The 72,089-nt window shown below is 34.4% G+C and overlaps 4 protein-coding genes and 1 long non-coding RNA gene across 5 annotated transcripts; 1 reads left to right on the top strand and 4 right to left on the bottom strand.

The window, feature by feature from the left end:
- Window positions 1–18,563: 18,563 nt before the first annotated feature.
- LOC132282164 (protein ALP1-like) lies at window positions 18,564–19,823 on the bottom strand. Its single transcript, XM_059783786.1, has 3 exons — window positions 19,091–19,823; window positions 18,888–19,009; window positions 18,564–18,824 (listed from the first exon to the last, which is right to left on the bottom strand). Exons 1-3 carry the CDS (start codon window positions 19,821–19,823, stop codon window positions 18,564–18,566), a joined length of 1,116 nt encoding a protein of 371 aa, XP_059639769.1.
- A 443-nt stretch (window positions 19,824–20,266) lies between these two features.
- LOC132282163 (uncharacterized) lies at window positions 20,267–26,322 on the bottom strand (the record flags this gene model as incomplete). The annotated part of the gene is made up of 3 exons (XM_059783785.1): window positions 20,267–20,833; window positions 20,921–20,971; window positions 25,909–26,322. Coding segments are annotated over 3 exons (1,032 nt in total), but the record flags the coding sequence as incomplete, so codon positions are not given.
- A 9,341-nt stretch (window positions 26,323–35,663) lies between these two features.
- Window positions 35,664–36,212, top strand: LOC132284067 (small polypeptide DEVIL 3-like). Its single transcript, XM_059786128.1, has one exon. It carries the CDS (start codon window positions 35,752–35,754, stop codon window positions 35,896–35,898), a length of 147 nt encoding a protein of 48 aa, XP_059642111.1. The 5' UTR covers window positions 35,664–35,751; the 3' UTR covers window positions 35,899–36,212.
- Window positions 36,213–56,301: 20,089 nt separating this feature from the next.
- On the bottom strand, window positions 56,302–56,794 carry LOC132283763 (uncharacterized). Its single transcript, XR_009472128.1, has 2 exons — window positions 56,601–56,794; window positions 56,302–56,502 (listed from the first exon to the last, which is right to left on the bottom strand). It is a non-coding gene; the product is annotated as an uncharacterized LOC132283763 (long non-coding RNA).
- Window positions 56,795–63,085: 6,291 nt separating this feature from the next.
- On the bottom strand, window positions 63,086–64,928 carry LOC132285409 (transcription factor CYCLOIDEA-like). The gene is made up of 2 exons (XM_059787593.1): window positions 63,517–64,928; window positions 63,086–63,427 (listed from the first exon to the last, which is right to left on the bottom strand). The coding sequence occupies exons 1-2, from the start codon at window positions 64,568–64,570 to the stop codon at window positions 63,360–63,362; spliced, it is 1,122 nt and encodes a 373-aa protein (XP_059643576.1). The 5' UTR covers window positions 64,571–64,928; the 3' UTR covers window positions 63,086–63,359.
- Between the last annotated feature and the right edge of the window lie 7,161 nt (window positions 64,929–72,089).

Raw genomic sequence — 72,089 nt, 5'->3', positions numbered from 1 at the left:
GAGTTTCTATAAAACTCTAACACAAATTACCTACTTATCCATTTATTATGAGTTTTTTTAATAAAAGTAAATTTAATTAGAAAAGAATTATTAAAATAAAAAAAATTATTAATTGCAAAATTACCTAATAATATCAATCACATTTTATATAAAACTCTTATTTTTATTTCAAAATTAGCTAATAATGGTTATTTTTTATGGATAATTATCACAGTATAACCTGTCCGGCTCAGTTATGATTATGTCATTATTAGAAAAGGACACATGTCATAATTTTATTAATCCAAGAAAATTATAAATAGAGGCATGGATGAATGAGAAAGGGGTACAAAAATTAAGAATTTTAGAAATTCAGAATTACAAAGTAAAATACATAAGCTCTGCCAAAGAGTTTCAGTATTTATTTATTTTTATATAAAAATATTTATTAATTGATATAAAAAGAGTTTTTATATATACTATTATTAGACGTGCAAAGAGTTTCAGTATTTAAGTATTTACTTATTTATATTAAAAAATATTTATTAATTGATATTGAAAGAGTTTTTATAAAAAAAATATAAAAAAAAAACTCTATGAAACACTAAAATCTACATAATAAAGAGTTTCTATAAAACTTTAACACAAATTACCTATTTATCTATTTATTGTGCGTTTTTTTAATAAAAGGAAATCTAATTAAACAAGTATTACTAATATAAAAAAATTATTTATTAATTGATATAAAAAGTGATTCAAAAGAGTTTCTATAAAACTTTAACACAAATTACCTATTTATTATGAGTTTTTTAATATAAGTAAATTTAATTAGACAAGAATTATTAAAATAAAAATATTTATTAATTGATATAAAAAGAATTTTTAAAAGAGTTTATATTAAACTCTAACACAAATTACCTATTTATTTATTTATTATAAATTTTTCAATAAAATAAAATCTAATTAGACAAAAATTATTGATATAAAAAATATTTTTCATTGATATAAAAAATAAAATAATTTTTCTAAACTGTATCACAAACTACCTTTTATTATGAGGTTTTCTAATAAAAGCTAATCTAATATGACAAAAATTATTAAAATATAAAGATATTTATTAATTCATATAAAAAGAGTCTTAAAAATATTTTCTATAAAACTATAACACGTATTACCTATTTATCTATTTATTATGAATTTTTTAATAAAAAAAAATATAATTGAACAATAATATATTTAAAGAAAATAAAAATTTTCTATAAAATCTAACACAAATTAGCTATTTATATATTCATTAAGAGTTTTTAATAAAAGGAAATCTAATTAGACAAGTATTATTAATATAAAAAATTATTTATTAATTGATCTAAAAAGAGGTCTTAAAAGAGTTTCTATAAAATTTTAACACAAATTATCTATTTATCTATTTATTATGAGTTTTTTAATAAAAAGAAATTTAATTAGACAAGAATTATTAATATAGAAAATATTTATTAATTAATATAAAAAGAGTTTATATTAAACTCTAACACAAATTGTCTATTTATTTATTTATTATAAGTTTTTGAATAAATTAATATTTAATTAGATTAGAAAAACTGTACCACAAATTACCTATTTTATTGTTAATAAAATTATAATACATTAGACAAAGATATGTTTTAAGATTTTCTATAAAAATGTAATATCCCTAATTTTAAAAGGATAGTCTCGGTATTTATTTATTTGTTTTAATTTTATTTTTAATTATTTAATTGATTATTTGACTAATTGCTTATGTATTTAATTGAATTATGTATTACTTGATTATTTGATTATGTGTCTTTATATTATTTGTATTTATCTATGTGTTAATTGTTTAATTAGATTATGTGTTTAAATGGTGTTTTGATTAATTGTAAATTAAATATTTTCTTTTCTTTTATTATTTTATTTTATTTTTCTTTTATGGTTATGGTTAGTAGTAATGGGCCAACCAATTGGGTCCCATGGACTACTTAGATAGGAGGTTGGATGTGTATGGATTATTGTCAATGGATAGTTGTGTATGTATATATATAGATATATATTATATACATATATAAAAAGGAAAGTAATTTATTAATTACTTTTATGGTAACTTGGATAGTAATATTTAATCTGATGTATATGTTTTATATTTAAATAATAAAAATATACGTAAATTTGATACGTGTTATGTTTTAAGTTACTTTATAATATTATAGTAACTTAAGTATTATTGGGTAATTCATTAATAAATAATGGAATGTGTAAGTGCGAATTTCGAGGACGGAATTCCTTTTGTTAGGGGGGAAGAATGTAATACCCCTAATTTTAAAAAGAATAGTCTTGGTATTTATTTATTTGTTTTAATTTTATTTTTAATTATTTAATTGATTATTTGACTAATTGCTTATGTATTTAATTGAATTAGATATTACTTGATTATTTGATTACGTGTCTATGTATTATTTGTATTTGTCTATGTGTTAATTGTTTAATTAGATTATGTGCTTAAATGGTGTTTTGATTAATTGTAAATTAAATGTTTTCTTTCTTTTATTATTTTATTTTATTTTTCTTTTATGGTTATGATTAGTAATAATGGGCCAACCAATTGGGTCCCATGGACTACTTAGATAGGAGGTTGGATGTGTATGGATTATTACCCATGGATAGTTGTGTATGTATATATATAGATATATATTATATACATATATAAAAAGGAAAGTAATTTATTAATTACTTTTACTTTTATGTATTATTTGTATTTGTCTATGTGTTAATATTTACTCTGATTATTACCCATGGATAGTTGTGTAATGTAATACCCCTAATTTTAAAAGGATAGTCTAATATTTATTAGATAGTAGAGATGGACCATCAAAGATCACTAGATCCTTTGCAGCCATTTCCTATACTAAAGTGGAAATGAGAGAGCATTTTACAGATTTAGTTGCGGGATTTCTGATTTTACACAAGGGTTAGGATTCTGGATGGGATATTGGTTGACTGATACATTAGGTCAGCTTGATTCTTGTCTACTTTAAACTAGTACGACTTCAGTTTATACGAATAGAATGGATCACGAGACGGTTTAGATAGATTACAGTGGTGATTCACACTTTATATCAAGTTCCGTTTGGTGGAAGCAATGATGTAAATGGATGCTCTCAACAAACGATATAATGTTTAAATCTTTCGGTTAGTTGTTGAGTTATCAGATGTATTTATAGCAAGTGTAATAATAACACTTGTTATTACTACGATAGTTGAGAATGTCAACTTTGAATATTGGAGCTGACCTTAGAGACGGTATTACCTTACTCAGACGGAGTTTAAGGTAATGGAGGAGGATTTAGTAGTTTCTGTAAATAGTGATATGACGATCGGGCGACAGAGCTAAAAAGTTTATAATTTTTCTCGGTGTGCTCAGACGATTAGAAGGTACATCATGACATCAAATATCGATTTTGGTGAACAGATGCGGATAAGGATGCATATATAATTGCCCTAAGTGTAAATCCTGCTACAAAGGTGGAAAGTTGATCAGCAGATATCGTAGGAATCTTTAGCCACTTCTTATAACATATATGGAAGTTGAACTAAACAGGAGTGACAGTCGGTGGGAAGGATCGACATTGATTTGGAATTTCAATTTTCCATATGGAATCCGAATGGTGGATTGAGAAAGATCGCTTGAGGATATAAATTTGAGTGATGTTTATTTTAGAACTTCATAGTAGTTCTATATTTCAGTGATAGTGGTGTTATAACATGTGGATGTCCATATTAGTGGATGCAAAGTGCTATGTCGAAGGATCTTTATGAAGATTTTGGAGCAGCAACTCTACTTCATATCTATAGACGGAGGAATTAATCGAGAGATTAAATTAGACCATACAGGATATGTTTGAGGCGTATATCCTAGATTTTCATGGACAGTTGGAAGTGTTTACTTCACTTGTCGGAATTTTGTCTATGATATTGTTGGCATAAGGAGGTTAGTGTGACAACTTTTGAGGTTTTGTATCATTCACAATGCATACCTCTCATTTGTTGGTTGGAAATGGAAGTAAGGGTTGTACAATTAGACTCGACTTCATTTAAAAATATGTCAGAAATAGATACTTCCCTTTGTATTGAACTGTGCACAGTTGGGAGGCAACAGTGGGATGTTGTAAATAGTTGAACTCGTATACTAGAGTTTTCTTTCAGGGAGTAGTTTGCTCATTCTGTTTTCCATGTAGGAAGTAAGGCGATTTTTGGAGAAAGGACAATTTTACTTATTACATTGACTTTTAGAGGATTGTGTTTCGCAATTGAGGCAGTCGCCTCTGAATTGGCGTTACCAAATTATTAGCGTTGGGTGCATAGGAGTTTGTGCGTATATTCTATGGCACTTGGAGCTATATAAATCATTCCCCTGTCGACATGAGAGGATTACGTTGTTATTTGATACAACCTACGCATCGTATGATTATTGTGTTTCTCAAAATATAGGAACCCTGTATACCACTTGGTATATTGGAGTTAAGTGGAGCCCTTATAGGGAGGTTGTGTCTACTTGGGAATATGAGGATGTTTTTCGCTTACAGTTTCCAAGCATAATGGAAGAAAGTAAGGGCGAATTTCGAGGACGGAATTCCTTTTTGTTAGGGAGGAAGAATGTAATACCCTTAATTTTAAAAGGATAGTCTCGGTATTTATTTATTTGTTTTAATTGTATTTTTAATTATTTAATTGATTATTTGACTAATTGCTTATGTATTTAATTGAATTAGGTATTACTTGATTATTTGATTATGTGTCTTTATATTATTTGTATTTATCTATGTGTTAATTGTTTAATTAGATTATGTGCTTAAATGGTGTTTTGATTAATTGTAAATTAAATGTTTTCTTTTATTTTATTATTTTATTTTATTTTTCTTTTATGGTTATGGTTAGTAGTAATGGGCCAACCAATTGGGTCCCATGGACTACTTAGATAGGAGGTTGGATGTGTATGGATTATTACCCATGGATAGTTGTGTATGTATATATATAGATATATATTATATACATATATAAAAAGGAAAATAATTTATTAATTACTTTTATGGCAACTTGGGTAGTAATATTTAATCTGACGTATATGTTTTATATTTAAATAATAAAATATACATACACATTCCATTATTTATTAATGAATTATCCAATAATACTTAAGTTACCATAATATTATAAAGTAACTTAAAATATAACACGTATCAAATCTACGTATATTTTTATTATTTAAATATAAAACATATACATAGATTAAATATTACTACCCAAGTTACCATAAAAGTAATTAATAAATTACTTTCTTTTTTATATATGTATATAATATATATCTATATATATACATATACAACTATTCATGGGTAATAATCCATACACATCCAATCTCCTATCTAAGTAGTCCATGGGACCCAATTGGTTGGCCCATTACTACTAACCATAACCATAAAAGAAAAATAAAATAAAATAATAAAAGAAAAGAAAACATTTAATTTACAATTAATCAAAACACCATTTAAGCACATAATCTAATTAAACAATTAACACATAGACAAATACAAATAATACATAGACACATAATCAAATAATCAAGTAATACCTAATTCAATTAAATACATAAGCAATTAGTCAAATAATCAATTAAATAATTAAAAATACAATTAAAATAAATAAATAAATACCGAGACTATCCTTTTTAAATTAGGGGTATTACAAAAAACAGTAACACAAATTACCTATTTATCTATTCATTTTGAGTTTTTTAATAAAACGAAATCTAATTGAACAAATATTGTTAATATAAAAAATTATTTATTAATTGATATAAAAAGAGGTTTTAAAAGAGTTTCTATAAAATTGTAACACAAATTATCTATTTATTGAAATCTAATTAGACAAGAATTATTAATATAAAAAAATATTTATTAATTGATATAAAAAGAGTTTTTAAAAGAATTTCTATAAAATTGTAACACATATTACCTATTTATCTATTAATTATGAGTTTTTTTTTTAATAAAAGAGAATATAATTAAACAAGAATATATTGAAAGAAAATAAAATAATTTTTATAAAATCTACCACAAATTGGCGGTTTTATTTTCTATAAAACTATATCAAATTATTTACAAAATATTCAACATGTGGGCGAGCTTCTGGAATACAATGGGATCTTCGTAAAGTTGATCATTATGAGTGTTACGATGAATTTGACTGGGAAGTCCAATGGCAAAAAGAGGGGGAGTCATTAGCTCGTTATTTAGTACGAATCGGTGAAATGAAAGAATCCATAAAAATTATTCAACAGGCTCTAGAAGGAATTCCGTTGGGGCCCTGTGAGAATTTAGAAATCCGACGCTTTGATAAAGTAAGGAATCCCGAATGGAATGATTTTAAATATCGATTTATTAGTAAAAAACCTTCTCCAACTTTTGAATTGTCGAACCAAGAACTTTATGTAAGAGTCGAAGCCCCAAACGGGGAATTGGGAATTTTTCTCATAGGAGATCAGAGTGTTTTTCCTTGGAGATGGAAAATTCGCCCACCAGGTTGTTGGAAACGGCATTAGAAAACGCAAACTTTGGAAGGATTTTTAAAAAGATTCCGCTAAGAATTTTTTGCGAATCTATTGACGAACGCGTTCCTCTCTGCGAGGAGATGAACGTGGTATATTTATTTTTTCAAATCCGTTTCCGGGTGAATGAGAAATTGGCTCCAAAGTAAGTGATTTATAAAGCCTAAATGGGTGTGAATAAAGTGGGAAATGCTTGTCCCACATCAAAAAAGTAGCAAAGCAACCTTGAGTATATATATGTCTAGTATGGGATTTGGGTTTGGGCCCAAGGGCACCCAAGTTTTTAAGAGGGGGAGGACCTAGGCTAGCCTGGATCCGAACCAACTACCACGCGCGCGCGCCGCCCGCCCGACCCGACCCGGTCCGGGGTGGGGCTTGATTGTGAAATGGGTTTAACTTTTTACCCAAAGTTGGGATGGGCCTGTGTGGTTGTAATTTTATTTTATTGCTGGACTTATCAAAATGGGCCTGTTTACTTGGCTGAATTAATGGCCGAGTTGGATTATTTGCTTGCTGGACTGGACGAAATTAAAGGGCTGGGCTGGATCAGAATTAAAAGGATTCAGTTTTAAATTTTGAACCAAGAGTTGCACCCTTTACAAATTAAAAACCACCAACAGTTTTTTAATTCTGATTGGTCAACAATGGTTGCACCCATTCGGACTATGGGTGCACCCATTCAGAATAGGCACCAACAAGCCTATAAATACCCATCATTGGGTTCATTTCAATTCACACCAAGTTCAGAAATCTTCTTCTCTTCTTCTGAATTTCTTCTTCTAATTCTTCTTTGTTCGGTTCAGCCACTGGTTTGGGTTCAACCTAAACTGGTTTGGATTGGGTTCGAACCTTGGTTTCCAAGTTTCGGTTCAATCTTGGTCTCCGAGTTAGGGTTCAATCCTGGTCTCCGAGTCTGAGTTCAACAGAGAGTACTACACCGAGCCGGTTCGCCTATTCCATTGGTTTGAAGTGCTACTACCAAAGGAAGAAAAGTCGTTGTATCCTAAGAGATAGACGCCGAAGAGTCCGTTAGCACCGTAGCGGGGCGTATCTGTCTTAAGGCTATAGAATTAAATTCTAGCCTCGACTTTATCAGGTTCTTTTATAGTATTATTTTCTTGATATTAAACTATATAAATATATATATAGATTATTATAATAAATATTATATTTACAAATAATATTTAAATAAATTATACTATAGTATATGATACATAATTTTTTTTTTTTCAACACAGGTTTTATCAATTTGCAAATTCTTCCTCAGTTAACCAATATTGGGTTATTTACACAGAGGGATGGAAAAGATTGCGGAAAACCGAACAATTATACAATATTTGCCTTCTGTAACACGTTGGGATTATTTAGCTACTTACCAACAGTAATAAAAATACTAAGACCGGCACTAAGAATTATCAAATAATTCATCAAAGTGATAAGAAAGATCTTTTTTATCTTCCGATTCATCAAGATCCCGAAAGCAATCCACCCAACCAAAACAAAATCTTTTTAGATTGGATGGGAATGAATGAAGAAATACTAAATCGTCCCATATTAAATCTGGAATTTTGGTTCTTCCCAGAATTTTTGTTACTTTATAATATATATAAAATAAAACAATGGGTTATACCAAGCAAATTGCTTCTTTTAAACTTAACTATAACTGACAATTTGAATAAAAATAAAAACATTAATGGAAAGCAACAAAGGAATCTTTTTATACCACCAAATAAAAAACAATCTTTTTGAATTAAAGATAAAGAATATAAATCAAGTAGAAAATGAAAAAGAACCCGCAGGTCAAGGAGATCTTGGATGCATCGCACGTGCCTTTTCCTAGTATGTATGTATGTGTGTGTGTGTATATATATATATATATATAAATTAAAGTTTGAATTATGACTTTGGTCGTTGTCCTAAAGGAATTATTCGTACTCAAGAGGCAAGATTAATTCCAAAACATGAACGCTTCACATTGTATGTTCTTCCATTTGTCTATTTATATTTTTATTTTTTTGATAATCGAGGTGTCCGGGGCTTTGTTCCGACTAATTTATTGATCCGTGCAAAGCGATTCTTCTATACGAATCGGATAAAGTTCAGACTATATTTGCGATCGTGACCCTTAAGAAATTGGTCGCACTCGAGTGGCCAGATCGATCCTCAAACTTAATTTTTCATGAGGAACAAATACATTTTGGATTCTTTTTCTTTTTTTTTTTCTTCTTATTTTATTATTATTATTATTAGTTATTTATTTATTTATTTATTTTGGAAAGGGGAGGAAGTACTAGCTTACAATGTATTTGGTCAACACACATGCGCTAATTACACATAATGCCCTTGACATGAAATTAAGTAATTAAAAATAACTTTTAAAAAATAAATATTAGAGGTGACATTCTCTGTAACATAATAATATGATAAAAGATAAATCGCATTCATGTACAAAATAGACAAACAAGATGATAATGACAATGACAATGACATGTTAACTATGTGAATAAGGCATGAGCTGGAAAATATTGTTGTGAAATTAAATATAAAATATAAAAAATAAAAAAAAATCAAACACGCAAAAAAACATAAATTTAGCATTATTCATTCAAAGAATTAGGGTAAGGTCCACAGGTTATAGGGATTTCATCACATTCAACAAAATGACAATCATACAAAGACTTCAGAATAAACATAATAAATGTAACAATTATTAAAATATCTTTTAAAAAAATCACAGGATATACGGTATTAATCGGTCTCCACTCTACCTATGAGAGATAATGTGGGAAATGGGGAGTTTGTGACACACCTCAATGTGCAAGTAATGTTTTTGTAAATATTGAGTAGTGAAACAGGAGATTTGCAGAAATAATTATGACCAAATATGATTCGTCCATTAAAGGATGAAAGATATTACTCTTAGTTTGTATAATTAATGGGGGTAGACATGTACCATCACTAGTGCCCCAGTGGGACACTATAGTAAGAGACCAACTCCAAGTCCTCGTGCTCTGTTTGGAATTTATTTTTATATTTTGTTTTGCTTAAAAGGATACCTTTCTCTCAGCCAAAAATAAATAAAAATGCCATTCAGGTTTTAAACACAAATAGGCCATGGTCTTTGGGCATGGTCAATCACCTAGTTTTGGAGTACACTACTGGTCCATTTATAATTATATATATTATGGCCGAAGCCTATAACCTGGATTATATATATATATATATATATATATCAAAGGCATAATTATGATTCATCATGCTTGAGTTTTATAAGTAGACTGGTTAGATCTAAATGACTAAAACTATGTAAATATAAATCATATATATAAGGGATATCACTAGAAACCATAACTTGCTTTGAATTGTCTTCAATGGCTTGACATGGAACGACCCAAAAAAAAATCCAGCCTAGGCCCATCTATTATGGGCCTATTTATCTTTTTGTAGAGGACATAAAAATGAAGTCTGGTCTGGACAAATGCTTTTCAATTATTGGTGTCCAATGGGCACTCGTTTCACAAATAAGACAATATATGTAAAGCTACAAAAATCTTAGCAATTTTTAAGATAAATAAAATTATTTTGTGATCCTATGTTATAAGCTTTTTAATATAGAATTGCAATGCTGTTCTTAAGACTTGATGAGTTGAGTTGTACTTCTTCAATTTTGCGGTCTAATTGAGAAACTGAGAGTAAATTATTCAATGATTTTAAATCAACCTATAAATTTTGATTCAAACCATGTTACCACATAAGTAAAAGGTTATACAAAGTTGACATAATTACATATAAATGGAGGGAAAAAACTAAAAATAGATGTAGGCAAAACGAGACTATTTGGATGAGTTCAATAAAATGTATTTGGTTATGCAATAGTGGATTAAACGGTTTCGGCCAATCATATATGATCACATAAATAAAAAGTTATAAAAAATTGACATAATTACGTATATGACTGCATGTGATTGATCGGAATCGGGAATGAATCATCTCCAAGGAAACTTGTCTCCAAGCTTCTACAAGTATTTAATCTTACGGTTGTGAAGGCCACATCAATAATTTAATTAACTAATGAATACGATATCGTTTGACTAAAAATGCATGTTACGGTTCTTTCTCATCCAACTCTCAGGAGCAGTTAGTTAAGCTTTTTGGCTCTAAAAGACAAAAGTGGCTTTTTAAAAGCCATTCCAAACCGTTCTTTCTCACTCAAAATCAGTCAATCTTTCTCTTTGAAAATACAGTTCTTTCGTCTCTATTGGAAAACACCATTGGCAGATTGAAGGAGCAATTCCAGACACATGCCTACCATACTTGCAAGCAATTTCATAAATTTATTATTTTCAATTTCAGTCAAGTTTACAGAAACAAGATCCCGTAGTTCCTACCAAAATTATTGTTGACCTGGTTGGAGAAGTACAATGTATCCCTCTTAAAATTAGTTTTGCACAAAATGGATATTTGGACATTACAGTTGAAAATAATTTAAGGGTTTGTGTAAAAATCTGCAAATTTGGGTATAATTTTTTTTTTTTTTTTAGAATTTGTGAATAAGAATATAGATTCCAATGAATAGCTGATAAATTATATATATATATGATTCAATTAATCTAGATGTTGCATTGGAATAAAACTTTGGAAGATAGAGGAGATCCAGACCTTTGAGTTATTTGATGTAGTGAAATTTTAAAATACTTTATTAACTCAGAAAAGTCTGTGAAATCTTTCAAATCATTAATTGTAGCGGATAAAAATTGATGATAATGAGGGAAATCGAAAAAGGGAAGCCTAATTAATACCGTTTTTAGTAAAACGATATGTATTCATTAGTTAATTAAATTGTTGATGTGACACCTTAACAGTAGTATGATTAAATATTTGTGAGACTATATAAAAAAATTTAGATTTGAAAAGATTAGTCTTTATTTGTGATCTAAGAATAGATCTATTTAAATTCAGTCAACATATATAAGTTCATTCAATTAACATTACGGCTCTAAGCTGTCAAATTATTGTGGAATATTTAGAATGAATCAAGACGAAGATTTGGTCATTAATTTTACTTAAAACTAAGAAGATCTAATGTTTTGTAATAGAGGGATATATATATATAAAATAAATAAAAGCATGGGTCAAAGTAGACATCATGACCTCCGAATGAACAACACCAAGAAAAATCTGGGTTGTTTACTATTTTGCAGGCAGTGACCAAGTCTGTCACGAGATTAACACGTGCTGACATGTCCTCCTTGTACAGTGCCAAACTCTGGCTTTTTGTATCATGTACAGAATGAACCCACCCGGAAACACTGGACCAAAACTGGTCCAGTTTTTGACATTTATGTCGTTTATGATTAATTTAATCTCCACCCAATCTCTCTCATATTGTATGTTAGTGCAATGCAATGGAAGGTGAACGCCACCAAAGTTGATTGATAAAACCATGGCCAAAATTGTTAGAATATGTGTGCCCTAGCATAGCAAATTTTAATTTTGAATTGTAAAAGTCATGGTTTCTTATTTGGATATTATTATTAAAGCATTATACAATTGGTGAATGGAATGTATTATTTTTCGATTCTTTATGGTATTGATGGTGTCTGCTTGATTACAAAATATATTTATATATGTATGTAATGGCAATTAATACTATGATATAAATTAGTAATCATAAATGGTTTAAAGTCGGTAATTATGGATGGACATTTAATTAGTTAAGACTTAAATCGAGTCCACGATAGATTGAGATATATTGCGAGAGCTGTCGTATGCAATTGCTCTCTATCATAGTCATGGCTTTTGACTCTCAAGCATGAGAGAAGTATAGACTCTTTTATTAATTAATAATTACTTTGATTTGTTCGGCGGATACCTCGGGATCCTTAGATCGACACTTTGGGTAGTTATGTAATTAATAATTAGAGGTCTATATTCTCAATATTTGTATCAGTGCTATTTGTATTTATTTTGTTTTGATTATGGTTGATCACAAATTAAATTCGAAGGCCTTCGTATGTTTTAGACAACTGTTTTCTATATATATTTATTTAATAAATTATTATTATTTTTTGTCAAATAAATATTTTATTGTGATCGAGCCGGAAATAATCAAAGGTAACAAATTAGTTATATTAATTATGTTGTCGGATTGATGGTTTTAATTATCCGATAAATAATTAAGCATAGAGGGGTCAAAATGCAACATTGACTTAGAGGTTATTTACTATTTAATTGGAGTGCAATTAATTTCTTTTAGTGGAGTAGAAATTAATTTATGAATTAATTGAATTGGGTCCATGGTTTAATGGACCGGACCAATTATTAATTTATAGGAGCCAAGAAAATAGTAAGCCCAAAATGATTCTCACCAATAGCCCAAGTTGATATTGGAGTCATGTTAGGATTGAGAAAGTTGAATTAGAGATGGAGAATGATTTATTGTTTCCTTATTCTTATTTTTATTTTGCCTATATATACATGAGTTTGTGTATATTTTAGGGGTGACTTGGAGAACAAGAAAAAGGAATACACTTTCTCTCTCTAGTTTTTAGGGTTTTGTTTTCTCTTCTAAAGGAGGCTACCACCAGCCTAGATTCCAAGGTCATTCATCAAGGCATATTGGTGATTCCTAAAAGGAAGATAATAATCTAACGGAAGGAGAAAGGATCTTGCTAAAGGGATCTGCAATAAGTGAGAACATTCACTTTAGAGGAAAGTTCAAAAGGTTTACTCAGACATTTGATGTAAGTATTCAATCTGTTTATTGAATTATGCATCATCTTTTATTTATCTTTGCATAAAACTTATCTCTGTGTGATGAATCAAGATCTGTGATTGCAAATCCCTCAAAAGTTTTAAAACCTTGCACGTTTCCCAACAAAAATATCATGCTAACATATTGGACCAACCGACCACTGTAAGATTTTTATATTAAAAAAATTACTTGTACCCGATGTACTGGGCCATTAGTCCGGAATTTTAACCTCTTAGCGAAATGTTAAACAAAATATGATAAATTTTACTTATTTCTCTTTATTTGTCAAATGTGTAATTTAATTAACAATAGTATATCATTTTATCATTTTGTTGACGAAGTATTTATTATCATTTCAAGCAATAGAATAATAAAATTGACTTCCTACTTAATTTTTGATCTGTTGCTCATATTAGTCGATTATGTTTTTTTTTTATAAGGTACCTGACAACGGCAAGAATAATTTATTAAATAAACCGCAACCGCAAGAGAGGTAGGAAATTTGTGAGAGACTGACAAATTTTATATAAAAAAATTAAAATATTAGTATTAGTTTTTCACTTGAATATGTAGCGATTACCTTCAAATATTGTTTGAGACAGCATTTGAATAGTTCTTGAAGAAGGTAAAATAAACTTAATAGAAAGATATGAGCGTAATCAAATTAAAGAAAATTGATGGATTGATTGTCTCTTTCTTTCTCTGTCTCTGTATATTTGTGACCTGAACGGAAGCTGCAGCTCTGAATTATGGGAGAAGTACATTACAAAACATATAGGATAATGATTATAATACGATTTTGGTTGAACAAATTGGTAATTAAATCAAGTTTGCCTGGAATTAAGTTGTCATTCGGATCCTATCATAATTTTTTGAGTTGGATGCTTTCATATTTTAAGTACTAAATGTCTCTAAGCCAGCTGCTAGCTACCTCGTTCATATATATAGTCCATGACTTTCTTTTTGGGATGTACATTATTAAGTACATATATTGTGTGCGTGTATATATATAGTTATACATATATATGCACTTCAAGTAATATCACATGAAGTCATGAAAGTTTGACAATAAGGGCCCGTTTGGCATGCGTTTTACTTTAGGCGTTTTGTTTTTGGTTAAAACAGAAATAACATTTTTACTATTGGAGTGTTTTAGCAAAAATCGGAAGCACATTTGGGAACGATCTTTTACTATAGAAATGTCGGAAACAAAAACATGCAAAACATGTTTGGTAAGTCATGCGTTTCAAGAATTTTAAAAACAAAACATGTTTGGTAGCTCCAATTGTTGTAAACAAAATAAAACAAAAACAAAAAACATGTTTGGTTATCATTGTTTTTAATTTATTTTTATAAATTTTAAATTTATTTATAAATTTACTTCTATATAAATAGTCTATATATTTTTTAATAAATATATTAAAATTTGAACACAAACACACACACACACACACACACAGCATGTTATCTTGATCTGAAACTACACTTTTAGTTATTTGAAATTTCCTGATATAGTTTGTTCCTTTGGTGATGATTGTCCATAGGTTTGTGTTTCATTCATTTTGCTCATTTTTCGCATTAGCGAAAGAAGAAAAAAAAAATACTACACAGCTCTGATAATAATTTTCGACTCTTATAAGTCTGCATTGGTGGGAATTTAACTCTAAAATACAGATTCTTGTCTTCTCTTTTGTAAAAAAATGTAAACCCCCACCAAATTGTATATATATTAATTTTTGTAATAACCTATTTACAAGTTATTTGTAATAACCTACTTCAATTTTATTATCATTATACATGTATAGTCCAACTCAATATTAAAAATAAATAATCTCTAGTCACATTTTACTATATTACATGAGAGTCAACATTTGTAATAAAATTTGCAATAACCTATTTACAAGTTCTTTACAATAACCTGCTTCAATTTTATTATGATTATACCTGTATAGTCCAACTCAACATTAAAAATAAATAATCTTTAGTCACATTTTACAATACTACATGAGAGTCAATATTTGTAAAAAAAATTTGCAATAACCTATTTACAAGTTCTTTGCAATAACCTGCTTCAATTTTATTATCTTGATACCTGTATAGTCCAACACAACATTAAAATAAAAACAAACTCGATTGAAAGTGTAATACCCCTAATTTTAAACTAATTTTAAAAAGGATATTCCTGGTATTTAATGGTATTTAATTTATTATTTAAGTGCATTTTTTTTTTATTATGTGTCATTATTTTTTTTATTAGGTGCTTAATTGCTTTCTTTTGTGGTGATTTAATTTATTTAAATGATATTTATTTTTAGTTATTTGATTGGAATTACTTGTTAGTGTTTTAATTATTTAATTGGCATTAATGGTTTAAGTGTAATTGGTTTAGTTATTTGATTGGAATTACTTGTTAGTGTTTTAATTATTTAAATGGCATTAATGGTTTAAGTGTAATTGGTTTAGTTATTTGATTGGAATTACTTGTTAGTGTTTTAATTATTTAATTGGCATTAATGGTTTAAGTGTAATTGGTTTAACTATTCTATGTGTGTCTTATTTTATGTGTGTCTTATTTGGTTTAATTGGGTTTACTAATTATTATTTTGTTCAATTAGATTATTTGTTAAGTATTTAATAGTGAATAGGGTAATTAGGTAAATACATCTAACTAGGGTTTTAATTACAGTATAAATTAGGGTTTTATATTATAGCCGTCGTATGTTTCTACGTTAATTGGATGGGCCGGTTAGGATTGTGAGTTGGACTTAAATGAACCTAGGGTTTTAGGAAAACTCTATAAGTATAAGGTAGACGTCCGTGTAGGGTTTTTTTAAACAAAGCACACGTTTTGTGGAAGTGGAGAAGGAAAAACGCAGTTTTTCACATTCTGCCAAGGTTTGATCAAAGCTCCGATCCCGCTTCGTCCGTGGTCCGATCGAGCTGAATTTTGGAGGAGAGGTTCACAACTCAGTGGCGCACAATCTGAACGGTGGAGATCAGAGTTTGACCTCGGGAACAGTGATTCGTACTCGTGAACAGTAACTGGGTCGCACAGGTTTTTTTCCATTCTGCCCAGATTTCATCAAACATCCGATCCCGCTTCGTCTGTGGTCCGATCGAGCTGAAATTTGGAGGATAGGTTCATGACTCAGTGTCGCACAATCTGAACGGTGGAGATTAGATTTTGAGTTCGGGAATAGTGTTTCGTACCCGTGAACAGTAACCGGGTTTTGGAACTCGCCGGGATTTTTTTTAAGAAGACGACGTTGAAACTTTGAACAAAAATTTCTGAGGCAAGATTCTATCCTTACTCTTTCCCTTAGGCTTCATACTCTTTGCACTCTTAAATGATTCCAGGATTAATGAAGATTAAACCAAACTAAAATGATATCTGTTTTGCTATGAAACTGGTAGTTACAGTAGTGTTGTATGCTTGTTCAACCTAGACTAAGCATGTTTGTGGATGCATTGTGGTTCTGTGGTTCACGTTTTTCCTTACCACTGCTAGTATAAATTATTGGAAGGATGGGTCTAGATGATAGCTATCTTAACTTCTCTAATAGTAACTGTTGGAACTTAAATACTAGGAGGATTTGAGTTTAACACTAGATCGGTTTTGTGGAACACTATAATTTGAGCATGTCTACATACATACTGTGAATATTGTTTTGATGCTTACATTATCACAGTTAGTATCAACTGTGGATGTTTGGATTTTGTGATACAAACCCTACATATCTGTATGTCATTTGTAAGGTGTTAAATGGAAGTTTTAATTAATTCTGTCTTTATATCAGACTAAAGGGAACAACTTAAATTGGGCATGTATATGTTGTTGTTGTGACCCTGTTTATCAATGCTTATTTTATCATTGCTAATATTGAATGTTAGATGTTGGAATTTAGTTGATATATACTTGATTTATTGGTATTATTGACTACTGGAGGATTGGAAAGTAGGCACCGGTATGGGACGGTGGCATACTAAGGATGTGTTTGGTTTTTAAAACAATACCATTACCCACCTACTTGGAATAAGGATAGGATTAACTAAAAATTAAGTCCCGTGGATTTGTATTGTCATGGCAACTACTTGCTGAGCGGCAATACCAGGGATTTTGGATGGATTTTATATATGTACTGTTATGGTGCCTCGGTATGAGCTTGAGCCTCAGGACCGATGGCTAGGGAGCGTATATGCATCGGGATGTGTAGCTGGCTACGATGGTTGGAGGTGTACCCTGTTTAGGTATAGGTACATATGCCCACTTCGTGTGCGTTTTAGCATGTTACCTCTATTCAGGTTGAGACCGGCCTGTAGTCCAGTGAGAGTCCTTTAGTGTGACTATATATATATTTACGGACTATTAGCTATTGTTGAATTGTTTAGGATGTACATGCGTATCGGGCCTCTGTTTGGATTGTAATAGTATAGAACTTGCGCGTGGGCCTGACCCACTTCTATTTTTCAGGCACACGACAGTTCCAGGCTTAGACGTGTTCGTGCTGAACAGAGGTCTCTATTCACTCTTCCGACGATGTAGGGCTCTCTCTATAGTTTTATTTCTGGACATTTATTACAGTTGTTCTATCTTCCGTTTGAATGTTTAATAGGGGTCCACTAGAGATGGATTCCCAAGTTGTAAACTGATGGAGTTTTGGAGTTTGGGTTGATGGATTTTAATAATTATAATATTTTGCGGATTCTATTTTTAGTTCCTTCCAGCTTTAATTTCATTTCTTAATTTATTTTGTATTCCGTGTTCACTATAAAATATTAATTGTTTGATATTCCCTCGGGTTTGGGCCTGGGCCTGATCAACCCGTGTCTCGGATCCGAGGGGTATCACAGAAAGCATAATTGAAATAGAGTGTATAACATTTACAAGTCCTTAAATATTCAACCAACAAATTAAACAAGTTTAAGTTGTACATAAAATGTTTGGAACAAAGCATTAACAATACATAATTGTCACTAAAAATTGATAAGAAGTTCATAAAGTGGATGACAATGGCAACGACACATCATCTTCATAACAGCACATGTGGCCTTCAAGAGAGCATCAACACACTTCATATCTGCAATAATAGCTTTTAAGTTGAATTATATATCTGTAAAAAAGATTTATATTACATAAATATATTGCAAGCTCACAATAGCAACAAATATATTACATATAAAAGAAAAAATATACCATCACTTTCAGAAGGATCAAGAGTGCTGAAGAGAATTCCAAATTTGATCAGCAATAGTATTACGCAACTGATCCATTTCTCGAAGCTGAGCCGAAGGCACATGCTCAACAATCTTATCATCTTCACCATCACTTTGAGGAGGATCATTACCATCAAATATGTCATCAGACTGATGCTGATTTTTGATGAAATTATGTAATGTGCAACAAGCCATTACAATCAATACTTGTGTTGAAAACTTATAAGGAGGCATTGCCCTCAAAATAGCGAATCTCATCTTCAAAAACCCAAAGCATCACTCAATTATATTTCTCAAAGATGAATGCCTATGATTGAACACTTCCTCCAGACCACGAGGTTGTCTAGTCCTACGGTATTCCTGAAAGTGGTAAGTATGACCTCGAAATGGGGCCAAATAACCAGGCTTATTGGCATACCCTGAGTCCACCAAATAATACTTACCTGCCATGTTTAGAATACATAAAGATATATACAGTATGATAAACTAACCATATATTAAGTGAATTTGTAAAATAATATTACCTGCTGGTGGAGCTGGAAAGTTCATTGCCTCATTTTCAGTACACTCATTTAGGATTCTCGAATCATTAGCTGAGCCTTCCCACCCAACTAGCACATATGTGAACCTCATGTCAAAGTCACATACAGCCATTACATTTTGTGTAGTATAACCCTTTCTACCACGAAATGGAAGTTGTGTACTTGCTGGCAGAGTTGCAGGAATGTGGGTTCCATCTATAGCTCCCACACAATGCCTGAAGTAAGGGTAAAACCTAAAAGACTCTCTAATCTTATTCGGAATCACAGAAAAATTAGGAGGGGCAATGATATGGGTGCCCAACTGACATACTGCATGCAACACAGCATGGAAGTGTCTAGAAATGGTTTCAGTGGAGTGTTGAAATCTCTCTGTTACAACACGATTCCTTTGATTATGATATAAAGTGAGCAAAAAGATTGCCACTTGTTCATAAACAGTTAAAAATTTAGAATCCTTCAGCCCTATACCTTTCAGGGTACTACACAATGTTCTGAAAACTTCAGGGTACATCCTAAAATTTTCATAACATCTTTCTCTATGGCCGTTTAAAATCTCCATAACATATGTTTCCCCTTGTAAAATGGAATCCCTACAACGCCTCTTTTGATAGAAGTTCTGCTCTTCTAAAAGAGCAGCAAATATTAAGACACTCTCATTATCCTCCTCATCGTCATATAATTGAATTATTCTTCTTATATTGTTCCACATATCCATTACCCTATTTAAAGATTTAATACAAGCAAAACATTTAAGTTAATAAGCAAATCAATTAAATAATAAACAAAACATTTAAATAATAAAACAAACATTTAAATAATGGTATTAAAGTATTTGAGTACTAACAGGCATCCAAGAAATAAAATTATTTAAGTTATTATAACCATCCAAATGTGAGATAATAAAAGTATTTAAGTTATTACAGCAATCCAGATGTGAAATAATAAAAATATTTAAGTTATTACAGTAATCTAAATGTGAGATAATAAAAGTATTTAAGTTATTACAGTCATTCAGATGTGAGATAATAAAAATATTTAAGTTATTACAGTCATCCAAATGTGAGATAATAAAAGTATTTAAGTTATTACAGTCATCCAAATGTGAGATAGTAATAAGTTAAACGATGACACAAAACACAATCATCCATAAAGAAAAACTCAAACATTCAATGCCCAACCAATTCTTACATCCTCAGGTGCCGAAAGAAAAAATTTCTGCCACTTCTCAGAATCATGTAATAACTTCGATACCTTAGCGAATTGGGCCATCTCAATTCCAGGTATTTTTTGTAAAAGGAGCGTGGAGGCATCAAACATTTCATAATCTCTATCATTTTTTGAGGGAGAGAGAGCTTCATCATCTCCTTTCTCACATGAAGATACATGAGTAGAAGTAGAAGATGCTTTAGCTGCTTTCTCTATTGCAGCTTCCATTTTCTCAGCTCTCCTCTCAAAATTCTCATTCATGTTTGACAAGAGTGCAGCTATACCAGGAGATAAAGCATCTCTTTTGGCTTTCTTACCTTTACGTAAAGGTGGGGGACTGACCTCATAACCCTTTTCCTCATCATCGTCATCATTGGGAGTGGGCAAAATGATTGTGGGTGGTGCTGTAGTGGATGGGTGGGCATGCATCCCTTTTGCATATGTGTTCCCAAATATAGTCGACATCTTGTCAAAATGCTTACATCCATACTTTTTATACTTATTTGTATTCGTAACAACCTACAAATTTTGTTATAATATTAACCACATAACCAATAATATACAAGATTTTATTATTTATTTAGGACTAATAATTAAATTACTAACCTTGCACAACCTGTAACACCCCCCACATTTTTCACGCATAAGTTGATCAGGCTTATACACCAAAAACGAGGGATATCAAAAACAATTGGCAATATACAAGCATGGAATACAAAATGATGATAATAAAAGAATTTAGACAGGAAATGAACACTAAATAATACAATATCCATCCATCCTTTATTTAATACCGTACTTCATTACATCTTGGAAATCCTATGTCAAGGATCCCTAAATATAACCCTGAGAGTTCAACGTCAAAAGTAAATAAAAACTGAAACTGAAGTATTACATAAAACTTCTACCCTGCACTGGATCGTAAGAGTAGATGAGTTCGGATGATAGTCCCACACTGCTAACCTCAGCCTTGAAACGGATACTGTCCGTATCCTGAAATAACAACAATGGTGGGTTAACCCCACGAGTAAGTCCTCTCTACTATGACCCAAATCAGAGAATCAAATAAATTAATCATTATGAATCGGTTGAGTACTATATCTGTATACATCCTACGGGAACTATCCGATGTATAACATGACCTCAACCAGAATAGACGGTGATCACTTAGACTCACACTAGGTGGTCAAGTGTCGCCTTTCCCTACCCGGGAAATCAACTATTATACATGGTGCACGGTACTAACAACACAGACTATAACAAACTACACAATGATAACACCTCGCAAAGTACTGATGACTATACTGAGCATATAAATTAGGCAACATATGCCAACATTATTAATAAATATACCTAGTATGTCAATTAGGCAACACATGCCAATAATATTAAACCACATACCCCGACAGCCACACATCTGTCTATCGCAACGAATGCATAAGGTATAAATGAGTATAAACTTATTAGCCAGCTCACATGGTTCTATATGGCAACACATCCATATAATATAAATGCGACATAATTAAACAGTCCATTTATTTCCTGAAATGCACACAGCATAATAATCATGGTTTGTATATCATTAACAACATAAATAATCCTGCAATGTATAACGGACAATTTATTTGAATTAAAACCATGTAATCATTTAATTTTAACATTAATGATTTAATACTGTTTAATAAAATAATAACACAATTAATGATTAACAATGTCATTAAATTAACTACATCCGTTTAATGGTGATCTGTATTGAAAACGATACAATTAATATTTAAAAATATTAATCGGACATAATAATAACTAACGGTTAATAAAATAATAATTTAATGTCCCGTTAAACCCGTAAGTACCAACCATAGGCCCAAAAGTGCAAGTTTAAGGTTCTGGAAATTACAAAACAGGCCTAGGGGTATTCTGGTAATTTCCAGCAGCTGACAGGGCCCCTCACGCGCCCCCACGCGCCGCCCTAAGCTTCCCCACGCGCAGCCCTATGTTTTCCACCCTCTCACGCGCGCACACGCGCCTCCACGCGCGTCTGGCATCAGCCACGCGCGCGCACGCGCTGCCACGCGCGCATTAATGGTTCCTGCTGACGTGGCGTGTTCTGGTTGGTCGGTTGTACCGTTTCTATGTGGGCGCGCTACACTGGATTGATCTTAATGATCATCCTTTAATCCAATGGTCCCTGAAGTGCGCGTATGCTATTATTGTACACTATGCTACATAGAATCAATCTAGTGGTCAATAGTTAATCCAACGGCTGCTGATGCAAGCGCATGGGAACCCCTGTGCGCTGCCTCACACCGGATTACTCCGGTTGTCTTCCCCACTGCCGGTGACCGGAATCCTCGCCGGAGGCTCGCCGGAAATTGCAGAAAAGCCCCGGAAAAATCTAGAAAATTCTAGAAAAATCCCTAAAGCCTTATTTAATTATTTTCAGCTATATTTTAATTACATAGGCTAATAAATAAATAACTAACCTCTTTAATAATTAAAACACAATATTTTAATAAACTAAAAATAATTTATTGCAACTCCTAGCATGGTTTCTAGTCTCTAAAAACCCGAAATAAATTAAATGAATAATTTATGGATTCAAAGGGGAAAAATAGATAATAACTTGCCTTTTTGGATTTAAAATAAATCCGCCGGTTGCGCGTAGTCGAGTTAAATCGCCTACACCGGTCCAAGCTTCTTTCTCTTTCTCTTTTCCTTTCACTTTTATAAAATAGCTCACTAGAATGTTTAAGCTTTCTAACTTAAGTAAGTTACCTTTAGAGTAAGTTGGCTACTAATATATATATACAAACTTATATAATATATATAATACAAATATCTAATTTATAATAACTTCTCACCCATTTCTCATATTCCTACCTATATGGCTTTAAGACAATGCTATCTTTAATCAAGATATTTGATCCACCATTCTACCATAGTAAATGAAATTCTATCCTAGTATTTAATTTTTCATCATTACCTTGATTTAATATTATTATTACTAATATTATTATTAATAAAACTTTTATAATTATTATTATTTATATTATTATTATTATTATTATTATTATTATTATTAAACTAATATAATTATTATTATTACAAAATACTACATTATATCATCATAATACTATATAACACAAATATAATACTTTACTTAACTAATAATGATTAATATAAGCATAACCAACAAATAAAATTATTAATAAGAATACATGCATAATTACATGAACAAATTTACTTATTTTAACATACACAATTAATTTACATGCACAAGTAAATGAACTTTAAATAAAATTAATTAATTTAAATACATTCTTTAAAATTACGGGGTATTACATTCTCCCCCCCTAATAAAGGAATTTCGTCCCCGAAATTCACTACATACCTGTCTTAAAAAGTTCTGGATACTTGGCACGGATAATATCTTCCCGTTCCCAAGTAGACTCTGTAGCACTATGATGGCTCCACTGTACACGTACTAATGGAATAGTCTTCGTGCGCAGTATCTGATTCCTACGATCGAGAATACAGTAAGGTTGTTCCAAATAGGTTGCATCGGGTTGCAACTCAATCTCACCCACATCAATGTGTTGGTATCGATCTTCATCCCGTAGAAATTTTCGCAGCATAGATACATGAAAAACATTATGTACCCTATGAAGATTATCTGGTAGAGCCAGACGATAAGCTACTGCCCCAATCCGATCAGTAATCATAAAAGGACCCACAAAACGAGGCGATAACTTACCCTTTGACCCAAACCGCATTACTCCCTTCATAGGAGAAACCTTAAGCAAAACCTGATCACCAACCTTAAACTCCAAAGCACGAGTTCGACGGTCAGCATAACTTTTCTGTCTGCTTTGAGCTGTACGCATCCGATCCCTAATGATAGCGATCTTTTCTGACGTGTCCTTAATAAATTCAGGACCCAAAAAACTGTTCTCACCAACTCCAAGCCAACAGACAGGCGACCTACACGGTCTGCCGTACAAAGCCTCAAATGGTGCCATACCAATAGTTTTCTGATAACTATTGTTATAAGCAAACTCTGAAAGCGGCAAATATTCCTCCCAATTGCCCTTAAAATCAAGAACACATGCCCGCAACATGTCTTCTAAAATCTGATTAACTCGCTCAGTCTGTCCATCTGTTTGAGGATGATAAGCAGTGCTAAGATATAGTTCTGTACCCAAAGCCTGCTGAAAGCTCCTCCAAAATCCTGATACAAACTTCGGATCTCTATCTGATACGATGGACAATGGTACACCATGAAGTTTCACCATTTCTGCAATATACAGCTTAGCATACTGTTCTGACGTAAAGTTTGACCGAACAGGCAGAAAGTGAGCGGACTTGGTCAATCTATCAACAATGACCCAAATAGAGTTGTGATTATGCTGTGAAGTAGGTAATCCCTCTATAAAGTCCATGGAAATACTTTCCCATTTCCATTCTGGTATGGGAAGTGGCTGTAACGATCCTGGCGGTCTCTGATGATCAATCTTAATCATCTGACAGGTGCTACATTTAGAGACAAAGATAGCTATATCTCTTTTCATGCCGGCCCACCAAAACTGGCGTTTCATGTCCTGATACATCTTATCTCCCCCTGGATGTACCGAGAACTGAGAAGTGTGTGTCTCTCTCATCACAACATTTCTCAAATTGTCAGCTGAAGGCACAATTAAACGTCCCTTGTACCTCAATCCTCCATCAGTCCCTATAGAATAAAAAGGAACATCTCCGGAGGCTAACTCCGAAACCCGATCAATACACTGTTGATCTGAGAGTTGCGCTTGAATGACCTGATGAATGATAGAAGGAGTTACTACCACACATGCCATAAAAGCGTCTGCTAACTCATCAACCGTCTTCAAAGCATCCCACTCTGTTGTAAACAAAGCTGACAGGCTGACATAGGGTCGGCGGCTGAGTGCGTCTGCTACAACATTCGCTTTCCCTGGATGATACTGAATAGAGAAGTGATAGTCTTTCACGAATTCCAACCATCTGCGCTGTCTCATATTCAGTTCCCTCTGTGTGAACAAATACTGTAGACTCTTATGATCGCTAAACAATCGAAAAGTCTCCGCCAAAAGATAATGTCTCCAAATACGCAAGGCAAAAACCACTGCTGCGAGCTCTAGATCGTGAGTCGGGTAATTAAGCTCATAAGGCTTAAGCTTCCTAGACCCATAAGAAACTGGTCGCTCTTCTTGCATCAACACACAACCCAAACCCTTCAGAGAAGCGTCGGTAAATACTAAATACTCGATTCCACTCTGAGGTGTGGCTAAGACAGGTGCAGAAGTTAACTTGCTCTTCAATTCAGCAAAAGCAGTCTGACAAGAATCATCCCATACAAATGGTACATTCTTCTTAGTCAGATGAGTAAGTGGACCCGCAATTTTGGAAAATCCCTGGATGAACCGGCGATAATACCCCGCCAATCCCAGAAAACTGCGAATCTCTGTCGGTGAGGTAGGCTGTCCCCACTCCATAACGGCCGCAACCTTGGCTGGATTTACTGCTAACCCTTCTTCTGACACTACATGTCCCAGAAATTTGACCTCTTTCTGCCAAAATTCACACTTCTCAAACTTCGCAAACAACTGATGTTCTCGAAGTGTCTGCAATACTGTGCGTAAATGTCTGGCATGGTCCTTCTCCGACTTAGAGTAAACCAGAATATCATCAATGAAAACAATGACAAACTGATCTAAGTATTCTCTGAATACTCTATTCATCAAGTCCATAAAGACAGCTGGAGCGTTCGTTAAACCGAAAGGCATAATACGAAACTCATAAGATCCGTACCTCGTGAGAAATGCTGTCTTTGGAACATCTTGTTCTCTGACTCGTAGCTGATGATAACCAGACCTCAAATCGATCTTTGAGAAGTAAGTAGCTCCCTTCAACTGATCAAACAGGTCATCAATTCTGGGCAACGGGTACTTGTTGCGAATAGTGACCTTGTTCAGTTCTCTGTAATCAATACAAAGACGAAGAGATCCATCCTTCTTCTTTACAAACAGTACTGGTGCTTCCCATGGTGAAGTACTCCTACGAATAAATCCCTGGCTGAGCAGCTGCTGAATTTGATCCTTCAACTCTCGCATCTCTACTGGTGCCATTCTGTATGGCACCTTAGCAATAGGCGTAGTGCCTGGAGCTAAATCAATAACGAAGTCTATCTCTCGACTCGGTGGCAAACCTGGAATTTCTTGGAATACATCCTGGAATTCCTGTACTACCGGGATGCTGTCAAGAGATACCACAGTCGCTTCCTGTGAGTCCTCCTCAAGAACGAATAAATAAGTGCTAGGCCCTCTATCAGGTTGTGGTACAACAAGGAGATACATCTCCTGTCCTGGTATAGAAAATACAATAGACTTTTCGTAACAGTTAACCTGAGCATGGTACTGAGATAACCAGTCCATCCCAAGTATAACATCATACGAATGCATATCTAACACTAACAAATTTGCAAGAAATCGAAGCCGGCCCATATCTATAAGGATATCACCGCTATACTCTCGTAAAATTGCGCCAACTCCCAATGGTGTATAAATATTAAGAGGTTGGTCACATAACTGGGTCGTCATACCAGATAAGATAACAAAAGATCTAGACACAAAAGAATGTGAGGCACCAGTGTCAAATAGTATACGAGCAGTTCTACCATGTATAGAAAACATACCCTCAATAGCCTGAGGAGCCTGCGCATTATGTGGCATGAAGTTATAAACTCTGCCATGATGCAACTGCTGTGGAGGTTGTCCCGGAGGAAATGGTGGTGCTGGAAGTGTCGGAAAATTCTGAACTTGCCCACGTGGCATCGGTGGGGCCGGTAGAGGTAACGGCTGATTAGGTCTTGGCTGCCCATACTGTCCCTGCTTAGCTGTGGGACACATCTTGGCCAGATGCCCAATCTCTCTACAGTGATAACAACGTCCCATAAAAGGACCTGCCTGCCTCCTCTGTTGACTTCCCGACCACTGTTCCTGTCCGGTCTGAGGTATCCCACCTTGTCTACCCTGATTAGGGACTCCATCCCTCTGCACATCTGGGTTTCCTTTGTTTTTCTTCCAAGGTTGATGTCCTTGAAATCTGCCCCGATCATTGGACTTGGCACCACTGTTGCTTCCTTTCTCCACTGTCTGGTAGTCTCGGTTAGTCCGCTTATCTCCCTTGGACTTCCGGTAATCACTCCTCATCTGGCAGTGCTGTAAGGCGGCATTAACCACCTGGATATAAGTAGTATATGCCGGACTACCTAAGATCACCACTTTAATCGGCCATATCAACCCCTTCACCCCTTCACAAAGCGGTCTCGCTTCTTTTCTTCCGTATTGACCTCCTCTGGTGCAAATAATGACAAATTAATAAACTTCTGTTCATACTCAGCCACAGTCATATCTTCCTGTTGCAGATCCAGAAATTCAGTCTTCATCGCTGATCTTACTGACATAGGAAAATACTTGTCGTCAAAGCGAGTCTGAAATTCAGCATACGTCAATCTGGTCCTCTCATCGACAGTAGTAATAGACTCCCACCACTGCAATGCATTGCTTATCAGCATAAACGTAGCCAGCATCTGTTTCTGCACTTCGGTACAGATTACCATCCGAAGATGACGCTCGCTCTCCTGTTTCCACTGATATGCTAACAGGACATCTGTGGACCCCGCAAACGTTGGTGGATTTCCCCGGATGAACGAGTGACGAACTTTGTCCCATGACATTGGCTGTGCCACTGGTTCAGGAACAGGTACTATCGGAGGAGGTTGCTGGTTTCGTAGAGCAGATGCTACTCCTGCTGCTACAGCTCGTGCAATGATATCAGCAACTTGAGGAGAAAATTCCTGATTCTCATTTTGAGTTGGGGAAATACTGCGATGACGGTTCGCATTCCTTGTCCCACGCCGAGACATCCTTCTTTTAAATTCAGAAAAATCTAACGTCAGTACATTATAATGGACCGACTAAAAGAATACAAAGACCCCTAATACTTAGGCTCTAATTATCAGAATACACAACGCGGAAGTATAGTAATCACAGATCCCTAAGACACTCGAACCTGGAATGCTCTGATACCAACTGTAACACCCCCCACATTTTCCACGCATAAGTTGATCAGGCTTATACACGAAAAACGAGGGATATCAAAAACAATTGGCAATATACAAGCATGGAATACAAAATGATGATAATAAAAGAATTTAGACAGGAAATGAACACTAAATAATACAACATCCATCCATCCTTTATTTAATACCGTACTTCATTACATCTTGGAAATCCTATGTCAAGGATCCCTAAATATAACCCTGAGAGTTCAACGTCAAAAGTAAATAAAAACTGAAACTGAAGTATTACATAAAACTTCTACCCTGCACTGGATCGTAAGAGTAGATGAGTTCGGATGATAGTCCCACACTGCTAACCTCAGCCTTGAAACGGATACTGTCCGTATCCTGAAATAACAACAATGGTGGGTTAACCCCACGAGCAAGTCCTCTCTACTATGACCCAAATCAGAGAATCAAATAAATTAATCATTATGAATCGGTTGAGTACTATATCTGTATACATCCTACGGGAACTATCCGATGTATAACATGACCTCAACCAGAATAGACGGTGATCACTTAGACTCACACTAGGTGGTCAAGTGTCGCCTTTCCCTACCCGGGAAATCAACTATTATACATGGTGCACGGTACTGACAACACAGACTATAACGAACTACACAATGATAACACCTCGCAAAGTACTGATGACTATACTGAGCATATAAATTAGGCAACATATGCCAACATTATTAATAAATATACCTAGTATGTCAATTAGGCAACACATGCCAATAATATTAAACCACATACCCCAACAGCCACACATCTGTCTATCGCAACGAATGCATAAGGTATAAATGAGTATAAACTTATTAGCCAGCTCATATGGTTCTATATGGCAACACATCCATATAATATAAATGCGACATAATTAAACAGTCCATTTATTTCCTGAAATGCACACAGCATAATAATCATGGTTTGTATATCATTAACAACATAAATAATCCTGCAATGTATAACGGACAATTTATTTGAATTAAAACCATGTAATCATTTAATTTTAACATTAATGATTTAATACTGTTTAATAAAATAATAACACAATTAATGATTAACAATGTCATTAAATTAACTACATCCGTTTAATGGTGATCTGTATTGAAAACGATACAATTAATATTTAAAAATATTAATCGGACATAATAATAACTAACGGTTAATAAAATAATAATTTAATGTCCCGTTAAACCCGTAAGTACCAACCATAGGCCCAAAAGTGCAAGTTTAAGGTTCTGGAAATTACAAAACAGGCCTAGGGGTATTCTGGTAATTTCCAGCAGCTGACAGGGCCCCTCACGCGCCCCCACGCGCCGCCCTAAGCTTCCCCACGCGCAGCCCTATGTTTTCCACCCTCTCACGCGCGCACACGCGCCTCCACGCGCGTCTGGCATCAGCCACGCGCGCGCACGCGCTGCCACGCGCGCATTAATGGTTCCTGCTGACGTGGCGTGTTCTGGTTGGTCGGTTGTACCGTTTCTATGTGGGCGCGCTACACTGGATTGATCTTAATGATCATCCTTTAATCCAATGGTCCCTGAAGTGCGCGTATGCTATTATTGTACACTATGCTACATAGAATCAATCTAGTGGTCAATAGTTAATCCAACGGCTGCTGATGCAAGCGCATGGGAACCCCTGTGCGCTGCCTCACACCGGATTACTCCGGTTGTCTTCCCCACTGCCGGTGACCGGAATCCTCGCCGGAGGCTCGCCGGAAATTGCAGAAAAACCCCGGAAAAATCTAGAAAATTCTAGAAAAATCCCTAAAGCCTTATTTAATTATTTTCAGCTATATTTTAATTACATAGGCTAATAAATAAATAACTAACCTCTTTAATAATTAAAACACAATATTTTAATAAACTAAAAATAATTTATTGCAACTCCTAGCATGGTTTCTAGTCTCTAAAAACCCGAAATAAATTAAATGAATAATTTATGGATTCAAAGGGGAAAAATAGATAATAACTTGCCTTTTTGGATTTAAAATAAATCCGCCGGTTGCGCGTAGTCGGGTAAAATCGCCTACACCGGTTCAAGCTTCTTTCTCTTTCTCTTTTCCTTTCACTTTTATAAAATAGCTCACTAGAATGTTTAAGCTTTCTAACTTAAGTAAGTTGCCTTTAGAGTAAGTTGGCTACTAATATATATATACAAACTTATATAATATATATAATACAAATATCTAATTTATAATAACTTCTCACCCATTTCTCATATTCCTACCTATATGGCTTTAAGACAATGCTATCTTTAATCAAGATATTTGATCCACCATTCTACCATAGTAAATGAAATTCTATCCTAGTATTTAATTTTTCATCATTACCTTGATTTAATATTATTATTACTAATATTATTATTAATAAAACTTTTATAATTATTATTATTTATATTATTATTATTATTATTATTATTATTATTATTAAACTAATATAATTATTATTATTACAAAATACTACATTATATCATCATAATACTATATAACACAAATATAATACTTTACTTAACTAATAATGATTAATATAAGCATAACCAACAAATAAAATTATTAATAAGAATACATGCATAATTACATGAACAAATTTACTTATTTTAACATACACAATTAATTTACATGCACAAGTAAATGAACTTTAAATAAAATTAATTAATTTAAATACATTCTTTAAAATTACGGGGTATTACACAACCTGTCCCATCTCTCTTCCTCAACTATAACCATGCCCGTCTCATGGTTATATCCCACGTTAGTCTCCGATAATAATTTCTTAAACTCAGTATAAATTTTCCTCAAACCATTAAACTTATTCCGAAGTTGGGTTAAACCAAATTTTCTCCCCGTTTGAACATTCATTTGTTTGACTAAATTACTCCAACCACTTTTATTAAATGTTGTGCCACTACGATTATTAGCTTTAACTTCTTCCACCATAATATTCACGAATTTTTCAATGAGTGACTCATCCCATAACAATTTTCCATCGTTCGTAACTTCAATCACTTCTTCAATTGTGAGAGAATCACCGCATTGTTCCACATTCTCAATATTCACATCCATCTAACATATTAATAACAACACTATAATTAATAACAAAAAAAAAAAATAATATTAAACTAGGAAAAACTATTGATGGTATTAAAGTTACTCTATCACAACTACTGATTCATGAATTTAATTAAGAATACTGAATGAAAATATAAAATACAAAAAACAAGAAGAGAAAGGAGAAATTGGTGATAAATGTTACAATATTAGGTATTTTACTAAAGGGAAATATGGTCATTTCATTGTAATAGTAATTGTATATATATACACATACGTGAGAGGAGAAGGGAAGCACTCTTAGTCACAAAATTTCACTAATAATTGTGTTTTCTTATTCTAGAAATCCTAAATTCAATAAGAGTAAAAGATGCAGATATTCTTCTGAACTTATGCATATTTTACTTAAAAGTGCTCAATTCTTGATTAAATATGCCACAAACTTTACAAGAAAATGATTTGGAGAGTTTTGAGAAACTTTTGCTTCTAGATAAACTTTTAATTAAAAATCCATATCAATAACAGTATATTTTCGATTGTATGGGATATTTATCATTTAATATTGTAGCATACTTACATGTTATGCATCCACTTAATTATTCATATTTTTCTTATCCTTTTATAGATTTGTATAACCTTGAACCTTGTCATTTTATATATGCGTATCGCCTAATCTAATTGGAAACTCTGTAACCATGTCACTCCCAAGCTCCCAAGCCAATTTTCTATACTACAACTGTGCAGCATGCCGTGGAGTCTCATTTTTTGATAAGTCATGCCACGGAGCCTCCTGTTGAAGAGTGTTTGAGTTTGCATACATGTCACATTTCCTGCAGACCAAAAGAATAAAAAATAGAAAGAGCAGAACTTGGAACTTTCCAAAAGTTCCACACATATTTTCCATGGTTAAGAGGAAAATTAAGAGTCGACCTACATGAATAAATATCTTCTGAAGGTCCAACAATGATCACCCAGTAAGGACAAGCCTAACTCACAAGGGCAGAATGGCTGTTCAGTAAACAGGTGTTAGATCTTTGGTTCTGACTGGCTCTACCTAAATCAACTACGCATGACATTCGTCAAGACTTTGCTGACCCAAAAGGTACCCAGAATCATATGTGAAGAGTAAAAGTTCAAAATATTTCCTAGAAGTTTAGTCACACATTCTACAGCATCTACCTCTTTCAAGCACGCTACACTTTACTATTACTCTACAAGCTCGCTACACTTTACTATTAGTCTACAAGCTCCCAAGTAGGCGATTCCCATCTAATCTTATTACCACTGTCTCTTTTTAAGGATGATATTTATTTCAATAATTTCAGATAGCAAAGTCACTGTACAATAGAGCTACTTGCGCAAGGCAGTGATTTAAATGCTTGTGACAGTGTGACGTTCTATACATTCACATCCATCTTCCTGACTCTTTGCTGAAACTAGAGTATGCTTACTTTAGTTGATTTTATGCTTCACAGATTGAATTAGAGATCTCATAATTCTACTTGTTACTTGTAAGCTACCAACAGCCGTCAAAGTTAGACGACGTCCATATATGAATAAACAATCATACCACCAGGTAAATTGATAGAAAGAAACTTAGAGAGCAAACATATATGCACATTGGGATGGATAATCTGATTATATGGGACTAGCTAGGAAGAAAGGTGTAAGACCAAAATGATCCCGGAATTCATAAAATGCATACAATAAACAACTTTAAGCCTTCGATTGAGTGGATAAAGCATCTACTTAAAATTTCCAAACAATAATATCACCATTTGGGATTTGCTTATAAAAGAGTACATCTCAATTCATTAAGTTCTCTATATATCTGAATTTTGACAATCTTTTTGATAAGTCAAATTTAAATTTCAATATGCACTTATCTCTCTTCATCAACCAATTAAGTCTCCTATTGTGACAATCAAACCTACTCACTTGGTAATCAATTACTTCTCAAGACCATCATCATACTTCTTTTCTGTTAGTATGTCAGAATCATAACCACATTAAGGAATCCTCAAGTCTTATATCTAAATTATTTGAGTTCATTATTAACTATATTTTGTATTAGGAGTTCAATATTTACTATATTTTGCATATCAGACCATTTAATTATAAACTAACAAGACACAACAAATTCCTCATCGCCATCGTCGATTTCTGGGAAAAATAAAAAAAGAAATTGAAAAGCTAGAGACTTTAACTGCATTAGATCAGAGAATTTTCCATAATACCATTTCCGAATTCAAAATCCAAATAATTGAATAGAGAGAAATAAAAATATGAAATTATTACTTTTATCTTTTTCTAAAATACTCCGTATAAAAGAAAAGAGAGCTCAACAAACCTAATTCATATGATTATTAGAACGGCTGCTGGGCTCACGAAAAGAGCTAAAACAGTTGAATTAGCAGTGGTAAATGCAGCCAGAGTACTAGCATTCCCAGTTGTTGTTGTCAACCAGTCCACGACAAGCTTGAATAGAAACACCACAAACTTGCTCAGTAATCAATAATTAATCACTACATTTACTTCCTCAGCAACAATTAATTACTGAAAATCACACTCTTGGTAGATGTAACCCAATAGCAATTATAGAGACTAGAGATACAAACTACCACCCACCTTAGCTCCAATCAGAAAAACACAAGGTAATAACCACCCACAAAAGAATACAAGACATAAGGAGCCCCAATTTATATATATACATACATGTATCAGCAAACACGCACATGTGAGTGTTTGTGTGTGTGGTGTAGAATTCGACATACAGGTTGTTGTGAAAGAAATCACCGGATTTGAAGAGAGGACAGTGGAGGAGAACAGGCCGCGAGAGGGAAGATCGGCGAGAAATATGGAGGCTCCGCCGTCCGGTTGGTTTGAATTCGACGGCGGAGCAGAAGAGCCTTCCATGGCGCCCAAAAGCACAAATCCTTGACAATTTTTATACCAGAGAGAGAAAGAGAGAGAGAGTCGAAAGAAATTCGTCTTTGTGACTATATGAGAGTATACGTATAGATTTTCTTTACAGATTTGGACTTCGTGCTTACAGATTTGGAAACAACATCAAAGGAAACAACAAAGAAAGGGAAATAGAAGACAGTACTCACAGTATATCGCGATTCCTTTTCGTCGCCTCCCAAATTGCCTCCCAAATCGCTTCTCTAGGGTTTCAGAGGAGAGAGAAAACATCAGGCCAAAATGTTGCAAATCCGTTTTAAGGCTACTTCATCCGCTACAGTATTGGACCAACTTACTTCATCCACTACAGTGTTTTTTATTGGGTTACAGTACTGAAACAACCAAAAACACCATTTTGGTGTTTCACTTTTGGACCCAAATTCAGCACTGTTTAAAACAATATTTTTGTACTGTTTAAAACAAAATAAGTGTCACCAAACATGTTTATGGGCCTAAAATGAAGCCCTGCAACAAAAACACCAAAGTAAAACACATAACAAACAGGCCCTAAGAAGAAATTGCCATAACAGAAAACAATAAAGAGGGAGGTTGGGAGAGTTGCAACATTTAAAATATATAACTTGGATTTCATCAGGCATGCCTGCAATCTCCTCTTGATTGAAGAGAAGGAAAAGTGCCTTAACCATATGCACTTGCCTGCTAAATCCAACTGATATTTCCTACTTCTACCAACTATACAAAGATGCATATGTAATTTGTCTTATGAAAAGAATATATATATCATATATGAGGTTCCATACAGAGTATATGCTAATATATATAGAGGAGGACCTATCCAAATTTTAAGTTATTTTATATGCACGTGCCATGAAGTCAAACAACGTGATAAGGAAAAGTAAGTCTCAGCTAATATATATATAGAGCTAATATGTATGTATGTATATATATATATATTGTCAAGATTATAATTCTTCATGGTAAAATTTTAATTATCATCTATCATATAGAAACATAATTTCGCGGAAACTGGCTAACTTGTCATTTTTGGCCGACCAACTTATATTGGTGAATGACGCGCACATAAATATTAGTGCAGGTGGAGGTGGTGACGCGGCACAAACATACGTATATGGTTTTGTTTTGTCCTTGTAACTTATTAGTGACCAGACCACGCATCTCCTCCTCTATAAAAAGGACCATTGCTCCCACTTCAAACTGTACCAGTGCAACAGCATTCTCTCTCTCTCTCTCTCACACACACACACACACTCTTTCTCTAGCAAAGAAAAGAGGGTGATATATATAGATAGATATATTGATATGATGAAGATGATGAGTGAAAGCATGGAACGCACAAAGAAAAGGTTACCAGCTGGCAAGAGACTAGGGAGGTTTCTGAGGGAGCAGAGAGGAAGACTCTACATTTTGAGGAGATGCGTAGTCCTGCTTCTCCGCTCGCATGACTAAAATGCATCCACATTATTCATTGATCCATATATCTTTCTTACATTATTCATCCTAAATTATTAGCATAGCCAGCTCTCTCTCTCTCTCTCTCTCTCTCTCTCCAATTGTAAATGCCAAAGCTAGAGAAGTACGTATTAGGGATATTAATTTATTATAGTGCCCCATGAGCTTATTTTGTCAATGAAATTGTATCAACTACAATTTATTTTCTGATATTCATTTGTATATCAGAAAAGCTAGCATCTGCATCACTGTATTGTTTTTCTCTTACAAATTATCTCATGCATGTGATTAAAGAACCATCTTATGAGCTAGCTCTTTGGTGTTTCAATTTGTTTCATTTCACTTTCATTTAAAACAATTCATTGGACATTTTGGCTCCAAATTTACATTGCGAAAGTAAGCATAGAATTATAGTTATGACTTTGGCAACCAAAGAGCCTCTAGTTCAATAATATAACTTTTTCACCCCAAAAAGGAAAAGAGAGGTTAGAGCCGTAACATCTAAAAAAAAAAAAAAAAGACTTTGGCAAGGCGTTAAATACAAAAATGGACATTATTTTTAAAATTTATCTAACAAATTTTTTTCCCCCCTCTTCTTCTCTTATGTTTTTGGTTGGAAGAAAGGAGGGATAGAAAAAATTCTCTTATTTGATTAGAAGGAAGGGACGAAGCAATAGGAGATGAAGCATCCTCCTAATCCATGATTTTTCATTCAAAATTGGGCCAAAGAGAGGCGGCAAAAAAAGAAGAAGAAATTCTAATTCCAATATTAACCTTTAACTATTTACAAAATCACTTGTAAACGTACTGCTGAAATTCTCTCTCAACCTTCCCTCCTACTCACCCTTTTCTACCAAACCACGGAGCCTTGTTCCATCCATCCTATCCTTCCTAGCTCATACCAAACCAAACATTAATAAAAATGATGCGATTAAAGGTTTGATTCTCTTATCATTGATTTAAATAAAAAATAATAAGGAAAAACGTTTTAAAGTAAGTAATGAAGGGTATATATTCCACTGAAGTGTGAAATGCACAATATATATAAGCAGAAGAATATTTTGTATATATTCCCATAAAAAGAACTAATTAAAGATGAATATATTCCGCGAGTAGGAAGGAAATATGTGCTTCTTACATCTAGGATGAGTATTTTCCTGGAGCCTCTCTTTATATACACACACACACACACACGCTTTAGTCTAAGTTTTTTTTTTCCTTTCTGAAAAAGGGATTTCCGAAAGTGTTGTTTGCTACATGTGGATTTATACCCCCCATGAAAGGACAGTTTAATTATCTCATTACTTGTAATTTTTGTCCTTCCTTATCACCTGATGTGTTTTTTTTTTTTTTTTTTTTTTTTTTTTTTTTTTTTTTTTTTTTTCAATTGTGGGATTTTTTTCTCTTACTTCTGATAAATACATGAGGCTTATCTTAGAAGGTAATGCTAAAAAAAGTGTACTTATCAAATAGTATTAATTATATTCGTTCCCTCCACTTTTTTTATAAATAAATCCACTCCAATTTTATAGTGAAATGACATAATTGTTCTCAAATTATACAAAATAAAATAAAGTGTTAGGGGGCATTTTTGTCATATACATTAAAAAAGGAAAAGAAATGGATTTATCACAAACAAAATTATTTGGTGAATTGTCTTCATTATTCAATTTGAAAATTAATTTTCAAAAATAAAAAAGTGAAAAAATCTCATAACCTGGTCCTCTTCTAAATTTATTCAATCTGACATTTGTGCACGTGCAAGCGTATGATCAGAGCCCAAACAATAATTACATATGTTTGCTTTGACCAGAAACAGAAAATTGAATCTTGTGCAAAATTAATGAACAAGTGGGATCCGCGGAGCTCATGGTATCGGACAGTCCACAAATACTGTGCGTGCGTTTCATAAAACGTGCGATGATTGCAGACCATCCGATTCAGTAAAAGAGATTGGATTTTTCTTTTGCAGACTCAGATGTGAAAAACGCAAAGGTAAAAAAGAACTTCTCTCGTCCTTTAAATCCTACTGCGACCAGTTATGAGATGACAGTTGACACGTAGTATGTAGACCAAATTCATGGTTCAACGTGACGACAGCCTTACTGGCACCCGCATGGGCCAGGCCCGCTTTTAACCTCACCCACAATCCCAAATCCCAAGTGTCCGCCGCTAGGGCCCACAGTCTCCTGCCTTCAGATAAAATACTATTCCCTCAATTTCATTTTTATTTAGTAATGTGATACAGTAGTTTATTTTGTATAGGTTTAATGTAAAAATATTAAATTGGAAATATTATAAAGGGTAAAGTGTAAAAAAATTTCATAAATTATTGACTTTTTGTAATTAAGCCTCCAAATTAAAGACTGTCTTTCTAAATTATTGATTTGTTACAATTAAGGACATACTCATCACAAAAGACTATTTTATCATTTTTATTAATTTGTCATTTCTCATTAAATTATTTTTTATTATATTTTTTCTTATTTAAATATTAATTATACCATTTACCTTAATTTTATAATTATTATCAATTGATTATAAAAATAAATAAATAAATAAATAAATTTGTATCTATCATTTTCTAAAATGATTAACTTATAATAATAAAATTTATTATACTCACTTTAAAAATAAATTAGTATAAAAAAATATCTTCTTTTTCACACAATATTCAAGAAAAATTAATAAATTACGTAAATAAAAAATATCTTCTTTTTAATGCAATATATTTATGAAGATTAAGAAATTACTTAAATTGTTTCAAATTTTTCTATTTAAGATTTTAATTTAAATAATTAATTAAAAAAATTAAAGGCGAAGTTATGCAAATTTAATGGAGAATATTTCATCAAATTAGTATAAATTTCTTTCGTAATTTATTTTAACAAGAAAAATATATCAAGTGTAATTTAATAAGAAGGGGTATTATGGTCATTTAATAAAAAATAAGTAAGACAATGGGGTATTTTGCAACTAAATGTGATAGTTTAAGGGGATTTATGCACAAAACATAGTTCAAGGGAGTAATTTGCAAATTTAGACATAGTTGCGGGATTTTTTTTACACTTTACCCTATTATAAAATATATATATATATATATATATATATATATATATATATATATATATATATATTAATTTTTTAAATGAGATAATTATTTTTTGATAGATATAAAAAAAAGCTGAATACTTATTTTGAAACGAAGGAATGATGCAAAATGAAATTACATATATTTTTTTATTATTGTAAATCACATTTTGTCAAACACTATAAAGTTGACACTTACGTTTGCATAACAATATATAATTAGTTGGAATGTACCATATAATAAAAAATAAAATAAAAAACTTGTAACATGACTTGCGTCTGGGTTGTTTCAACTCGAATATAGATGAATAGAAAGTATGTGATACTCGAGCATGGATAAGATATGGGTTCTATTCTCTAAATAATTAGTGTAACATCTTTAAATCCATACGATCGATCTGATTGAAACTTCCATTCTTATACATTCAATCGATAATCACACTAAGTTTGCATTTAATTCCTTTACATCTAAAAGCACTGATTTTTGGTGAGGAACACAGTGGAGAGAGTTCAGACACATTGCACATACCCGAAAAGTAGTCAGAACAATTGGACATAAAGATGATATGTCAAAAAGAAGGCCTATATCCATCCATTGCCTTTAATGTAACAATAATGAGTTTGTGAAAGTTACCATATATATATATATAAGCATGCTTGTGAACAGTGAAACGAGATCGATTGGTCAATGGTCACCGATGTTTCTAGTCAGTCACTATCGGACATGTTTGAAAAAATTGAAAAAACTTTTCAAATTTCTAACATACATTTCTAACGCGTGGTGATTGGTAATAGGATTTACTATACAATCCCATCTCTCCTGAACTGTTGAAGCTTGTGCATGGTTCGAAGATTATTATTTTTTTTTTTTAGCAGCATCTACACACAGTCATAAACATAGTACAAAGCAAACAAATCAAAAAATAATATAATAAAAATTAAAGAATAAGTTTTTAATTTGTTGAGAAACAAGCCAAAAAATATCGACGGATCACCTAAGAAGAAGAGTAGCAATTGGAGTGACCCAAATGTTAGGCCGTCATCAAGACAACAGCTGCAAAACTACATTCACAAGGCGTTGCCGACTGGGGGAAAACTACCCAAACCCTTCACTAAAAGACGGGAACACCGAAACCCGACATAGATCAAGAATCTAGTTAGAGACAAAACACCAGATTCACCCTGTCAAGCCGAAAACAAGGGAAATCAGGAGCAGATCGAACAAAACCACAATAAAATGACATGAAACCACCAACCGAATGAAACTATTTACACCATGCCAAATTTATTTACCGGTGAGAGGCAAGAGTCGGCACCCATGGGCAAAAGAGAGTAGATGAAACGGAGGCCGCTGAGGTTAGGGAGAGGCGAGAGAAAAAGTAGAGAGAGAAAGAAAGGCATGTGCATGGTTTGAAGATGAAGTGAATTGATTGAGTAAATGAAAGTTCTTTATTTCACTTCAGAATAAAAGAAAAAAGGGGTACATAAATGACAGTAGGTTGCAGTAGTAGTAGTACTAATAATTAGCTTACATAACAGTACAGATACAGTGATATTATTCATCATTGCAAGCTTCCATCTCTAGACCTTCTGCTATGTCCTCTTCAGAATGCAAATGATTTGATGTATCATTCAACATTCTTGGTGCTTCAGAGATAGAGATTAGATGTTTCAAAGTTATGCAGAAAGAAGTGAAACAAGAATCAGATCGGAGAGAAAGAGCAAAAATCTGTTAACTAATTAGCTGACCACCACTTCAATTATATATATATATATAAGATTTCATAAAATTTTGTTAAAAAAAAAATGAAACACATCTCGTGAACGTTCTGTTTTTCATAATTTCAAACTCGAAACAAAATTTGGAAAATATAATTGCAAGAAGTGACTTTAATATATCTATGCGGTATTTGAATAAATCTTGGAAATAAAATTTTATTTTTTAAATGATATACAAACAATATCAGCTTGAGTGGTAAATATAAATATAACTGAATTAAATTGATTAAGATTTAAGCCTTACACTAACAGCTAGCGGTAAAATGAAATGCACACCTACATATGTATCAATATATTTTAAGTGTGTTTTTTGAATATGTGTCTGTGTTGGTAAACTATGATTGATCATTCATTACTGGTGTGAATACTTAGGGCTGCTTGATAGAAGATGGTATAGCTCCTGCAGGCCTTTGAAATCTGCAAATATTTAAGGGGAAAAAATGTGAGAATTCAAATCCAACTTATGGAAAAAAAAAAAATTTGTTTCCCAGATTATTACAATTAAATTAGCATATAAACAAGCTAAGGAAAAAATATAGAAGTTGAGGACAAAAGTTGAAACTCACTGTACATGGATATGACAATAATGACAATTATAACAATCTACATGGTATATTCATATGAATGCATGTACTGAATTCATTAAAACAAGAGCATGCTGTACATATTTACCATAATTACTAATGCAATATTATAATTTACATAACAAATCTATCGCTCCAATCCCATAGGGCGCATGTGCACATGCTCACACATCTGCAATTTGATAAAATAAACAAGTGTTAGTGGAAAATTTGCAGAAGTGAGTGCCCAAGTGCCTAATGTAATCATAGAATCCAGAATAGCAAATTAAGTATACACAATTTCCTGCTACCAATATTTAAGACTGAGATCATAAGGCCCAGATTGAAGCCTTTTAAATCAGTTTTATCAAAATCGAAAAATATGAATACAACATAAAAAGCATGTCCGTGGAGCAAGTTTGAATTTTTTTTCTCAAGATGGGCTATTCTCAAGTAACTATTCAAATTACTTCTCCATGTTATGTGAAGAGCCAAGTCCATGAAAATACAGAAACAACACAAGAAGCGCGGCATTTAAAGAACTTTCATTGTTACCAATAGGAAAATTTTGAAATGGAAATTAGTTCTGAAAACAAGAAGTGAAAGAGCTGATAATCATGTATCCCAATATCAAAAGGCTGCAAGGGGGCACTCTCAATCCAAGGGCTAAGAGCCCGAATTCACAGTAAGAGACGTCTCAATGATGGACTGGCTTTATAAACAACTATCTCACCCATAGAGACGCAAAATGCTAGCATAACTCAAAAAATGCTAAATCAAATGCTAGGATAACTCAAATGGGGCCTTGGATTGAAACGAATACCATGGCTTGGAATCTTGCTTTCTTCAAAAATGGCAAAGAGCGGCAGACGGTGTATTTAATAGTGACATCAGATTAAAACCAGTCACCAGTACTTTTAAATTTTATACAAAAAAAAAAAAAAAAAACATTTTAGTTCTAGAATAATTCCCAGCATAGCATTCGTTGTATCCTCCAAATATGTTTACCTAATATTGTTCATTGATATTCTAGCATGGCCTTAAACAAAATGAAACTCAGACGATTTTCACATTAAACTTGTTGTTTCAAAAGACCTCATGAATTTTCTATCATCTAAAGAAACAAAATAATCCCTAGATGCGCATCCTCCAAAGAATAATTTTCTTTATATATATTGTTTATTTTAAATAGGTAAAATAGTAATGTGCCTCCGTCACTTTGTTATTTTCTTTCAACATCCAAAAATGCTGAATGTATTACCTTCAACCTATGTTATATGGACACGTGTCAAAATATCAAACAAAAAGAAATACGCATGCTTTGAAGCAATAAAATAATAAAATTGTTAGAGTAAAATAATTTTTTATTTTATTTTCTAGAGTAAAATAATGTCTTTATGTAACATAGTGTTCGATATAAGCATTTCACTCATTCTGAAGCAAAAATATAATAAAATTGATTTACTAGACATGGTCTTTAGGTGCATGTCCAACCAAAAGTGTCCGACACATGTCTCAAATCCATGCCCTAACTATGTGTGTCGGGCACGAGCACTAACCAGCTTTTGAAGTGTCTGCCTAACAAAACCTTCAACATGCAAATAAAATCCTAACAAATGAGAGACCAGATACCACTAGCTTAATTGCTACTTGCAGAAATCCAATCAGCTTGGGCCTTGGATGGAACAAAGAAAAGAGCAAACATGTGGCACATGCACTACTTTACACATAGCTACCTATGTAGCAGGGGCGGAGCCAGAAATATTCATTTGGAAGGGGCCAACCTAATAATATAAAATTAAATTGTAAAAATAAAATAAAATAATTTGTAACGATTTTTTTCAATGCATTTTTAATGTATATTTTTAAGAGCCTGACCAAGAAAAAATGGAGAGAATATAGTTGACAGCCAATAAATAAGGTTGCCAAAGTGTCGATGGCCTCCCCTCGCCCACTCCTCACTCTGCCCCAACTATGAAGGATAGCTACTTCCAAATTCAATCTCCTTTTTAAATTGAAGGAGAAATTGTAGAGCCCCTTATATTTAACAATTTAAATTATTCAAAAAGTTAAAAAACTTAGTTACCGTCTACTCTCCATTATTTAAGGTGCTGTGGAGGGAAAAAAACTCCCTCCAATAAAAAGCGCACACGTCACCACTACCCATGTCTACATTCCAAGGACATATAAGGTCCATCATGCTCAAGCCCAAGTTGAGGGTATTCACAACCCAAGACCATTATTATTTGTCCTCCAACTTCCATCAAGGCCGAATCAAGAAGTCATCAGCCCAGCTTATGGGTATTCAACATCCGGCCTGTTACTCAAGCCCAGCCGGATCAAAATATATTCAGCCCAAGAATGCACAAGTCCTATCATTTGAAAGATTTACTGTAGAAGGAAAATTCTGATAGGAAGTTCTGTACAAGGCAAGTTCTATGTATGGAAAATTTGACAATGGAAAGAACTCTATAAGAAAAGAATGGTTATATAGAAAGAAGTAGAGGACAAGCAAGGCGAGTCCTACCATAATTTTGCAATCTTTTGTGTATAAATAGAGGTTAAGACCTCCAATAAAGGATCAAGTAATTCTACGCTTCTCTATACACTGTTCTTATTTATTTTTATTGTTTTTAAGTGAGTTGTTTTATTTTTCTCAATCATTATTGGTTGAGCGAAATTTTGCACCTACACTTTGGCGCCGTCTGTGGGAATCGTATAAAAATATACTCCCACTTGTTCTTCAAATTAAATCCTTTAGTCGTGTCTGGAATGTCAAACGGAGAGTCAGCAATGAATCAACAGATAGAATTGATGCAAAAGATGCGAGAAGAGTTCTTGCACCAATTTGAGACACTCCGGCAAGCAAACGATACGAGTGTCGCCCAGATAGTTGCGCTTCAGTAGCAGACTCATACGCTGCACACGGCCATGGCCAGGCTAACGCCACAACCACCACCAGGCGATGCTGCAGCACCACCCCCCACCCGAAATTTACCTCCGGTTCACGAGCCTCCAGCCAACGAGACACCACCCAACGGGGCGCGACCTAGTGAGGTTCAGCAAAAGCAAGGGACAAGGTCCGAGGCGGTTGCTTCGGATAATCTCCCGCATCGCACACAGGACGAACAGGCCGAGTCCAGCCATAGGCTTACGGTATGGTCCAATGGCGTTCCAGATGGCGTACGCGTACAAGATGCCTTCGACGAAAAGAAGCTCTTGAGAGTCCAGACACCAGCCGAGATGGCTAGAGAGCACAAGAACTCCTTGGTCAAGACCCCCTTTACTGATGAGGTGTACCTTGTGGAGAGGCCGAAGAAGTTCACTATGCCATCCTTCACCCAGTTCGATGGGGCAGGAGACCCCTCTCGGCATCTCGATCATTATGCGCAGAAGATGGCACTGGACGATCATAACGATCCGTGGATGTGTAAGGTTTTTCCTACCAGTTTAACCGGAGCAGCGTTAGAATGGTTCAGGAATAGGCCACACAAGTCTATCCCTGACTATGAGACCTTGTGCACTATGTTTTTAGCCCAGTATTGCGGAAATAAGAAGCAGAAGAAAAGTATCGCCAGCCTTTTCACCATAAGGCAAAGGAAGGGAGAAACTCTGCAAGATTTTTTTATCCAGGTTTAACATGGAGGCCTCGGAGATAGCAGATTGCCACCCTGCCACGGCAATCGAAACATTTAAGTTGGCAATGATCCAAGGAACCAAGTTTCACACATCCTTGGTCAAATATTCCCCCCCCCCCCCCCGGATATGCAGACTTTGAACGCTAGGGCACAGATCTACATTCGGTTGGAGGAAAACGTAGCCCACCGTGCACAACACGCTACCCTCGTCACAGTGGAAAACAAGTCTCGAGAGAAAGCTGCGAGCACAAGGATGCAGAAGGTTCCTCATACCGCCACACAAGTCACCCAAGCGTCTGAGAAAAGGCGAAGGACAGAGGACAGGCTTACCCCTCTCCGTACTACCTTGGCGCGCCTATTCCAAGAGAATAAGACGAGGTTTGCGACTCCTCAGCCCATGAAACAACCCTTGGAGTAGAGGGACAAAAGCAAACATTGTGCCTACCATAGAGATTATGGGCATACTACCAATGATTGCAGGTCCCTACAGCGACAGGTAGAAAGCATGATAGCGAGAGGAGAATTGGTGGAGTATCTCGCCACGAAGGAGCACATAAAACCTCGGGAGGTTAACCCTCGACGGGTAGAGGGCGGCCAGGTAAAGGTTATCCATGCTATACACGGAAGGTCAGAGGATGATGAAGAGTCTGAAGAGTTGTACAGATCCAGGCTGAGAGAGGCTCATAAGTTATGAAGATTGTCTTCGGTAAACACGGTTGCACCAGGCAGCATCAACATTGGATTCGGTAACAATGATCTTTCTAGAGTCCAGCGCCCGCATGAGGACCCCTTGGTCATCAGCCTCCTGGTAGCGAATTATATGATCAGGAGAGTGCTGATAGATCCGGGAAGTAGCGCCAACATCATTACAAAAACAGCTTTTGATCAGTTGGGGGTTTCACCATCGTCCATCAGGCCAACTTCCAGCCCCCTAATGGGATTTGATGGTACTAAGGTGAATCCGTTTGGGGTGATCGATCTATCCGTTACTGCAGCAAAGAGGACTCTGAAGGAAAACTTCGTCGTGACAGAGATTCATCCATCTTATAACCTCATTATGGGGAGAGGTTGGATCCATCGTATGAACGGAGTCCCCTCTACACTTCATCAAGTAATGAGGTGTTTATCCCCGAATGGCAGGGAGGTCATTGACCTCTGGGGAGACCAGGTTGCTGCAAAAGAATGTTATATGCTAACGCTACATGAAGCAAAGAAAGCGTCGAAATCACCTCAGTCAGAGGCGAATTCCAAAGACGCAATCAAATAGCAGTTACAGTATCCTCTGCCCAAGTATCTCAAGGCAGAGGAAGAAGCCGAAGCTGAAGCACCTACCGAGGAGTCCCTCGAAGCTATAGAGGTAGTCCTCGGAGACCCTCAGAAGATCACCTACATTGGCTCATCTTGCACAGCCGAAGAGAAGGAAGCATTGATCAGGGTCATTCAGTGCAATTCGGATGTCTTTGCCTGGGATCACTCGGACATGGTGGGGATCGATCCTACAGTCTCATGCCATAGTCTGAGGGTTAACCCAGAGTTCAGGCCAGTCAAGCAGAGGCACCGACGGTTCGCACCTGAACGGAATCGGTAACAATGATTTTTCTAGAGTCCAGCGCCCGCATGAGGACCCCTTGGTCATCAGCCTCCTGGTAGCGAATTATATGATCAGGAAAGTACTGATAGATCCGGGAAGTAGCGCCAACATCATTACAAAAACAGCTTTTGATCAGTTGGGGGTTTCACCATCGTCCATCAGGCCAACTTCCAGCCCCCTAATGGGATTTGATGGTACTAAGGTGAATCCGCTTGGGATGATCGATCTATCCGTTACTGCAGCAAAGAGGACTCTGAAGGAAAACTTCGTCGTGACAGAGATTCATCCATCTTATAACCTCATTATGGGGAGAGGTTGGATCCATCGTATGAACAGAGTCCCCTCTACACTTCATCAAGTAATGAGGTGTTTATCCCCGGATGGCAAGGAGGTCATCGACCTCTGGGGAGACCAGGTTGCTGCAAAAGAATGTTACATGCTAACGCTACATGAAGCAAAGAAAGCGTCGAAATCACCTCAGTCAGAGGCGAATCCCAAAGACGCAATCAAATAGCAGTTACAGTATCCTCTGCCCAAGTATCTCAAGGCAGAGGAAGAAGCCGAAGCTGAAGCACCTACCGAGGAATCCCTCGAAGCTATAGAGGTAGTCCTCGGAGACCCTCAGAAGATCACCTACATTGGCTCATCTTGCACAGCCGAAGAGAAGGAAGCATTGATCAGGGTCATTCAGTGCAATTCGGATATCTTTGCCTGCGATCACTCGGACATGGTGGGGATCGATCCTACAGTCTCATGCCATAGTCTGAGGGTTAACCCAGAGTTCAGGCCAGTCAAGCAGAGGCACCGACGGTTCGCACCTGAACGGAATCGCATAATAGCCGAGGAAGTAAATAAACTATTACAAGCAGGATTCATTCGAGAGGTGCAATACCCACAATGGCTCTCAAATGTAGTAGTCGTTCAAAAGAAGAATGGGAAATGGAGGGTATGCGTAGATTATACCAACCTTAACAAAGCTTGCCCAAAAGATAGCTTTCCTCTGCCCAAGATTGATCAAATGGTGGATGCTACGACGGGTTATGGAAGGCTCACATTCCTCGATGCATACTCCAGCTATAATCAGATTCCCATGAATCCTGAAGATGAGGAGAAAACCGCTTTCATCACAGAAACGGGCACTTACTGCTACAGAGTGATGCCCTTCGGTCTAAAGAATGCCGGAGCCACCTACCAGCGACTTGTCAATAAAATTTTCAATAATCTGCTGGGAAATACAGTTGAAGCCTATATCGATGATATGGTGGTCAAAAGTATACGGAAAGAGGACCACCCGAAGCACCTCCAGGAGGTATTTGATACTCTCAAGAGATACAATATAAAGCTGAACCCCACCAAGTGCTCCTTCGCCATCTCGTCAGGACAGTTCCTTGGGCACGTCGTAAATAAAAGAGGAATAGAAGTAAGCCCAGCTCAGGCAAAGGCACTCATATAGAACCAGGAGCCGAAAACCCGCAGGGAAGTGCAAGTTCTAACCGGCCGAATTGCGGCTCTCAGCCGGTTCATATCCCGATTATCTGATAAGTATAAACCTTTCTTTGATGCTATTCGATCCAAAAACAAAGATATGTGGGGACCTCAGCAGCAGGAAGCTCTCAATCAATTGAAAAGCTACATGACAAAACCCCCAATCCTTTCTGCTCCAACACCCGGAGGCACTCTCATCCTGTACCTGGCAGTATCAGCTGTAGCAACAAGCGCAGTGTTGATCAAAGAAGGAGGCAAGGTTCAGCACCTAATCTTTTACACAAGCAAAACGATGACGGATGCCGAGACACGGTACAGCAAGACAGAAAAGGTAATCCTGGCGTTAATTTATGCCAAGAGGAAACTTCGACATTACTTCGAGTCTCACAGCATAGTGGTACTTACAAATCACCCTATACGGGCTATCCTAGCTAAACCAGACCTGTTTGGTCGAATTACAAAATGGGCCATTGAACTTAGCTCTTTTGACATCACCTATGCACCGAAGGTATCTCATAAGGGGCAGTCGGTAGCGGATTTCTTACTAGAGTACGAAGATCAACCTGAGGAACCGACACTTCAAGAGTCATACTGGGAGTTACGGGTTGATGGCTCTTCCAACCGGAAAAGGGCAGGGGCCGGGATTGACATCACAACACCCAAAGGTACCAAGCTACAGCAGTCAATTTTGCTAGATTTTCCATCTACTAATAACGAGGCCGAGTATGAGGCGATGCTCGCCGGACTTCGGCTAGCTAAACAGCTACAGGTACGATGTTTAAAAGTTTTTAGTGACTCACAGCTTGTGATCAATCAAGTGACAGGGCAATACTCTCCCAAGGAGGAACGAATGAAGTCGTACAAAGATGCTGTAGAGAGTGCTATCCGGGAGTTCGATCAAATCGAGTTCCATCAGGTACCACGAGATGAAAATGCCGAAGCAGATCGATTGGCTGTAGCCGCATCATCTTCAGATAAAGAGTTGATTCAGCTTGTTCCAATCGATGTTCTCGAAGAACCCAGCATTAATCCCCGGCAAGAGGTGATGGTGATCCCGGAAGTACCACGCGAGCCCTGCTGGATTGATCCAATCGAGGCCTACCTCAAGGAAGGGGTTCTCCCGAATCAGAAAGCTGAGGCAAGGAAGCTTAGGCTTACCGCGGCTAAGTACGCAATCATCAATAACCAGTTGTACCAAAGGTCATTCTCCGACCCCTATCTCAAGTGTTTAACCCCTACTGAGGCTCTCACAATTCTAAAACAAGTTCATGAAGGAGATTGTGGAAACCACTCCGGAGGAAGATCCCTCACACACAAAATTCTAACCCAAGGTTATTTCTGGCCATACTTGGCTCGGAATGCCGAGAAATACTCAAGACGATGTGACAAATGTCAGCGCCATGGTCCAATAAAGCACCAACCTGCCGAAGGTTTGCACGCCATGGCTAATCCATGGCCGTTCGCCCAATAGGGGATTGATATAGTAGGACCATTACCCAAAACCATGGAAAAAAAGGAACATGTGCTTCTGGCTACGGATTACTTCACCAAGTGGGTGGAAGCTGAAGCCTTCTCTAGCGTCACCCACGAAGAAGTAAAGCATTTCATTTGGAGCAACATTATTTACCGGTTTGGGGTACCAAAAGTCATCGTAATGGACAATGGTAAGAACCTCGATAACAGAAGCACAAGGAAATTCTTTAGCGAACATGGAATCCTGCAAAAATTGGCTGCAGTTAGTCATCCACAAGGCAATGGGTAAGCTGAAATAACTAATCGCACGATATTCGGGTGCTTAAAGAAAAAATTGGAGAAATTGAAGACAAAGTGGTACGAGAATCTCCCTCAAGTGCTTTGGGCCAATCGAACCACTCCAAGACGACCCACGGGAGAAAGCCCATTTGCTATTGCATATGGATCCGAAGCTGTCATTCCTACCGAGTCCATAATCCCAACCCTTCAGACATCCTTGGTACTGGAGGGGAACAATGAGCAACAACTCGAACATAGCCTTGATTTGGTGGACGAAAGGAGAGATGCAGCAGCAATTCGTCTCGCGGCATACCAACAGCAGGTGTGTAACAGTTATAACAACCGCGTCAGATTCAGGAGCTTTGTGGTAGGCGATTGGGTTTTGAAGCAGGAGACAGCTCATGTAAAGAAACTGGAACCTAATTGGACCGGACCCTACAGGGTTACCGAAGTAGTGGGGAAAGGAGCATATCGTTTGGCCGAAGCTGGCGGACGTCCCATTGCGCGTCCTTGGAACGCAATACACCTGAAAAGGTATTTTCATTAGTTAAGTTTGTCCATTTTGCTACAACTTCTTCACAAATAAAGCTGCGTATGTCCATAGTCAGCCAAGCTTTTCTTTATTTTGCTTCTATGTTCAGTACCACTTTCCTCTATTTTTGTTTCTTTTTATAAAAATGGGGGACCATACTATGCATGGCATTCGTCTGATTTTTAACAAAACATGAGTTATGGCCTGTGCTTAAACCTTTCTATCCCACATCGACAAAAAAGTATGTGCCACATTCTGTTATATATGGATTTGAATGTATGTGCCACATTCTGTTATATATGAAAATATTCAAATAGTTAATCACGGTGTAAGGAGGGCCCACTGGTATTTAAGGCTGTCAAGCTCAATACCAGAGGCATTCCTTACACCGACCTTTTTGACAAAATTTAGTCTATGTCCCACATCGGATAGAAATAAAAAAGAAATGTGGTTCATAAATGCGTGGTCCACAACATTTGGTTGCCAAGAAGGGAGTATCAGTGGAGGCAGGACTCTAAAGTCAACAAATGGAAAACTTCACAGCCACTGTTACTCGCTTTCTTGGCCTCCTATCATTTTTGAGTCCTCGGCCTCATGATAAGTGGTTTAAGGAAAAATATAAGACAAACCTCCCCTCAGGCTCAGTGCCGGGGAGTAATTCATTCGCCTCGGACCTTAAGTGTCCGGTTCGGCACAACCTCCCCTCCGACTCAGAGCCGGGGAGTAATTCATTTAACCTCCCCTCAAGCTCAGCGCCGGGGAGTATTTCTCTCGCCTCGGACCCTAAGTGTTCGGCTCGGCAAAAATCTCGCCTCGGACCCTAAGTGTTCGGCTCGGCAAAAATCTCGCCTCGGACCCTAAGTGTTCGGCTCGGCAAAACCCCCCTCCGGCTCCACGCCAGGGAATGTATAATTCACCTCGGATCCTAAGTATCCGAGACAGCTTCGGACCCTAAGTGTCCTATTCAGCACTAGTCCTCCACGACTCAGTGCCGAGGGATAATTCGCCTCGAATCCTAAGTATCCGAGACAGATCTGGACCCTAAGTGTTCTAGTCAGCAATATTCCTCCACACTCAGTGCCGAGGAGTATTCACTTTAGACCTCTGGTACCCGGATCAGAACTCTTTCCTCCGGATTCCAAGTGTTTAATACCCTATGGATGCGGATATATCGTAAGTTCATCATACTCCACTCCACATCAGGAACACACGAGAAGGAAAGAGTGTGTATACGTCTACTGCAGGCAAGTAAAAGGCAAGGAGGGTTCATTTAACAGTTAAATCATTGTCCATATGAATCATCCTGCGATATCAACTAAACTGTTAAAAGGATCTCCTTCTTCCCACAATCCTTGCGTTTTCACGGATAGCATAAATCCGAAGCATAAAGACAATGTTTAGTGTTTAAACACATTACCAATCAGAGAAATATGAACAGTATCAAGAGCATACAGCAAAAACAAGTCAGGCAAGCCTAAAACAAAAAGTTATATTCATTACTCATTATCCCAAAACAGGCTGTTCATAAAAACAAAATACATGGTTCTACTTCCTCTTCGGATCGAAGGGAGTAGATTCAAAAGCATCCACTACATTAGGACTTGAGGTAGGAGGAGTTGAAGCCGTAGGAGCAGGGGAGCTAGGAGGACCCTTCAGGTGTGCCTTCACCATCTCGGCAAAGCGGATTTCAGCTTCCAAAGCCTCTGGCCCTTCATCGTATGGGAAGTGCACCCCCACCTACTTGTCAAAGGCGTCCGAATCCATCGTCTTAGGGCCTGGGCCCTGATTATAGCCAGACCGGAACGCTTTAGCACTAGCCAGGTGCGCCAGATAGGAGTAGCGCCCCTGCATTTCCTTCCCCGCCTTGAAGCAAGTAGTAAGAGCCTCGGTCAGGCGTTGAACCTCGGCCTGAAGAGAATCCACCTTAGCCTCAGAGGCTGATAACTGCCTCTTATACGCATCCTTGGCTTCAGAAGCTATCTTCAGATTGGTAGAGGCAGTAGTGGCTCTCTTCTCTGCATTGTCAAGATCCTTTTCCAACTTCTTGATGGAGAGGGATTAAGCTTCAGCAGTGGCGCAGAGGGCCATGGTGTGGTATAGACTCTGTTTAACAGGGAAGCAAATATAAGCATAAATAGAAACACAAGCAAGCAAGAGTAACATAATTCTGAAGAAGCAATGCGAACCTCTATGGCCCGGACTGGGGCAGAGGGGAGTAGTTGCTCCAACCCCATTTGGCTGATGGCTTCCTCGTCCTTTGGGAGCCACATTCCTCGAGCCATCGCCAGTGCAGCTGAAGGGTCTGTAATCACAGAATCCCCTGAGTGCAGGACTGACTTATCAGCCCTGGTGAAGGAAGGAGTCTAAGGAGCCCCAGTCTCAGCTAGAACAAAGGCCCTGACTTCATCTTCAGGTTCGGCCTCTCCAGCCTTTTTTCCTCTACTTTTAGAAGGGACCTTGCCCTTGCCAGAGGATGAGGGGTTGAGGCGAGATTTCTTCATTGGTGGCTCCTCAACCTCCACCTCATCCTCAGTTGATCTAATAACGATCAAGGGTTGGGCATCTTCGGCTTTCTTTTTTAAAGCCTCAGCCCTCCGTATCTCCTCCTCAGTCATGGGGAAACTGTCAAAGGATGGTAGAGACAGATCCATGAGGTCTGCAGCAACGGCACTAGAGGCAATGTCCTTGAGGTTTGAAGAAGTTAGCAGGTCCTCGATAGGCGAGGGGTCACTCCAGACTCGTTCCTCAAGAAAAGAAAGTCTGTTCCTTGCTGCGGAGGATGGGAATGTAGTTGAAAAAACACCAAGAAACTCATAAATACGTCGAAACATTAAGACTTGGCAAGGAAAACAGCCAGAACACTTGGTATGAAGGGAGGTTAAATATTCTATACCTAGTTTCCCGAACTTGCGCGGGATAGGAAGCGCAACTGATTGGGACACGAACCATTTTCCTTTAACTATAACCATCATTTCTTTCCATTTCTTTTCGGATGAAGGAAGGTTCGTGCATATCCTCTGATGAAGGGGAGAAGTAAAAAAGAAGCGACCAGGCTCGGTCCCATGCTTAGATATATTGTAAGTAAGCAGAAGGTCGGCAAGGGTCAAATCTAGAGCCTCTAATTTCCGGCGCACCAACAGTGCCGAAAGGATGCGAAAGAAATTAGGGTTTACTTGAAGGGGGGTAAGACCCAGCTTATTAAACACTAAATGATAGAAGGGATGAAGAGGGAATCGGAGGGCATTAAGATGCCCCACCGAAAGAAGCAACTCATCCTCCTCAACTCCCTCGCCAGAGGTAAAATCGGCACCCTCGGGATATTCTGCAATTTCTACTCCCTCAGGAATATCAAATTCTTCCATTACCGAAGCAATAGAGAACTTGATGCAGCGAATGGAGATGATTGCTTTCTTCTCGTCATGACTAAGAACATAATCAGAGCCTGAGGTAGATGTCTCGGTTGGAAGAGGGGAAGTACCTAATGGATTCGACAAAGGGCGATCTGTAGAAACCCTAGGAGGGGGAACCCTAATGCGAACGGGGGAAGATGAAGGTGTGGATTCAGAATCCCCAAGGTCTATACGTTCGGGAGTAGATGAAGTACTCATAAGGAAAAATTGAAGAGAAAGATGCGAGACTAACCTGACAAAGCGATGGAATGAAGAACGCAGAAGTGCAGCAAGGGCAAATGTAACTCTTGCAAAATCTTGTACGTCGGAGTAATAATGAAAGACCTCGAACCGTTTCTGAATCAAAGTAAAAAACCGGTTTCAATTCCCTCTTTAATAGGAGCCGTCGCTCAATTAAAAACGAAATTTGGGGCAAAGTGTGGAGGGAAAAAAACTCCCTCCAATAAAAAGCGCACACGTCACCACTACCCATGTCTACATTCCAAGGACATATAAGGCCCATCATGCTCAAGCCCAAGTTGAGGGTATTCACAACCCAAGACCATTGTTATTTGTCCTCCAACTTCCATCAAGGCCGAATCAAGAAGTCATCAGCCCAGCTTATGGGTATTTAACATCCGGCCTGTTACTCAAGCCCAGCCGGATCAAAATATATTCAGCCCAAGAATGCACAAGTCCTACCATTTGAAAGATTTACTGTAGAAGGAAAATTCTGATAGGAAGTTCTATACAAGGCAAGTTCTATGTATGGAAAATTCGACAATGGAAAGAACTCTATAAGAAAAAAATGGTTATATAAAAAGAAGTGGAGGACAAGTAAGGCGAGTCCTACCATAATTTTGCAATCTTTTGTGTATAAATAGAGGCTAAGACCTCTAATAAAGGATTAAGCAATTCTACGCTTCTCTATACCCTGTTCTTATTTATTTTTATTGTTTTTGAGTGACTTGTTTTATTTTTCTCAATCATTATTGGTTGAGCGAAATTTTGCACCTACAGGTGCCAAAACTAAGTAACTCGGCATCTATTCCTAGTTACACAAAAAAGAAAATGTCAGAAATCTATTTTGGAGTCCTTATACATAGATCTGTCGAAGAATCAGATCGGATTTGGCTTGAATCTTGATATATGGTCTTAATCCGATAAGGAATATATGTAATCCTATCCTACCCAATAATCTGACAGATTATCTGTTATTGAATCCATATCCCATTTTGCTGTTTATCAGATATTCAATGCACTAACCCAATTTCTTATGAGATGTAATTTGGTGTTTGAGTATTATATATTATATTTGGTCGATCGTATTACTATCGGATTAGATTGAGCATTATTGATATCTGATTTTTAAGTTTAAACTTTTAACAAATTACCGAATTCAAATCACTAAAGGATTATTAAATATTCATTCCACATCCTAGTTATTAGATTGGATTTAGACTGGATTTGGATCAAATCCAATCCGTTGACAAGCCTACTTACACATGCCAAATCAAATTTGGTTAACCCAATGTTTTATTTGCTCATTTTGGTTACACGTCAAAATTCACTTCCCTGTATGCACACATATGAAATGACATTGAATATATGATTAGAACTACTAAAACTGCAAACAAAAACTTGATTTTTTCCTCAGTACAATAGTACATTAACCACTAATCTATTTGCTTCTTCAAATAAGAAAATGATTTGTGGTCCGATAGTCAGACTAATCTGACTGTTTGACATCTGTGGTGTGGCTGACGTCATTATGACGCCAACCCTCACTCGCATCAAAACAGTCAGGACTCCATGTCATGACTCTCTCAAATATCTAATATTTGAGGTAAACATTATTACTTGACATTACAGAAGTGGCAAACCCAATAAGCTAATGCAACAAAGAGGGAACCTGGGATATTCCTATTGTGCAAAAATAGGCTGATGGATAGGGGTTGCTACCTTCCTCCAACTGAAACTTAAACCTCCCATCGAATTCCCAAGAAAACAAAATGGCAAAAAAAAAAAAAAAAAAATCATACCAAAAACCCTATCATGAAGGCAACCTAATGTAAGGCATTTATGAGCACCTCCATTTTAATTTGGTAGTGCACGAATATTGTGACAATTCAATGTATCAAATTTCAATAAAAAAAAAGGTAATGCATGCTTGTTAAACATTTATCCTCTCTACTTTGACTAGGTTTTGCTGGAGCAATCACTAAACTATCCTTAACTTCGGCCAGCAAGTATGACTAATGCATTTTGATGAATTTTTTCAAGGAAGTTACAATGTGCCCAACACCATGCTATGGTGCGTGTCTCCAGCTTAGTGCTCTAAATGTACTAATAAGAGGAAAGCTCATTGCCCTCATGACAGATGCCAACTAATTTTTGAATCAGTTGAATTGTTTTATGTTTTCAGAAATCCCAATTACTATGAAATCCCAGATTTTCAATGTTCTAATTTCATCTTTTCCTACACTTTATCAGCAACCGGTCAAAAGCATTAACTACCCAGTTCACAGAGAATAAAAGCCCCAAAAGAAAAAAAAAAACCCCTAATTCAAAGCCAAAGTCCTAGGTGGGTTCTCTAATTTTGCAAGAAATTAAATCGTATCAAACAACAAAACGATGACCAATTGGTTACACATTAAAACGACGAGACTCAAAACTAATACATAGAAAGAATTTGACTATCCAGGTCCATCTTCATCGGAAAAGCCGACCCGTACGTGTTCGCGAGGATCCTTCTCTTCATCTCCTTCTGCGTCTTCCTTGCCTAATCAAAAATGCATATAGAGAAGCATACAAATTAGACGACCTATACATAAATATATACCCATCTATATAGAGAGGAGTTTTAGAGAGAGAAAGTACAGAGTGATAGGCAGATTGGAGGGGATGAGATTCAACGATTTCACTCTTGACGCCTTGAATTCCAAAACGAAGTGCGTCGTTTCGGACTCCTCCGATTTCGTTCGCTATTGTCTTTGGAGTTTCCATTGTTATCTCTCTCTTCTTGATTTCTCTCTGTTGGACTGTCTTCTGTCTTCAACTTTATAGCGGCGATGCGTTTGGCTTTCCAAACAAGAAAAGAAGACGAATTTAAAGCAAGTAAGAAGCAAATACGTCGTCGTTTTATTTGGTCACAATTTTGGGCCTTGGGCCCTAATAAAGTAAAACCCACCAACACATGGAAATCGGAAATGGATACGCTACTTGATATCGCAAGGTTTATTATGGGCCTCTTTTAGCCCAAATGGCTAGAGAAGAAGAGAACTGGAAGGAAAATAAAAAGGAGGGAACAAATTTCCTTCTTTAGGTAGAGAGATGATGATATAAGGAAAGAAAGTATAATATTTCACAAATTTTCATCCCAAATATGGGCAGAAGATAAGAAAGAAGATAACTGAGCCTATTATAGAAGTTTTAAATAACTACATCATCCATCATAAATATTTAACAAACTAGTGGTGGGTTTAATGGTAAAAATAACTTAAAAATTTATTCTTCCTTTTATCCTAGAGATCAAATTAAATTGTCAGTTTTTTTCCATTATTTTCCATCCAACCGAACAAAAAGAGGAAACACTTAATCTCCTCATTAAGGATTTCTCAGTCATTCTTTCTTCTCTCTATTTCATTCAATTTTTTTCCTTTCTAACAAACCAAGCAAAATTTGGGTTAGTTTGGAAATCGTTTTGCATTTTTGTTTTTTTTTATTTAAAAAAAGTAAAATTATATATTTATCATGGAGTATGTTCATTTGTGATAGGAAGTGTGTTTGATAATAAAAATTTGTTGCAATTTTTTTTGAAACAATAACATCAAAACATGTTTGCTAATTAAAAAGGTATTGCATGATTGAGTAACAAAAAAGTGTTGCATGTTGAGTTGTTTTGTTTTGTTATAATACACCATCAACTTACAACACAACACAAAATAGGGTTGTCAAATAGACCCTAAGTAACCACTATTTAAGGTCAATTGAATTGCTGATGATTAAACTGAGTCATCTTGTCACCCTCATTTAGATACTACACACCTAGAAATTTATTTATTGGGTAGATGCATCACAGAAGATCCTTTAAAATAAGGAGGATTAGATTTGTTATTTTGACTATAAGTACATATCAAATCTCAGAAAGATCAAGAAAAGTGGAGGTGTGGGTACATTACATGCATATTAATTGCATAAAAGAGAAGTGCACTGTACAAAGTTCTGAATTAATTAAAATTGCATATTCTCGACAACTTTTTTACTTTTAGGAGAGTTGTCAAAATAGGTGTGAATGTATTTACAATATATATATACAAACTGACAGGGGATTGTAAGATTTATTGATTTCTCCATATATATATATATAAAGGAGTAAAGGAGCCCCAGTACTCATTTTAAACTACTTCATCACGCAATTAGTAAGCCTGCCTGCAGTCTGAGATACTTGACAACAGCCTTTGTTTAATGTAACGTATAAGCACCCGGCCTACAAATGGTCAAACAATTTATCAGCCAACTAACATCTTTTTTTCCGGAAAGTCGGCCAACTAACATCTTCCTGCAGGGCAATCTATGCCTACCTTTTTTTTTTTTTTAGTTAAATCAATCTATGCCTACTTGGCCTTGCCATTTACACACACACAAACACACACACACACATATATATATATATTACAGTAGTAATTTCGCTGATGATCTCATGCATCTCTCTCTCCTGTCCCTTTTTCTTAACTATTTTTCATGCAGTGTACAGTGAATAATATTAATGTTGCAGCTTTTCACCATTAAGCTACTGCTCTCATTGTATTACCTTTTCCAATGACTTTGAAGGGAATTGATCGTGCATGGACCATTCATCAATCGACACGTTTTTACTTCCCGTGTCTTGTTTGGGTTTTGAGAAAAATGATTATTAGAAAAGAAAAAAAAATTATAAAACTAAAACCTTTTTCCGCGTGTACTTTTTTGTTTAACAGATATATGAATGTTTGGGTATGACATTCTTCAGTGTCTATTTCTCAAATTATGTGGTTTTACAATGTTTACATGGTTTCAAGACAGCCATTTTCCCTTGTTGAGAGCTAAAGTCAAAGTATTTCCAGACTTCCAGTTCATGCAGCAGCAGGTAAGTGATGCAATATATATATATATATATATATATATATATATATATTCTTTCTCCTCCTTGTAAAATTTACTTTCTTGAGAGAGGTAGTCTGACATATAAAAGTTTAAACTTGGAACCAGTGATAACACAGTACTGCATTTACCTGTGAAGACTGCATATTTTATTCACATACTTCCTCTCTCTAGCTCTCTCTCTCAATAATCTTATATTTGTGCATGGGATTTTTTTTAATTATTATTTTTTTTAAAATTTTAAATCGATACAATTCTTTGCAAGGTAAGGATAAAGTTGTTCATCAACACAACCATGAAAGTGGCATATATATAGATCAACCAAGTATCATATGCTCTAGCTTTGTATCCAATATATATATATATATATATATATATATATATATATATATATATGCATGATCTAGCAAACTGTGTTTATGAGAGGTGAAGGTTCAAATTCCAAATGGAACATGCAATGGGGCAGGGGGATGTGTGTGGTTTACCTACTAAAAAATAAAAGAAAAAAAGACAGTACCCTGCAAATTTATTTTGAAATCCTTCCAATATTTATTTGCATAAAAAAAAATAATAATAATTCCTTCCAATATTTAGTGATGTTTAGGCAAACTGTATTTATTAGTATTTATTAATTATGGCTTAAGTAATGTCCAAAGGTGTACCAGACATAAGTCCATCAGAGCAGCATGTGTCATGGTAGCAGATTTCTCAAAAGACAGTGAAATTTAGATAATCCTTAAACCCTACCACTTTAGGGTGTAGAAATTAAATTAAATAGCCCATCTTGGGATTATATATATATTCAATCAAAACCAACCAAAATATGCTCCTATTCAAGAATGTCACACCTTACCCACACACACAGATGTAAATGTCGCACAATCTTTCATAATCAGACTAAAATGAAGCGCTAATCATGTTGGTCTAGTATCCATTGCCATTGGTAGGTCTCTGTATCTAATCTGAAATTCTCCTTCGATTGAGTTTATGGATACACATGAAAAGCCAGAATTAATCTCTAAATCATGCAGGTATATTGACGAAAATTTCATTCAGTTCTTTATCATAAGTGAGAAACATATACCACGTACACTGCACATTAGCAGGTGATTTTAGGAATCACAGAGAATCCAAGTAAAAATATCTTCTACCAAAAAACTACCTAAACCTGTTTTAAATTTTTAATTAATAAAGTTTTTGTTTTCCACCTCAGCAGTACTCCTTTCTGTCCTATTGATGGGTACAAAGTTTTGGGTGTGAGACTTCCTACTTCTCTCTGTGAAGTCAGATTCCACTCAAAGCAGATCTTCTCCAATTCTCAGCTGAATGCGTAACCATACATGTCCATGTATTTCTTGCAAACCTGTGTTCTCTAAGCAAAATATATATATACTCAAAACTTTGTGTATTGTAACTAGCAACATCACAATATATCTTATTCTGCTTTTACCTACATTGAATTTCACTTTCAAGTAGCTAGCATTACTCATTAGAAAAATGACATGTCTATACACAGCGCGCTATTCAAATTCTTCTATAATCATTTCTTTTCACCAAAACACGAACTCATCGCACTCCAAATTGGAGCTCTGTTTCTGTAATTAAGTAGCTCGATCATCATTATTGAGGGCATCGAGTATTCAATATAAATCTAACTGGACTTGCCTCAGAGAACTTAACTATCTACTCATTAATTCAACAAACTTCCTGTATCCTCCTACCTTATGTGATTTACCTCTTTGATGCAGATTCACACTAGATTTTTTCCAATGGATATTGACTCCAGCTCTTTGAAAATTCAAGCATCATATAAAATCATCCAAATGCTTAGGCACATACGCAGTACTCGAGGCTAGCTTACATATATGCACGGTAACAATAATTACAAAAGAAAGCCAAATGTAATAAATACTTCAAAATTAAAAGCTTTCTAATACTAAGGATTCAGATGATAAAAAGATCTTGCATTTTCAAGGTCTCAATCATGGAGTTCACACTTATTAGGACTCAAAACATACTAAACTATTTTATGTGGGAGCAGCTCCCACAATGATTTAAGGTGGCTAAATTTTTTCCCCTAGTTTTAAGGTGGCTATTTCATCATGAAACAAGTATTTTCTTTACCTAAAAATAAATTAAATACACAAAAGGAAAAGAAAAACTACTTTAACCACAATCTAAGATCAAAACTTAGGTTATGTAGCTCAATGTAGTACTGTATTTGTGTACAGGTCGGGCCCCTACATTCTGAGTCAAAAGTCTAAGTTGTTGGGTAGTGTTGCATACCCGCTATATATACCCAATATATTTCACATCCGGATTTGAAGTTAGCTAGCTAGCTGCAGCACAACTCTTTCGTCAAAGATGACAAGCTATTAGATGATCACTATTGAAGACAAGAATCATCAGCTATTTAATTTATGAGAGGCAGGAACCTATTCTTATGCAAATGAAAAAAGGTAACCATAGAACAAGCATATATAAGCAATGTATATGAAGTTATATAACAGAATAACAAGCTTCTGGTAAGAGAACCTTAATAGTCCCTTAATTTATAAATTTAGTTCTTTCTGAAACTTGCATACTCTTTTGCACCTTGGAAAAATAAGATCTAACATGAGACTTCTGTGCTAATTAAAACTTTTAATATCAATTAGCATGGCAAAGGACTAAGATACATTTTAGATTTTTCTCTCTCAACATCCGCTTTTGAAATGATCGAGATTATTAAATAATTGTTCTCAATCTATATCAGAGTTATCATTATAGCCTTCACTCTTGATTGGGGACTCAACAGATATTATCAAGGCTTAGTCCCCTAAACCAATAATCCAAAATATAAATATATATATATATATATATATATATATATATATTCTTTATATATTGTTACTTTCTTAAAATTTTTATTTCCTTATAATTATTAGATCCCAAACAATATCAGAATCCCAAAAATTAAAAATATTTTCTTATATTATCACATTTTAAAAGATTTATTTCCTTATATTATTATACCCCAAACAATAGCAGAATCCCCAAATTTTATTTTTTCTTTATTTTATTTTTTTTACCAAAATTTTATAGTGAGCCCAAAGAATTAACTCCTAGTTGCTTCTAAAAAATACATATTAAGCTTTAAACTCTTTGCTTAAGATATTAACTCATAAATCTCCATATTCTTTTTCCTGATAAATCCTGGCCATTGTCATGTGCCTGAGCACTCATTGGGTTGCATTTTTTTTATTCATATTTTTGTAAGCATGGTGTCACGCTTAGTCAAGTTGCATGGAAAATCTACCATGTCTTGGACCGGCGGAATGACATGACTGAAGTTATAGAATATTCCAGATTGATGTGGAGTTATGGAGCTAGTACTGCATAGATTTTAGATTTGAGAAGGTAGGGAGGTTGTCTATGGATAAGGATCATCTTTATGAAAGGAGAGGTGCTGCGCACCCACCAATACCTCTTCTTTTCTGGAGGGGATCCTTGTCCGATGTCTATAATAGGGAGTGTTATTTGTAACCTAGTGACATTTTCCTCCCAACATCTTTGATTAATTGAGATGATACTTGCAATAATGCAAAATTTAAATGTGACATGCATTCACTCAAATCAACCTCATTTAGCTTCATTTCTTCTTTTATCAAATGAATTTTTTTAAGATTCATATCCATAACATTCAACAAGTATATAAGGTTGTAAAGGAAGAACACTCAGTAATATACCATTCCCGTTTCTGCTTTATAGTGAACTTTAATACTATCATATATTTTCATCCAATGCGGTGTCATAATTTTATTTCACAAAAGCTGTTTCTGGAACTCTTGTTACTTATGATACAATGAGATATAAATGTTTTAGAAACAATCTATGATCTAAATATTCACCTAGATGCCGTGTAAATTAGGTTAATTTACAAATCAACCAAAAATCCATGTTAAAGATATATATGGAGAGTTCAAATGGTTATATGTAGTCATGGATATTACCTCATATCCTTTTGATGTGCTCTTTACACATTAGTACTACCAGTAACACTAGGTTTAAATATACCGAGAATAAAGGTACGTCCTCATAATTTCTTTTGTTCTCAATTAAAATATGTTATTTGATTACAGATAAATCATGCTTGGCTATCTGTAGTAAGATTCATCATCCTGGTCATCATGCCAAGTCTCAACTGCTACCATCAAATTTGTTTTTCTAATGTTTAGGTAAGTGTACTAATATATAGCAGAAACCATAGTAGTAAGAAATATATTGTATCCAAAAAGAAGAAGAAAAATAAAACTCAGGCACAAATTAATTAACAAACATAAATAATAGAGAAACATACATATATCTTCCCCATGATCAGTTCAACTGCTCTGCAGTTGATGGGTGATCTGAAAACATAATAAGCATGGGAAGATAATACAACTTTTAATTATTCAGAGATTAATTTCAATCTGAAGGAACTTCAAAAGAACTAAAAATACATATATTTATTAGAGTTCATGTACCATAGTAGAGCTGACTGTGGTTGTTGTAGACCTCCCAGGGTTTGCCATAGATTTGAAATTCTGCAAATTAATTGTGACACAAATTAAATAATAAAATGGTTCAAAGAATCAATTCAGCTAAGTTCTTATGTACATAATTGGGATGATACCTGTGGATAGATTCATGCTGGCCATAACACGAAAGCTAGAGGGTGCAATAGTAGTACCAATGTCCCAACGTTGCGCGACATTTGAAGAATAGTTTGAAAGGTCTTGCTCATAATTATCAGACAACAAAGATGGCTCAAACTTTCTCTTCATCACAATAGATTCATCAATTATGTCCTGATCTCTTGGTGCTAATTGATTAAGTACTATTTGTGGGTGAGACATAGTACTACATTCAATTTCAGCATCCAGATTTATTGAAGATATTGTGATGTCTCTATGAGAACCTAATTGTTTCAACATAGAGGGTTTTGAATTGGAGATTTTTTTATCATCAGATTGATCAACCCTTGATCTAGTGCACATCTTTTCGCTAGTTCTTTTTCTTGCTCTTTCTCTTGCCTTTGTTCTAGACTCTCTTGAAAGCACACGAAGTGCGGATTTATCCCGTCTCAACAGCTTCTTGTTGGAAGCTATCATCCCCTGTATTGTGTCTCCATTGTCAGCAGCAGCAGCTTCAATGATTCTTGACGACACTACTAGGCATTCGACGGAGGAGCTCTTGGAACCACCATTGATCCTGTGATTCATGTGCACCAGCTCAGAAATGGCTGTTTTGGACTTGGCGAAAAGCCAATCAAGGGTTTTACTAGCCTTGTCAAAACCAAGCATGTCTTGAAGGTCGAAGAACCTCCGAGCAACCCCAATGGACAACCTGACTCTCCGTTCCCTCTGGCCTTTGGCGGTACTGATCTTGCTATGCCTGTCTTTCTTCACAGGTTTCTTCCTTGGGAATGAGTTGGAATATTGAGCATAGAGGTCATGACCATCATCTAGTCCATTATTGACACCTTGGTTTGAACCATTCATGCTAAAAAGAGTTCTATCTAGGACTTGATGAGCATTGGCTGGTGATGACAAGTAGTGACCCAAAAGCAGATCTTTGTAATTGTGGTGGTGAAGAAACATTTCATGGCTGTTGAGGGAAGGAGGAGAGAGGTGGAAAGATGAAGGAAGATGAGGAAAAGGGTTAGCACCGTTGGTTGAAGAGAACATTTTCTGATGGCTAATTTGAAGGTAACATTTATTGGGTTCAAATCTCACTTATATCTCTTCTCGATCTAGGGCAAAGTTAGCTACGTACAGTGTTAATGGAAGAAGAGATCGAGGACAAAGTTAGCAACAGTTTTTATGGAAGAGGAGAGAGAGTGGTGAATGACCGGATATATATGTATATATATTATATATATATAAAGTTGCGCCCAATTCAAGTAGGAGTAGTGTAGAGGATTAATGGAGATTGATGGCAAGCCACTGTATAATGTATAAGTGTATATACAGGTATAGACCGGCATTGATCAAAAAATGAATATTAACCCACAAATACAAAGAGAATCATAAAATATATATAGAGAAAGAGAGAGAGCACAAATTGGTTTTAAGTTTTTAGGTATTCTTCTTCATCTATCAGTATATATGGTGCAGAGAAGAGGCGTTAACGCTAGAGCATTTAGGTTTTTGTAAAAGCCGTGAAAATGGCTACACGTGGCCTGGTATGTCTGTGAATAAACCCTAGGAAAACGACAAACGAGTTGAGCTGTGCAATGGAAGCCATTGCTCGTTGTGGACTTCGGGTGGCCATCAACTGTCCCTTTCTTCTAAAAGATAAACCCCACCACATCTCTCATCTCTCTCACCCAATCCTCTGCGACAAAAGCATGAATGATAATTAATAATGATGGGAAATGATATTTTAACTCATTATTGAGAAATTATATTTTCATTCCATTTTCTTCACTTTGTTTTAGAGAGTGACATAATTGTTATTCTAACGTAAATTAAAACTCTGCAGCTATTGCAAAAAATACCCCTTTGGTTCACTTTTGAGGAATAACTTTGTTTTATGGTTTTTTATTTTTTTTTATTTTTTTTTTAAATTAAAACTCTGCAGCTATTGCAAAAAATACCCCTTTGGTTCACTTTTGAGGAATAACTTTGTTTTATGGTTTTTTATTTTATTTTATTTTTTTTAAAAAAAAAAGGGTTCAATTGGAATGTAAATGATGAACAAAATGTGTACTGCAAATATTATTTTTAAAAATAGTTGCAGTAAGAAGAGAGGGAGGACAAATTTGTCATTTTAATTATTAAAGGGAAAAGAGATATACCACTGGAGGAAAATTGTGGTGCACAAATAAGATCTCCCTATGTTTTTCTCATATTTGCGATATATATATATATATACTGTGAGAAAGATATATGAAAGTGTATATAATGCACATATCAATTACTTTATAACATATGTTTGGTCAACTTTTAATTAGGGTTTTTAACTAATCCGATATATGAAAGTTCAATTTGACCTCCAATTCTAATTATTTAATCCGAGCACAATTTATCTTTAAATTTTTAAATTCAGATTTGTAACTCAAGTTAAGATTTCAGGTTAGAAAGTTAGTTTAATTCGGATTAGAATTTAATATGAGCTTGAGTTAGTTTAATATTAGAAAGGTTTTAAAATTTTAATGCAAATTTTTACAAAATTAAAAACAAATTCTTAAAAAGTTAATTTTTCAAAGTATTAACATGTAATAAATTAAAATTTAACACAGAAAATTAGAATTAAAAATGTGATCATAATTTGAATATTATATGTGATATATTTAAAAATATACTACTTACATCTCAAAATATGTGGACACCTATTTTAAAATGGATGGAGTATATAAATAATATTAAAATTCGCGTTTGGATTGGGTTTAAGTTCGGATTGGTATGTTCAACTCTTGTAAAAAAGTTATGCTATCAAAAAGAATTTTGATAGGTGAATTCTTCATATTTAATCATCAATTGAAAAATGTATTAAATTATTTATTTAACCAAAACTATTTTATTTTAGGATGAACTCCATGCTTGTTAAATTTTATTATTATACAAACAACAAGAGGATATAATTCTTTATCCAAAAAAAAAAAAGTCATAAATCTTTTAAAACTCATCATTATATTGGTTGAACATATTAAACTATATTATATATCTTATCCATATATATTGCTTTGCTTCTTTATTAATTTGACCTCACTTACCAGACAGTGTCCTTGCATTAGATAATTTCCATTTGACACTCTCTCTCCAATATTTCCTTTTCAGTTGCAAATGCTCTCTCTCTCTCAAGGGAGACCCGAAGGGGCGGGGGTGGTTTTGATGTAGTTTTCAAAGGACACCACATTATAGATATAGTCATATATATATATATATATAGTACTATCTTCTGTGGGCTTACTGTCTAGTCTATTGTGTGGCTGCACCATATGTATAAATATAAAATATTTTGTACGAATGTAATGATTATGAAACCAAATACAGTATAATTGTTACTTTAACAACTGGTGATTGATTTTTTTTTGAATTTTGATTAATTGTACGACAATTTATGCCCTTTTGGCATTTGAAAATAGTGCAGTAGTGGGGTCTTACTACGTACCTACCACAGATTTTCCCAAATCAGAAAAAAACAGAAGAAAACATTAAATAGGAAGGAAAACGTACAAAACAAAATAATTAATGGCTCTCTGTTTGATTTTATGGAAACTACTACTGAAAGTGAATTGCAAAATAGTAAAATAAATTATGTGAAGACTCAAGTCACATAATTCTTTTTAATTAATGTTATTTTTACGTTTCGAATGAACTCTTGTACTTATGTTTTACGCATCTCACTATATATGACTTAAATATGCAACTTTCATGCTTTAGTTCTCAAATTTGTTCTCGCTCCCACTTTATGTGACTTGTTACTTGCCTAATTATTGAGTAATTTATCTTTACTTGCTGTTAATATAATTCAATTACAAATGCACTTAAATTTATAATTATATAATAAAAAATAAAGAAATAACATAGGCTGACTGAATTTATTTCAAAAAAAAAGAAGTTATTGTTGTTATTTATCATTATTTTAATTTTGTGATTGAACCATATCAGCGGTGAAGAGTGATAACCTACTCATCGGTGAGTAGGCCATCGCTGATGTGGTCTAGTAACGTACAAATGTACAAATAATTCATAACAATATTTAGGTCCAACCCAAGTTGGATGAACTTTATTCAATTTGTTGATGTGGCCTTATAAATATAAAACAAGTGTTTAAAAGTAAAAATTATGATTTAAAACACATGTCTAAAAGCAAAAGTTAGACAATGCCCAATTTAATTTTAATACTTGTCGCAATTTTATTGGACCACATTAGCAGGTTAGATGAAGTTCATTCTATCTGATTTCTTATTTATCACTTTCTTAATTTTATTATTTGTGCATTTGTGATTGGACAACATCAACGTAACGAGTAAACAATTTTTGTCGATAAATTTCTATCATGTATTTATTTAGCAAGAACTATTTTAAAAATTTCTATCTGATTTCTTATTTATCACTTTCTTAATTTTATTATTTGTACATTTGTGATTGGACAACATCAACGTAACGAGTAAACAATTTTTGTCGATAAATTTCTATCGTGTATTTATTTAGCAAGAACTATTTTAAAAAAATTTTATGAGAAATTATTTTTTTATGATTTGAATAACATATATAATAAACTTACAATAAAAGAAAGTGTATTATTATAAATTTATAAATCTTTTTTAATATATTAATTTTTATTTTGCCTTAGCGGAAACAACATGAAAAGGAAAGTAATGGTTTTTTTTTTTTTTTTTTTTTTTTTTTTTTTTTTTTTTCCTGCAACTTTTTAAAGTTTGGATAACAAGAAATGAAATATTGTGGGAAAGTAACTTTCCAAACCAACCACCTAACTTTCCCACAAAATTTTCGTTAGAAAAATTTTATTTTCTTGAGGAAAATATATTAAATTTCCATTATATCCCATTTTAAATTTCTAAAATAAAATCTGTTCTTTTGTTAAGAATAGTATAATAGTTTTATCTCTCTATGTGTCCTTCATATTTTTTTTTTTAGATTATTATATTGTTTTTATTTTTATAAATATAAAAAAATATTAAATATAATTTATTTAGACCTATTGTCATATTTATAAAAAAAGAAATCATGATTTAAAAATAATATAAATTTCCTAGCGAAATGCATTTTTGGAGATAGAACATATATTTATGCTCTTTTTAAAATTTCAAAACTTATTTTTTAGAAATGTATATAAAAAGGTGGACATTTATTTTGGGATAGATAGAGTATTTTTTAAAAAAAAATGTTTTCATAAATATTATGAATAATTTTAAAAATTTTGTGACTTGCAAAAAAAGATAATACTTCGGTCCTTTCATGGGATGATGAACTTTATCCTTCTACCTGATGTGGCCTAATACAATTTAGACACATGTCCAAATTTTTAAATTTTTTAATAATAGTTATTATCCAACTTCTTACTGGTTAAACCCAAATCCATTTTTTTTTTTTTTTCCTTTCCAAATTTTCATATAATATTTTAGGAAAATGCTACACTTCACCAATTTATATTTGTGATTTTTTATCGAATTAGGTGACTGTTTATTTGTCTGCTTTATATATTTTAAAAGTAATTTTTTTAATATAGGAAAAATCTTAATATAGAAAGATAGATTAAATATTAAAATTTATCAATATAGAATCCAAACCCCTAAAATAACTCATTAATTTTAATTCATTTCATCTGATATATATATATATATATTGGTTTGGGAAACTCTTTCTATTAAATCTTCAAATAATTAAAACAAGAAGTTACAAAAAAATTTCTATGAATGAGTGATCTCTTTCTCGTAAATAAGAACTTTAATTTATTAATTATATTTTAATTTGGTATTTTTTAATTACGGTAAAATTTTAAAGAGATACCCAAAAGATATATATATATATATATATATATATATATATATATAAAATAAAAAAATATTAGTAGAAAATTACAAATTATAGATAGAGAAAGAAACCTATGTAACTGTTCATTCTTACCTTTTTTTTTCTTCAATTGTAAATTTGTTTAATTTGTTAAAATATGAAACACAAATATATAAAAGAATAAAGTGCAATATGTATTAAAATAGAGGATATTCATTTTTGTTTAGTTATAGCCACGTGAGATTCAAGATATATACAATTATAAATTAGAATTCGAGATGTGTAGCACTGTCAATATTTTAAGCTCATATTTCTTTCATATTCAACACTTGATATAATACATTTTCTACATAAATTTAATTTTAAACATGTGACTAAATTATATGACCAATTAAAAAAATAGGTTTAACAATTCACTGCAACTGTTTGGTACAAGAATTATTTTTAAAATTATATTGTATATAGAAAAAAAAATTAGAAAGATGAACTTTATCTTAAAAAATAAATAAAATCCCAAATATTGTACTTAAGAAAACGACTGCTATTTTGAGATATTCTAAAGGATAATACTATTCTAACCGAATTACCTCTAGACCAAATCATTTATCACCGTTAAATGCATTAAAGTGGATCATTAAAATGGCCCACATAGTTCGCAACTAGGCTTGACTATGCCCTTTAAAATTCATTTTCCTACTCAGAAAGATTCTCGTGAACAAAAGAAAATTTATTTGAGAAAGAGGTTATAATCGTCATACCGAATGTGTCCGTACCATTAATTAATTAAGTGTACTCATAGAACGACAATCTCCATGTTCCGATCAGTGTTGTGTAATGGTCCCGATGTATGTTGGGCCTGTTGGCTGTTGGGTAATGAAATACACATTGCTCTTTGTGTTTGCTTTTATATGCACATATTGTCTTCTTTTTGAGGCCATATATGTCTTTTTACTGCCAAATAACACCAGATTTAGAGCTGGAACTAGCGATGCAATTTATACCGACTGTGTCCGTACCATTAATTAATTAAGTGTACTCATAGAACGACAATCTTTGTTCCAATCAGTGTTGTGTAATGGTCCCGATGTATGTTGGGCCTGTTGGCTGTTGGGTTATGAAATACACAATGCTCTTTGTGTTTGCTGGAACTAGGGATGCAATTTATAGGAGAATTTTTTTAAGAATAATTCAATTTATGTGAGTTTGGTGGCGGATTCTACTTATATCATTTTAATTCTACATTTGCCTTCCTTTCAAACTTTTTTTTTTTTTCCCATGGAACAAATGTAAATCTTTGTTGGAGATATTTTAATAAAAATAATTATTTATGGTAATTTTAGAATGAAAATTATGGTAAAAGCATCCCTGGCGATGCAAATGATTTGGTATAAGGATTCCACACTTGTGGCTCGTACACTCCATACTTCACATTTGTGAATTCAAATGGTGTCTGACACAGTAAGAAATGGCGGGCCTTGTGCCAAATTATATTTTAAAAAGAAAAAGTGATGGTGTGTAAAATAATTATTATATGTATTTGTTTAAATTTTATTGTATATGTTTTTCTATAGTGTATTGTATCAATTAATTAATTTAAAAATAGTCGTAATTTAATTAATTTTTAAAAAGTCATAATTTAATTAATTAAAAAAGAGTCATTTAATTTGCATAAGAAATTTAAATATTTTTTTTTATAAAAAAGATTCGTACTTTGTAACTTATCAATTTAATTTATTTATTTATTTATTGCATGATAATTTAATTAATTTGCATAATAATATAAAAATTATGATGAAAAAGAGAAATGATGGAAAAAAAAAAATCTAAGTGATGCTACAACACCGGCAATGAAAGCATGGATCGAGAGTCGACAAAATGAAATTATGGTACATTACACACAAAGGGACAATTAATTGTAATGTCCAATATTTTTTTTACATGTGGGAAAGTATTAATGTGTTGTTTTTTTTCTTCCCTGAATTGTATTATTATATTTTATTTTATTTGTAGTACTTTTTTATATATATGTAATATCACTGTTTTTTTAATATATATATATATATTATATATTTATTTCTATGCATATAAGACATGGGGTGAGCGATGATTTTAAAAGCATTCTCAAATGAGTTTTAATTTGAACTCGTTAATCTATTAAAAATGGGTCGATTCACTTCTAAATATATTTTTAATATTATCTAGTTTGAGTACAAATATAAAAAATTTTGTTGGACCACTTATGGAGTAGGAGGTAAGCATTTCCTTTTCTTTATATATATGTGTGTATAATATTCTCTTAATTTATGTGTTATGGGAAATAAAACGTAGGCATGGTTATATAGTTGACCTTTGGACGTGTCGGGAGGGAACAAAGCATATGAGCGTTGGTTAATTTGTATCTTGGACACGTGGAAAAGAAATATCGACTTTAGCAGAATACCTATCATTTAATATATATATATATATATATATATATATATATATATATATATTCTTCATTTTACATATCTTATTATTCTAATGTTCTTTCCTAAATGTCTTTTATTAAATAAAAAAATCTCTGTGTATACAAAAATAAAATAAAATAAATCTATGTGTGTAATATTCTATATTGTGTAGCAAAGTTATAAAATTCCCCAACAATTTTAGAATTTTTTTTATTACCTTTAAAAATAAAAATACAAAAACATGTTTTTTAAACTGAATTTTTAAAAATAGAATT

The sequence above is a fragment of the Cornus florida genome, unplaced genomic scaffold, assembly GCF_030987335.1.
Source record: "Cornus florida cultivar Cherokee Brave unplaced genomic scaffold, ASM3098733v1 CherokeeBrave_3.0.0_Hap2_Chr11, whole genome shotgun sequence".
Lineage (NCBI taxonomy): Eukaryota > Viridiplantae > Streptophyta > Magnoliopsida > Cornales > Cornaceae > Cornus > Cornus florida.
Note: the sequence above shows the minus strand (reverse complement) of the source record. Positions and strands in the feature narration are given on the sequence as shown.

Coding starts and splice junctions, on each gene's coding strand:
- LOC132282164 (XM_059783786.1), bottom strand. CDS start 19,823: ATGGATATGTGGAACAATATAAGAAGAATAATTCAATTATATGACGAT. Junction 19,010..19,090: donor CTTTCCAGCTCCACCAGCAG/GTAATATTATTT, acceptor TAAACATGGCAG/GTAAGTATTATTTGGTGGAC. Junction 18,825..18,887: donor AACCTCGTGGTCTGGAGGAA/GTGTTCAATCAT, acceptor GGGTTTTTGAAG/ATGAGATTCGCTATTTTGAG.
- LOC132284067 (XM_059786128.1), top strand. CDS start 35,752: ATGATGAAGATGATGAGTGAAAGCATGGAACGCACAAAGAAAAGGTTA.
- LOC132285409 (XM_059787593.1), bottom strand. CDS start 64,570: ATGTTCTCTTCAACCAACGGTGCTAACCCTTTTCCTCATCTTCCTTCA. Junction 63,428..63,516: donor CAGCATGAATCTATCCACAG/GTATCATCCCAA, acceptor ATTAATTTGCAG/AATTTCAAATCTATGGCAAA.